At 46.9% G+C, this 68,282-nt stretch overlaps 1 protein-coding gene, 1 long non-coding RNA gene and 1 pseudogene across 2 annotated transcripts; all 3 read left to right on the top strand.

Moving 5' to 3' along the window:
- The first annotated feature begins 14,331 nt into the window (after nt 1–14,331).
- Nucleotides 14,332–15,999, top strand: LOC120910627 (gastrula zinc finger protein XlCGF71.1-like). Its single transcript, XM_040322381.1, has 2 exons — nt 14,332–14,356; nt 15,202–15,999. Exons 1-2 carry the CDS (start codon nt 14,332–14,334, stop codon nt 15,906–15,908), a joined length of 732 nt encoding a protein of 243 aa, XP_040178315.1. The 3' UTR covers nt 15,909–15,999.
- A 5,312-nt stretch (nt 16,000–21,311) lies between these two features.
- On the top strand, nt 21,312–67,028 carry LOC120910626 (annotated as a pseudogene).
- On the top strand, nt 44,156–44,463 carry LOC120909669. Its single transcript, XR_005741329.1, has 2 exons — nt 44,156–44,197; nt 44,360–44,463. It is a non-coding gene; the product is annotated as an uncharacterized LOC120909669 (long non-coding RNA).
- Nucleotides 67,029–68,282: the final 1,254 nt, after the last annotated feature.

Here is a 68,282-nt window from a genome sequence, read left to right as displayed (position 1 = left end):
GTCATTCGACGCATGCGAGGGATGGCGGGCGGCCGGACATGTACGGTAGGTCTGTACAGACGACCTGTCCGATCCGCCCGAAAATGGTCCGCTCGTGCCTACACACGGCCAAACATGTCTGCTGAAACTGGTCCGCGAACCAGTTTCAGCAGACATGTTTGGTCGTGAGTACGGGGCCTAAGGCTTGTGTCCTAAATTGGGCTGTAATAAAAATCCCCCAAAAATATACAAAACAACATTTTTTTCCTCAGTTTAGGCCGATACGTATTTTTCTACCTATTTTTGGTAAACAAAAATCGCAATAAGCGTTTATCGATTTTAATCCGAGAGTTCGTTGTTAATTCTAAGCTTAGCACTAGGATTGCCATAGAGCATTTTTATCCAAACAGTGAAAGAGAGACAAAATCCAAATTTTCCCCAGAACCCTCCAGATGTATCCCCACTCTAAGCTGTCACATCCAGTAACAACACGGTTCTTGATCCCTCGTTCTCCATCGGGGTCTGTAGGTTTAGGAATGTCTTTCTAATGTTCATACTGGTGGATCTATTAGTTATAAATCCCGTCTAATCCGCATGGATCAGTTTTGGGATAATTCTATTCAACCTAGCTACCAGAACCTTAGCTAGTATTTTGTAGACATATGCACAACAAAATTTTTTGTATTTTTTTGTTCCGTTTCGTCTCGTTCGTAATTTCGTAAGACTCAAGTTTTCCTATTGGGACCTGTTCGTATTTCGTAAGACGCAAGTTTTCCTATTTGGACCCGTTCGTATTTCGTAAGACGCAAGTTTTCCTATTCAGACCCGTTCGTATTTCGTAAGACGCAAGTTTTCCTATTCGGACCCGTTCGTATTTCGTAAGACGCAAATTTTTCCTATTCGGACCCGTTCGTATTTCGTAAGACGCAAGTTTTCCTATTCGGACCCGTTCGTATTTCGGAAGACGCAAGTTTTCCTATTTGGACCCGTTCGTATTTCGTAAGACGCAAGTTTTCCTATTCGGACCGTTTGTATTTCGTAAGACGCAAGTTTTCCTATTCGGACCTGTTCGTATTTCGTAAGACGCAAGTTTTTAATTCGGACCCGTTCGTATTTTCGTAACAGTTTTATTTTGGTTTATACTGAATGATTCATAATTCTGTCTAATTTATTTTCGTTTTGATTCGAAATTCGTAATTTTGTTAGATAATAATTTTCGTTTAATGGATTCGTAATTTTGTACTTTCGTAAATACATAGCAACACGCGGCTAATCCGTATTAAAGTGGAGGTTCACCCAAAAAACTTTTTTTTTTTAACATTAGATTGAGGCTCATTTTGTCAAGGGGAATCGAGTGTTTTTTTTACAATCGAAGCAGTACTTACCGTTTCAGAGATGCATCTTCTCCGCCGCTTCCGGGTATGGGCTGCGGGACTGGGCGTTCCTACTTGATTGACAGGCTTCCGACGGTCGCATACATCGCGTCATGATTTTCCGAAAGTAGCCGAACGTCGGTGCGCAGGCGCCGTACAGAGCTGCACCGACGTTCGGCTTCTTTCGGCTACTCGTGACGCGATGTATGCGACCGTTGGAAGCCTGTCGGAAGCCTGTCAATCAAATAGGAACGCCCAGTCACGAAGACCATACCCGGAAGCGGCAGAGAAGATCACTCTCTAAAACGGTAAGTACTGCTTCGATTTAAAAAAAACTACCCGTTTCCTCTTGACAAAATGAGCATCAATCTAATGTTAAAAACATTTTTTCGGGTGAACTCCCGCTTTAAGATAGACTTTCTCTTAAGCCCCGTACACACGGTCATACTTTTTGCCAACAAACGTCAAAATGAGCGTTTTCCAAAAAATCCGACCGTGTGTACGCTCCATCGGACAAACTTTTTCAGTTTCAAAAGTCCGGCCAACTCCCTTCAGACAAAAATCCACGGAAAAGTTTGTTTGAAGTCGGATCGTGTGTACGAGGCTTTATACTGTACAATGTGACTCGGCACAAAAGAGATAAGCTGATTGGCTAAGATATTAAGTAATCACTCACTAACTACACTGCCCAGTGCCCATTCGAAAGAACGATACGAGTACACAAATTTACGAACAGACAAAGAAACGGATTTACAAAACACACAAATGAAAATACGAACATACGAATGAAAATACGAACAGACAAAGGATTTAAAATACGGAATGCAAATCGTTCGTTATAGATGTCATTTTCGTTCTTTTGCTTTTTCGGTGTTTCGTATTTTAGTAAGATTGTCCAATCATACGTTCGTATTTTCGCTTGTTCGTTATTTTGCTTATTCGTAATTCGTAATATTTTGGTTCTTTCAGCTTTTTGGATGTTCGAATTGATACGAATGTACGAAAACTAACAAATTCGTACGAAAATCCATTCGTTACGAACGGGAACGCACATGTCTAGTATTTTGGCATCCGAGCATAAAAGAGAGATTGGTCTATATGCGGCTGTGTCTAGAGGGTCCTTCTCTTCTTTTTGTATAACTATGATGGTTGTGTCCAACTTTGAGGCGGGCAGTCTTCCCTCCGTGGCCACTCCCCTCAGTGTTTTTTTTAGGAGCTCCGGGAGTAATATTTCTCCATAATATTTATACGACTCCGTCGGCAGCCCATCTGGACCAGGGGACTTTTGGTTTACCATACCAGATACTGCCTGTTGGAGTTCTGCAAGGGTTATTGGAGTTTCCAATTCGTCTCTTTCCTCTTGCGTAATGGTCGGTATCTCCAATTTCCCCAAGAAGTCTTCCATTACTCCCTCAACCCCCACCATTTGTGCTGTATAGAGTTATTTTTTAATGAGCCCTAAATATCTGCACTATCTCTGAGGTATTAGATGTAATCTCTCCTCCTGTTGCTTTAATAGCAAGGATGGCAGGGGGGGGTTAGACTTCACTAGTGGCGCCAGCATCCTTCCTACGCTTTCGCCCTCTGCAAAGGAGGACTGCTGCAGGAGGAGTCGTCTAGTCTCTGCTTTTCGTGTAATTGCCATCTTATAATCTTGTTGTTTATCTAACCAGGTTTTTTTCTCCCCACTGTTGGATCTATTACGTAATTATTTTCGGCCTCTAGCGCCTCTCTTTGGATGTTTTCCTCCCATACCCTGGCTGGCTTCTTTATTGAATTTGGCAACCTGCTGAATCAGGATGCCTCCGAGATATGTCTTCAGTCCAGGGCTTGACAAATTTGCTTGGAATCTAGAAGCCAGCTAAAAGAGTTAGGAGCCAGGAACGCGCCCCGTCCCGCCGAGCTCGCGTGCAGAAGCGAACGCATATGTGAGTAGCGCCCGCATATGAAAGCGGCGTTCAAACCACACATGTGAGGTATCGCCGCGATCGTTAGAGCTAGAGCAATAATTCTAGCCCTAGACATTGGCCCAGATCCACAAAGATCTGAGTATCTTTAGGCAGGCGTAGCGTATCTCAGATACACTACGCCACCGTAACTTACAGCGTACTTTCCGTATCCAGAAAGAATTTGCACCGTAAGTTACGGCGGCGTAGTGTAAATGTGTCGGCGTAAGGGCGCGCAATTCAAATGACTAACATGTGGGCGTGTTTTATGTTAATTCAACTTGATCCCACGTAAATTACGTTTTTTTTTTTAACAGCGCATGCACCGTCCATGGGGGTATCCCAGTGCCCATGGCTAGGCCTAAAGAGTGAAGGGGTCCTTAAGTGGTTAATTAAACTGTATCTGTGTACGCGGCCTCAGAGTGTTTCCGAGGCTCTCTGGCGCCCCCCACATCTGGCCACATGCGGTATTGCATGCCATTGAAGTCAATGCGTAACAAATTATTTTTGTTTCTATTGACTTCTACGGAGAAACTAGCTTTGATATGCGAGTGCTCTGGATTACGAGAATTCTCCTGGAACGGATTATGCTTCCCATGTGTTTTTGCAAGCCCTTCGATTCCCCCATTTATCCAAAAAAGACTCAGACAGCGGTGGAATGGGTGACATGGGTCACCCCCTCACTGTCCTCGTCGTATGTACCCAGCAGAAAACAGTCCTCCTTTACTGCAGCAGAGCAGCCAGGTAGATCAGAATGGGGGGCCCCATACCCCAGCACCTCTGCCACATGGATGCAAATATTCTCAGCAGAGGGAAAAGGGTGGAAATGGTTCCTGATCCCCAGTATGGGATGGACGGAAGATTAGCCTTGTAAAAGCCAGAGGATACACCATAGGAACCCAGCATGGTAGCCTGGGGTATTCAGGGCCGTTTGAAGGAATTTGGGGGCCCCAAGCAACCCCCCCCCCGCATGCAAGGTCTACATTAACGCTACACTCATTTTTTTTCTATTCTTACCTCCCGTTCTTCCCTGTAGGCTGCCGCTGTAGCGTGGCCGAGCTCCTCTTCCCCCTGCCTCTTCCCCAGTCCCCTATCAGATAGTGCCGGGTACCGCGCGTGGTACAGGAGATTCAGTTTCCTGTCTTCCCGGCCGGACTGAAAGGACTTGAGCACTCAGTGTGCACTTCCTGTCAGTTCGGCCGGGAACAGGAAACTGAATCTCCTGTACCACGCGCGGTACCTGGTCAGACTGACAGGACTCCAGGTGGAAGGAAGAGGAGCTTGGCCACGCTACAGCCTGGGAAGGGGAAGTTGGGGGCCCCAGGCCAGCTCGGGGCCCCAAGCAATTGTTTGTTTTGCCTGTCCTGTAGCGACGGGTCTGGGGGTATTCAGGGCCCAAGGTACAGGGCAAATATGGGTAGGTGGAATTTTAAAGATATTCTAAAAGCCCTATTATGGCAGTAGGAATTACAGCTGTGATCACCAGTGACCCACATTGACCGGACAATTTGTTCTGGGAACAGCGAGGATGGGGAAAAATATCTAGAGTGCCTCAGCATCTAATTTGATAGAGCTTCAGTCGTGAAGTAGCACCAAAGATGCAGGACCACCAAAAGCCTCAATAAAGCGACCAATCTATAAAAACAGGCAGCATCATTCTTTAAACAGGAAGCATGTACCTAGTTATGGGAGGTCTCACTCATGTCCACCAAAGCAGCCAGTTCCATGCACCTCCACCGTGAGGACCTTTTTCTTCAGCCAGAGGATGCATCAGTGGCATTCTTCAACCTCTGCCTGTAGAAGACACATAGAGGGAAGAGGCGGGTCTTTAAACACTTCCCGAACGCGTTATAGCCAGTTACTATGGAGGAAGAGGACGGACATGACGGGGTTGCTGGGTGTAAATAGAATATAGGATCTTATTACCTCCTCTGCTGCCAATTCCAGCAATGTCTCCTCCCGACTCACCTCTCACCTGGATTTTCTTATTTATACCTGACATCACTTCCTGTCTTCCATAGAGACTTCCTATCTGGGTAGAAGTGAGATCACCACCTCGTGAAGATCAGAGGAACTGCAGCCCCCGAGAACCGTCTCGTAATGTGAACACGGCCTTGTGCTGTGTGTGTGTATGTACTGTATATCCTTATAGATGGGGTCACCTCCACTCCCACCAAGGGGGAGAGAAATATATTATACAAATGTAGCATTACCCCCCAAGGAGCTGCTGGTTTAGATTTGGGCCTGCACTCTGCCTGTCAACCCCTAGAATTTGGCTCGATCCCCCCTTGGCACAAATGGACAATAATATGACTGTGGACCCCAAATGGCTATAGGGGGCCACAATGATACCACACAGCTAATAATGTAGTTAAATATTGTTACCTTGGTGTTGTTCACCTGCCACACAGCTGCAATAGACAAAGTCCCACACAAGATGTAGCTTAACCAGTAGTAGGATGTTTACTTGGCAAAAGAATAGAACAATAAATACACTGGGGCAGATCCACAAAGAAATTATGCCGGTGTATCTATTGATACGCCGGCGTAATTTCAAAATTCCTGCGTTGTAGCTTTGTTTTGAATCCTCAAAACAAGATACGACGGCATCTCGGCTAGATCCGACAGGCGTACGTCTTCGTACGCCGTCGGATCTAAGCTCCAATTTTTCGGCGGACGCTAGGTGGCGTTCCCGTCGAAATCCACGTCGAGTATGCAAATTAGCTATTTACGGCGATCCACAAAAGTACGTTGGCCCAGCGCATTTTTTTCCGTTGTTTGCGTTCGGCTTTTTCCGGCGTATAGTTAAAGCTGCTATACTGAGGCGTACTCAATGTTAAGTATGGCCGTCCTTCCCGCGTACAATTTAGAATTTTTTACGTTGTTTGCGTAAGTCGGTCGCGAATAGGAATTTGTGTAGAATGACGTCACCGTCGTAAGCATTGACGGGTTCCGGTTTAATTTCGAGCATGCGCACTGGGATACCCCAGGGACTCCAATTTTGTTATGGAGCCACGTCGCACGACCGCGCAATTGTCAGTTAAAGCGACGCAGTGCCGAATCGCAAAACCTGGCCTGGTCCTTTAGCTGCCTAAAGGTCCGGGTCTTAAGTGGTTAAAAGAACCAAATCTGTTTACGGCTTCTACCTTTCAGCCTCTTTCACCCAAGCAATGGTTTACGTAGGCCTCTGTGCTCCATCTCTGCATTCTCATTCTCTGACCAATTCCTTGAATTGTCTTCCAGTGTACAGGCATACCCCACTTTTAAGTACACAATGGGACCAGAGCATGTATGTAAAACGAAAATGTACTTAAAGTGAAACAATACCCTTTTTCACTTCTAGGGCGTAGTGGGGGGTCAGGGACTGTAGTGGGGGTGTCAAGAGCTGTAGTTGAGGTGTCAGGGGCACACTGGAACAGGGTGGAGTATGCTCTTGGAGCTTCAGCTCCTTCTACTGCAGCTGCAAAATGTCTGTACAGTACTTGTAAGGCACTTTACATACACTCGCAGGTATGTCCTTACTCGCGAGTGTATGTAAAGTGAGTGTACTTAAAGCGGGGTATGCCTGTATTGAGCCCAGATTTCCACTCCTCGTTAACTTGTCTGCTGACTGTCCTGACTCATGTGAGGTGCGGTGTCCTGACCAGGAGGCACATATTCACGTCCAACGTAAACTACGTAATATACGCCGGCTTGTGTTCCCTGGTGCAGCCCTTTGCATGGATGCTGCTGAGTTACACCTCCTTTATGGGGCATAACTTTACGCCGGACGCATGACTTTACGCGCACTGCGGTGGACGGACGTACGTTCGTGAATCGGCGTATCTCCCTCATTTGCATATGTGAAAAGAAAATCAATGGGAGCGCCAAATACGTCCAGCGTAAATATGCGCCCACTCTACGCCAGCGTAGGCAAGTTACGTCGGTCGGATGAAGCCTATTTTCAAGCGTATCTTAGTTTCTGAGTCCGGCGCATAGATACGACGGCGCATATGTGCACTTACGCGGCGTATCTCGAGATACGACGGCGCAAGTGCTTTGTGAATCTGGGCCATAGTGTCCTCCAGCGGCCCGTGATCGCCTAATACAGAGGCAGAATGGGGATCTGCCCTTGTATACAGTATATCTGCTGCCACCCACCCGAGTTTCCATTTTTCAAACGGACAAAATGTGGCATTTTTTATTCTTTCCGTAATTCGTCAGTTGTCAGGCATCTTGACTGATATGGATCTGCGTTGCTGGATGACGTGATTGATGATGATGATCACTTCTCAACTCACCCTCTCGATCTCCTCACGGATCTCAAACTTATTGAATGACATATCAGTATGGACGTCACACCACTTCTTTCTAAAACTGAGCTTGTTATGTTTCCTCCTTCACGGCCCCCCCCCCCCCCATGTGACTTTACCATTAAGATCAACAACACAACCATTGGTCCCTCCACACGGTGGAGCACATACCATGGTGCTGGGTGTAAACCTTGACTCTGACCTCGCCATTAGCCCCCACATCCAATCACTGGCTGAATCCTGCCGCCTTAACCTCCGCAACATCTCCAGAATTTGACCCTTCCTGACTAATGACACCACAAAACAACTTATTCACTCCTTAATTATTTCCCGCCTTGACTACTGCAACTCTCTCCTTAATGGCCTATGGCGCGGGTGCCAAGGGGGCGGGGCTGAGACATACATTCGGCGGCTATGGATGTCAAATGAATGACTCGGGAGCGCGTCTGCAAGGTAACCCCCCTGGTTAGCGTTTCTCCTAGGGGGGTTATCTGATGTGGAGAGGAGCCCGTGAGAGCCGCCGAGGGACCCCAGAAGTCGGTGTTTGGGGCCACTCTGTGCAAAACGAGCAGAACAGTGGAGGTAAGTAGGACATGTTTGTTATTTAAAAAAACAAAACGAACCTTTACAAACACTTTGGGCCAGATTCACAAAGAGATACGACGGTGTATCTACAGATACACCATCGTATCTCTGACTTACACTGGTCCTATCTATGCGCCTGGTTCATAGAATCATATACGCATAGATAGGGCTAAGATCTGACAGTGTTACACTGTGTTACACTGTCGGATCTTTTTTTCAATTTAAAAATGGCGCCGGGGGCGTTCCCGCTGATTTACGATAAATAATATGTAAATCAGCGAGATACGCAAATTCACGAACGTACGCGGACCCGTCGCAGTGTTCTTACGTCATTTCCGTATCGGTTTTCCGTCGTATACTTACCCCTTCTTTTATCGGGCGCAGCCAATGTTAAGTATAGCCGGCGTTCCCGCGTCGAATTTGAATTTTCCTACATCGTTTGCGTACGCCGATTCACGATCACACGCGCGTTGCAAGTCCCGCTCACGTCGCAACCACTGACGTCCTAGTGACGTCAGTGGGAGCAATTCACGCCGGGAAATTCCCCGGACGGCGCCTGCGCATTTAAATCGGCGCGGGAACGTGCCTTATTTAAATAGTACACACCCCTAGCCGCGGAATTTTAATTCCGCCGGGGGATTTAGGATCCGCCGTCGCAAGTTTGGAGGTAAGTTGTTTGTGAATTAGCCACTTGCCTCCTAAACTTGCGGGAGCGGATCTTAATTCACGTAGAACGAGCGGATCTATAGATCCGCTGCGCTACGTGAATCTGGCCCTTTAAGTCTTACTCTCAGTGCCCCGACTACTACTGGGTGGGGAGCCGAGGAAGATCACGCCACCAGGCAAGGAGATAAGCAGGCAGGTGGCTGGCCGGGACTTGAGCCAAGGCAGAACAACAAGCGAGAGGAGCTGAATGGGCATACACCTGAAACTGAAGAAATATTCCCTCCGCTCCGACCAGCACATGATCATCAGGAAGGGGCACAGATAATAGAAAAAATACACCCCCTAAGCTAGTGGGAGCGGCAGAGCAGGGGTGTGTAATTCAGATTTTTTTTTTTTATTCTGCACTGACTGTCTTTGAAATTGCCCCAGCCTCTGTTCAAATCCAATCCGGGGACAAAACCGGGGACAGACTTGGTCCGGGACTGTCCCCAGAATCCGGAGATGTCTGGTCACCCTACTTCACTGGCTTCCCCTACCCCACCTCGTAAAAATCAAAATGCTAACCACAATATACAAGGCCATTTACAACATCGCCCCCATCTCCATCGCCAACCTCATCTGCAGATATCGCCCATATCTTCCCCTCCGCTCCTCCCAGGACCTCCTGCTCTCTAGCTCCCTTGTTACCTCCTCCCATGCTCACCTTCAGGACTTCTCCAGAGCTTCTCCCATCCTCTGGAACTCCCTGCCCCTGTATGTCCGAACAGCCCCTACCCTGTCCACCTTTAGGAGATCCCAGAAAACTCTTTTATTCAGGGAAGCCTATCCCACACCCACCTAACAACTGTCCCGAGCCCCCCACCCCATCAAATCATTCTTTGCAGCTGTTACCCTTTGTACCACCACCCCTCCCTTTAGAATGAGCTGGACCCCCTGGTACCTTTTGTATTGATCTGTACTGTAATTGTGCTGTGCCCTCTCTACATTGTAAAGCGCTGTGTAAACTGTTGGCGCTATATAAATTGTGTATAATAATAATAACAATGGCCCAGATTCAAGAAGCAATTGCGTCTGCGTAACCATAGTTACACAGCGCAATTGCTTACTTGCGCCGGCGTAACGACTTCTCCTGATTCAGAGAGGTCGTTATGCTCTTAGGGCTCTTATGCCCTCATATCTTAGGCTGCATTCTTACGCAGGCCGCTAGGTGGCGTTCCCGTTGTGGTCAGCGTATAGTATGCAAATTGCATACTAACGCCGATTCACAACCCTACGCGAGCCCTGCGTACGCAGTTTACGTCGTTTGCGTACGTCGGGTTTCGCGTAAGGCTGCACATGCTAAAAGCAGGGGCAGCCAATGCTAAGGATACCCGTCGTTCCCGCGTCTCGAGGTTTAAATTTTACGTTGTTTGCGTAAGTGAATCGTGAATGGCGCTGGACGCCATTCACGTTCACTTTGAAGCAAATGACGTCCTTACAACTTCATTTACCGCAATGCACGTCAGGAAAGTTTCCCGACGGAGCATGCGCTCTACGCTCGGCGCGGGAACGCGCCTAATTTAAATGATTCCCGCCCCCTACGGGATCATTTACATTAGGCGCCCTTACGCAGGGCATTTTTGAGGAGCGCCCACGCAAATTACGTGGCTGCTGCTTCATGAATGAAGAGTAGCGCAAATAATTTGCGTAGGCGCAGGGTAAAAAGGGTACACTGCGCCTCCGTAAGGAGCGCGCAGCTGTTCCTGAATCTACCCCAATGATGGATAAACAAAGGACTTTTTGGGGCTTTTTATTTTTTTAATAAGGGATTTGACCAATGTTTTGGGGTCTTTATTTCTAGGTTACAACTTTTTATTGTGAATGAGTGCGGGTACTATTTACCCCATACTCACGCACATGGGGGAGGGGCAGTATCTTGTTGCCCCTTTTTTGTTAAAGGGGGTTTCCAGATTCCGATAAGCCTCCTGCCCACAGATCCCCATAACCACCGAGCAAGGGTTTGGGGGAAAGAGGCTCTTATTTCTATCAACATAAGGACAAGGTGCTTGTCCCCAGATGTAAATCCAACATCAATTTAATTGTCTAGCAATGAATCTTCAAAGTCAATCACAACGAACACTTGCTGACTGGGGGCTGTAGTTCCTCTGAGCTCCACAAGGTGAGGATCTCACGTCTACCTAGACAGGAAGTCTCTATGGAAGACAGGAAGTGATGTCAGGTATAAATAGGAAGTTCCGGGTGAGAGGTGAGTCGAGAAGAAGTAGAGAGGAGACATTGCTAGAAGTTGCATTAGAGGAGGTAATAAGATCAGGGCTTTTTTTCAGCGGGAACGCAGTGACGGCACCTCTAGCACTGAATGTATGTGATGTCAAGGGGTGCTGGGTTGTGCTACAGTGTCTATTGCTGCTGGGGGATTTAGTGTTGCTGGAAGAGATCTATTTTTGCAGGGGGAGGGTCTATTGTTGCTGCGGAGGTATATGTTTGCTGATGGGGCATCTATTGTTGCTGGGGTGGGTCTTATGTTGCTGGGAGATTCAGTTGTTGCCTGTAGGGATCTACTGTTGAGGGAGAATTCTATTGTAGCTGGATGGTCTACCGATACTATCTGCGGGGAGATCTTTTGTTGTTGCTAGGGGGGTTTTTTTTGTTGAGGGTGGTCTATTGTTGCCAGGGGATCTATTGTTGCTGGGAGGTCTATTGTTGTTGGCTGCAGGGGATCTATTTTACTGCTTTTCTTGTTATCATTAACAAATTAAAGGGGCAGTACTGAGAGGTGGGTAGGGGGGTGGGACCAAGGTGCGCAGAGGTAGGTAGTGGTGAAGACAGGGTAACTCCAAAAGGGAGAGTTCCTGCACCTATTCTATGAGGGAAAAAAAGCCCTGAATAAGATCGTATTTTCTATTTACACCCAGTAACCCCGTCATGTCCGTCCTCTTCCTCCATAGTCACTGTGACGTCTTTTATCTCCAGCAGATGATAATACACACATATATAGTGTGGAAACCTAGATTAACCTCTTCAGGATCAGAACATTCCTCCACTTATGGGGCCGGAACATTTCCTTCATTTTGGAAATATGTCATTTTTTTCTCCGTAGCAGATAATTCCCCACTATCCGTCTACAGAGAAACCCACAAAGATCCCCTGACCGCATTAATGAGGATGGAGGAGGACCGGAGTCACACGACTGAGAAGATACTAAACTTCACCCTGGAGATCATCTATCTGCTGACCGGAGAGGTGAGGAGGATTCTGGGAGGTCACATGATATCACTCTTATCTCTATTAATAAAACACAGACCTGACTGGAGAGGTGAGGAGGATTCTGGGAGGTCACATGACATCACTCTTATCTCTATTAATAAAACACAGACCTGACCGGAGAGGTGAGGAGGATTCTGGGAGGTCACATGACATCACTCTTATCTCTATTAATAAAACACAGACCTGACCGGAGAGGTGAGGGGGATTCTGGGAGGTCACATGACATCACTCTTATCTCTATTAATAAAACACAGACCTGACCAGAGAGGTGAGGAGGATTCTGGGAGGTCACATGACATCACTCTTATCTCTATTAATAAAACACAGACCTGACCAGAGAGGTGAGGAGGATTCTGGGAGGTCACATGACATCACTCTTATCTCTATTAATAATACACAGACCTGACCGGAGAGGTGAGGAGGATTCTGGGAGTCTAACATGATATTCCTATTGGTTCTCCAATACAGAGATTTCCTCTTGTGAAGTCAGGTGATCATATGACCATCACAGTGCCTCCATGTGACTCCCTAAAACCTGAGAGACACAACATGGAGAAGATTCTAGAAGTCACCAAGAAGATGATGGAGCTGCTGACAGGAGAGGTGAGGAGGATTCTGGGACATTATCCAGTAACAGACAAGGGGTGTGTCTGGATGGTGACTGTATCATTGTGTGTGTCAGGTTCCTATAAGGTGTCAGGATGTCACTGTCTATTTCTCCATGGAGGAGTGGGAGTATTTAGAAGGACACAAGGATCTCTACAAGGACGTCATGATGGACAATCAGCCGCCCCTCACATCACCGGGTAAGAGGAGACTTTATTGTAAAGGAGAGAGCAGTACGGAGGCTCCACCTAGATCCCCCATCATCTGATAAACACATAGAAACAATGTATTCAGTCAGTGTGTGTGTTTCCTACAGATGGATCCAGTAATGGGAACCCACCAGAGAAATGTCCCCGTCCTCTGTATTCCCGGGATTCCACACAGGAAGGTCACACCATCCCCCACCATTATCAGGTAGATGAGGAACAATCACTGATAGTATCATTAGGATCTGTACATTATCTGCATTGTTACCATTGATGTCATTTTTATTCTATATTCAGAGTGGAAACCTGAGAGATCCTAAAGTTGAGGTTAAAGAAGAGATAAAAGAGGAGGATGATGAGGATGGGGTGATGGAGGAACAACACAAAGATCTGTACCAGGACACCATGGTGGAGTCATCCAGCTACAGAAACCCACCAGAGAGATGTCCCCGTCCTCTGTATTCCCGGGATTTCACACAGGAAGGTCACACCATCCCCCACCATCATCAGGTAGATGAGGAACAATTATTGGTAGTTCTGATTTATACACCTGCATGTTTATTAAAATGATGCTTTATTATTTATCCAGAACGAAACCTTCGGGGACTATAATATTATCGTTAAAGAAGAGTATAAAGAGGAGGATGAGGAGTATGGAGTGATGGAGGAGTTTTCAGAAGGACACAAGGATATGATGGAGCCACCTAATACCAGGAACCCACCAGAGAGGTGTCCCCGTCCTCTGTATTCCCGGGATTCCACACAGGAAGGTCACACCATCCCCCACTGTTACAAGGTCGGTGGGGCGGAGCATCTAGAACATGGACTGGTGGAGATGATGTGTGGATTTTGTATGTAAGTTCATATCTTACAGATGATATTCTCTCTCATGTTCTTGGTTTAGAGTGGAGATCCAATCGATATAGAATTTGAGGTGAAATCAGAAGAAGAAGAGATGTATGTGAGGGATGATCAGCAGTCTATGGAGGAGGATGGAATAACAGGGACATTTATAGAGGAGGACACTCCTACAGAGATCAGCACAGGTGGGTCATTAACACTAAATCCATTCCTCCACCCATACTGCTCACTGATTGGTCCAGAGTAGGGCGGGGACTGGGTGATATCAGCCTGTAATCCCCTGGTCACTTTCCTGAGCTGTGTTCCCCATCCTGTATTCCTGTATTTCTCTCGGATAATCTTCCTTCTCTGTGCTGCAGACACAATTTATGTCTTTAGACTGGATTTATGGAGATTCTGGGGATCAGCTGGCAGCAAAATGTCAATTTTCACCATAGGGTTTGCTCAGGCTAGACACCTGGGGTATGTACCTTGTGTCTTCTGCCCCATGCCCGGGTCTAGTGAGATCTCTGACAGAACAATTCTCCCGGGTTACTTGCTTTGTTATTGTTATATGTGCACATTTTTTTTGGCACCAGGTGAAGTTTTTTGAGTGTGTTTCACACGCCATGGGCTTTCGAAAAAAGAAAAAAAAAAAACTTGCTCTGTTATTTGCTGGCTGTGCGGGGTGGAGGGATATGTCTGTATAGTCTCAGACCCAAGTCACTGAGTGCAGTCTCAGGAGATGGGAGGCAGCGGTGTGGGATCTCTGGAACTTGTCTCCAGTAATCATTTCATTCGCCACTGATTACTGAACACCAATATTATGAGTCCTAAACCTTACACTATATACACCTGACCCTCGTCCTATAATCCCCTCATCACTGTCACTCCTATAAAAGACAGTTCTCGTTGTTTCCTCACTCTCTGACTAAGGTCCATGAATAAAGAAATGATCTGGTAGGAGATCAGAGGAGCCATTTACTAGTTACCTTGAGGGGGGAATTGTAAGATCCTCAGAGACAAAGCTGCCTGATGTGGGCGGAGTCCTGGGTTAGGGGAACCAATCAGCTCATGTCTAGTAATAATCTTTGTATTTCTATTTTAGTAGATGGACGGGAGATGAGGAAAACCTCAGAGGATTGTCTCACTTTGTCTCCAGACTGTAAAGTAGAAGATGAGGACATCACACAGTATAGTCCAGGAGAAAACCCGACTACCTCAAATGTCCATCCGGCACCACACAGTGTAGATGGACCATCGTATTCCTCTTATCCTGAGGAACCTCAGACTGTGCGGGACGGTGCCGGACCATCGTATTCCTCTTATCCTGAGGAACCTCAGACTGTGCGGGACGGTGCCGGACCATCGTATTCCTCTTATCCTGAGGAACCTCAGACTGTGCGGGATGGTGCTGGACCATCGTATTCCTCTTATCCTGGGGAATCTCAGACTGTGAGGGACGGCGCCGAAAAGAAGTTTCCCTGTACTGAGTGCGGGAAGTGTTTCCGTTTAAAATACCAGCTTAAAGAGCATAACAGATCTCACACAGGTGAGAAGCCGTATTCCTGTTCTGAGTGCGGGAAATGTTTTTCACAGCAGTCCAGTCTTTACACACATCAGAGATCACACACGGGGGAGAAGCCTTTTTACTGTTCTGAGTGCGGGAAATGTTTTTCAAGTAAACCCCAGCTTTCCGCACATAAGAGATCGCACACGGGGGAGAAGCCTTTTTTGTGTCCTGAGTGCGGGAAATGTTTTTCAGGGAGGTCCAGTCTTTACACACATCAGAGATCACACACGGGGGAGAAGCCTTTTTCCTGTTCTGAGTGCGGGAAATGTTTTTCAGAGAAATCCAAGCTTTCCGCACATCGGAGATCGCACACGGGGGAGAAGCCTTTTTTCTGTCCTGAGTGCGAGAAATGTTTTTCAGAGAAGTCCAGTTTATATAAACATCAGAGATTGCACACGGGGGAGAAGCCGTATTCCTGTCCTGAGTGCGGAAAATGTTTTTCAGATAAGTCCAGTTTAAATAAACATCAGAGATCTCACACGGGGGATAAGCCGTATTCCTGTCTAGAGTGTGGGAAATGTTTTTCAGATCGGTCCAATTTTTACAAACATCAGAGATTGCACACAGCAAAGAAGTGACTTTCCTGTCCTGATTGCGGGAAATGTTTTTCAGAGAGGTCCACTATTTACAAACATCAGAGATCTCACACGGGAGAGAAGCCGTATTCCTGTCCTGAGTGAGGGAAATGTTCCTCACTGAAGTCCTGTCTTCCTGTACATCAGGGGTCCCACACAACCCTTGAGGTGTATTAGTGAGTGCGGGAAATGTCTTGTATATGAATGTTGCTGGACATGTGGGGAAGAAGCACACCCTGATATACACCTCAGATATACTCCATGGCTGATCTTCATCATGTAAGAAACACTTCATAAGGAGATCAGAGATCACCAAAGACATGGATGAAGTGTTGTGCTGTGTTGGCCATTGATAGCCGGAGAAAAAAAAATGGAGTCATTCCCTCTCATTGGCTGAGTACATTTTGTGGTGGAAACTCTTGCAAGAGGTCTGTTTTCTCAAGTCGTTTTCCAGGACGAAACGCGTTAACCTCCACCACTTAGAAGGCGGTCCTCTAGGCATTTTAAAATAAAAATGGAGTCATTCCCTCTCATTACATTTTGTGGTGGAAGATTTCACAGACATTTAGGGATCTATTTTAAAACAAATTGTAGAATGAATGTGACACGCGTTCCTCTGGTCATGCCAAATATTGGCTCATGGGCTCCATCTAGTGGCAAAAATCTGCCCCTGTGTTTGTTTTTTATTTTTTTTACAATAACATTTTTTATTGGTCATATCAATCAGCAAATTAACATAGACCGAATGCAGCGGTGCACAGAAATCGCTAGAGCAACAATCTAGCCAGTGCTTACATTGTATGAATACACAACCCTGGAAGTGTTAAATAATCAAAACTGACAAACTGCATAAAATAGCAATTGTTAATAGAGCTTTCTTTTGGTGGCATTTGATCAGCTCTGGGATTTTTATTTTCTGCAAATTTTTTTAAAAATGACTGAAAATTTTGAAAAAAAACCCTGTTTTTTTTTTGTTTCTGTTATAAAACATTGTAAATAAGAACGTTTTCTCCTCACTGATGGTACTGCACTGACGGGCACTGATGGGCACCGATGAGGTGGCATTGATGGGCACTGATGATGGACACTAATATGCAGCACAAATGGGCACTGATAGGCGGCATGGATGGGCACTGATAGGCGGCATGGATGGGCACGGATAGGCAGCATGGATGGGCACTGATAGGTGGCACGGATGGGCACTGATAGGTGGCATTAACGTATGTGTTGTACTAATGGATGCCAAACAATGCCTGCCAATCAGTGATGCCCATTGTGGGCACTGATTGGCATCCATTATTTCTGTTATTGTCATTCCTGGTGGTCTAGGGTGGCATACCTGTGTTTTGCATCCCTGGTGGTCTAGTGGCATTCCTGGTGGTCCAGTGTGGGCATCCTCGGGGGGGCTGTGCTGATAATCGATCGGCACAAACCCCCCTCCCGTCAGAGGAGCAGCCGATCGGCTCTCCTCTACTCGCGTCTGACAGACGCGAGTGAGGAAAAGCCAATTACCGGCTTTTCCTGTTTACATCGTGATCAGCCGTGATTGGACACGGCTGATCACGTGGTAAAGAGTCTCCGTGGGAGACACTTTACCTAGATCAGTGTTGTGGGGAGTCAGACTGACACCCTGCAACAACGATCGCCACGTCATATGACGTCCACTCAGGATATTGAAACCACTTTGCCGACGTCTTTTTGCTTAAGGCGGGTGGCAAGTGGTTAAGCAACTGCCACAGGCCTCTACAAGGCCAGAAAAAGACAGATAAAAGAGCAGGATAGAAAAGTGAGTAGGTGAAAAAGAAAGAAAGACTAGGAGGGGGCAAGGGTAGGAGCTTGTCCATCGGCTCATGGCGGATTCTCCCGGCGGTGCCGCTCCTCCCAGACCTTATCGTGCATTTCCAGCCTATCCTGTAGCCTGGCTGTAATTTTTTCCATAAGTTCCACATCTTTTATGCTAGTGTACAGGTCTTCCTGGGAGGGTGGGGAGCGCCGTTTCCAGTGTAGGGCAAACAAGAAGGGGGAGATTGCTGCTCCAGATCAGCGCATAGCGCAATCAATGTCCTCTCAGAAACAGATGGGTGCTGGCAATGCACAAAGCAAAAACTTGAAAAGAAGGTATGGACAGCCGCACACCAATAAGCCTAAAAAGGTGGCCTTTATTGATGAAAAGGAAAAGGCACAACAAAAACAGTAGACAGTGGGGTAATAACTGACGCGTTTCACATTGGAGTTCAATGCTTAGTCATCGGGCAGCTGTAAAGCCAATTCCAGGGCACAAATTAAATTCTGCCGCTGAGCCAAATTCATGTGGATGAGAGAGCATGCATGCGAAAAAGATCACACTGACCAGTACAAGTTCCTTCTCAACTCCAACAGGCCTTTATTTCCGGGTCCCAGCCCCTTATATAAACAACGTGACGTAAGCAAACGTCATCACATATGTGTGTATATTATTGGCTCATCCATATATGGCCCTTTTCCTGTGACATCTGTTTTTGCCACGAGGAATTCAGCTATTTTCTTTGCACGGTGGGAGGGGCAGAAAGGAGGGGGTCAAGGGAGTGGGGAAGACATCTGTTTCTCATTTTGAATACCTCTGTCATAATTTTCAGTCAAGGAAAATACTACTGTTTCTCACGTGATCACCAAAACACACACATATATCTCGCAACATGAAAGGAAGAAAAGAAAAGAGAATCATGCCTCGTACACACGACCGAGAATCTCGTCGTAAAAGAAACGTAGTTTTCCTCGACGAGTTCCTTGTCAGGCTTGTCGAGAATCTTGTCAAGCTTTCTTTGCATACACACTGTCAAGACAAAATCCCGTCGTTCTCAAACGCGGTGACGTGCAACACGTACAATGGCACTATAAAGGGGAAGTTCCATTCCACTGGCGCCACCCTTGGGGCTGCTTTTGCTAATCTCATGTTACCGCGTTTTAAAGTGGAGGTTCACCCGGAAATGTTAATTTTTAACATTAGATTGAGGCTCATTTTGTGAAGGGGAATCGGCTAGTTTTTTTAAAAACGAAGCAGTACTTACCGTTTTAGAGAGCGTTCTTCTCCGCCGCTTCCGGGTATGGGCTGTGGGACTGGGCGTTCCTATTTGATTGGCAGTCTTTCGACAGGCTTCCAATGGTCTCATCTTTCTTGTCACGATTTTCCGAAAGTAGCCGAACGTCGGTGCGCAGGCGCCGTATAGAGCCGCACCGAAGTTCGGCTTCTTTCGGCTACTCATGACGCGATAGATGCGACGGTCGGAAGCCTTTCGGAAGACTGTCAATCAAATAGGAACGCCCAGTCCCGAAGACCATACCCGGAAGCGGCGGAGAAGATCGCTCTCTAAAACGGTAAGTACTGCTTCGTTTTTAAAAAACTAGCCGATTCCCCTAGACAAAATGAGCATGAATCTAATGTTAAAGCGGGAGTTCACCCGAATTTTTTTTTTTAAGTAAAACTTTGGTAAGAGACGATTCGCGCTTTTCAGTCTGTTACAGCGTGATGAATGTGCTATCTCCATTACGAACGCTACTTTTACCGAAGGTGCGCTCCCGTCTCATACTTTATTCTCTGCATGCGTGGGTTTCTAAGCATACACACGAACGTGTTTTTCTCGTCGTAAACCGGCCCGACCAGAAACACGACGAGGAAATTAAGACTCCCGGCGAGAAAAAAGAGAACATGTTCTCGTTATTTTTCGTCGAGATCCACGACAGTTTTCTCGACGAAAAACATACCCACGACCGTTTTTCTTGGCAAAAATGCTCTGCCAGCATTATTCTTGATGGATTTTGCCGAGGAAAACGGTCGTGTGTACGAGGCCTAATGCCGCGTACACACGACTGTTTTTCATGACGAGAAAAATGCCATTTTTTAAATTTGTCATTAAAAACGACCGTGTGTGGGCTCCAGAGCATTTTTCTCGTCGTGAATAATGGGCATTAAAAATTTAGAACATGCTCTAGTTTTTCACGTCGTCGTTTTTCACGTCGTGTGTAGGCTTTAACGACGGGGAAAAAATGTGCATGCTCAAAAGGAAGTTATGAGACGGGAGCGCTCGTTCTGGTAAAACTAGCGTTTGTGCTTTTCAGTCCGTTACAGCGTGACGAATGTGCTGTTTCCATTACAAAGACTGAAAAGCGCGAATCGTCTCTCACCAAACTTTTACTAACACAAAATCAGCAAAAGCAGCCCAAAGGGTGGCGCCATCCGAATGGAACTTCCCCTATATAGTGCCGTCGTACATGTTTTTTCACGATCGTGTGTATGCAAGGCAGGCTTGACTTGAATGATGTCGAGAAAAACATTGTTTTTCCCATAACATGAAAAATGGTCGTGTGTATGCGGCTTAACAATATTTGAGTGTTGACATAAAATAATCATTTTATCAACTCCATCACAGTGTGTCTAAGCAATTTTTTGGATGTTTTGGAAATCTGTAGGGGTGATACACCCAGTAAAAATAGTTTTGGAGTCAAGGGACCTGCACCCTCAAAAGGCGGGATAGCAGGAGTTGTGTCTTCGTCCAATAGGGTACAGTCTTGGGGCAGCTCCAGTAAATATGGTAGAGGGAGCCCTTGTCACCCAGGGGAGACCGTCCACACCCGAGGATTTATGAGTGGGCAAGGATTTAATGGTGGAGGTGAGTTCCTCATCTGAGATGGTGCATTAAGGGAAAGGAGATCTGAGGCCTGGAGCCGGGGGATTCCACGTTCCAGGTATTGGGTCAGTCGGTCAATCGGTTCAGGAGAGGGAGGATCGTGGAATTCCGCAAAGGTTTGGGCAATGTCATGGGGATGGGAAAGCAGACAGCCCTCTCCATTTTTGATTTGATGGGGTGTAGTCGTGACCGAATGTTCAGCCAGCTTGCGGGCCAAGAGGGAGTGGGCCTTGTTACCTTTATCATAGTAGAGCTGTTTCAGTCTTCGCAGTGCTTTTTCAACTTGGCCAATTGCGGAGACATACAATTTGTTTAAGTAGTGGTAGGGACGGAGAGACCTGCAGGCAAAGTTCCAAGGCCTTAAGCTCCCCTTGAGCCCGCAGCTTGGCTTCCATTGCGTCTTTCTTCATAGCCGAGGCAAGCGCTATGCACCTGCCCCGAAAAAAACGCCTTATGGGCTTTCCATAGGATGGAGGGGGATACCGTAATTACTCGAGTATAAGCCGAGACGGTGATAATTTTTTTCCCCCTGCCATCAGAGTTGATGAGCGAGGGGGGGGTGCTACTGCGGGACAATCGGCCGACAATACCGTTTACAAGGGGAGCTACAGCCAACCGCCTGACATTAGAGGATAAGCGGGAGCAGGGGGGGGGGGTCTGCGTGATATCTTCCTACCTCCTTCGCTTATCTTTGTTTGCGGGAACTTTTCTCCTATCGCCGGACTGTGGGAAAATAGTGTCTATGTGGGAAAGTCCCACAGAATCCGTGAGTATTGTGAGGTATGTGTTTCTATCCCCCTTGGTGGGAGTGGAGATGACCCCATCTATAAGGATATACAGTACATACACACACAGCACAAGGCCGTGTTCACATTACAAGATATTTTTTGGGACTGCAGTTCCTCTGAGCTCCTCAAGGTGGTGATCTCACTTCTACCATAGAGAAAGGAAGTCTCCATGGAAGACAGGAAGTGATGTCAGCTACAGACAGGAAGTGATGTCGGGTATGAATAGGAAGTTCCGGGTGAGAGGTGAGTCAAGATAACGAATAAGGAAGACATCACTGGAAGAGGCAGCAGAGGAGGTAATAAGATCTTATTTTCTATTTACACCCAGTAACCCCGTCATGTCCGTCCTCTTCCTCCATAGTCACTGTGACGTCTTTTATCTCCAGCAGATGATAATACACACATATATAGTGTGGAGACCTAGATTAACCCCTTCAGGGGCAGAACATCCCCCAACATCATTATGGTGATGTGTCACATTTCCCACCAATCAACTTCTCGCCTCATCAGTCTATACTAACGGATTATACCACTTTTATTGGGGACGGGGTTCTATAGACAAAGGGTTAGAGGCGCCCGGACGCTAAAACCATTACATATGCTAAAAGGAATGTTCCTTTAAGTGTAATCCCACTGGGGGGGGGGGGGTGCTGTTCTTACATTATAGAAACCCTCATACACCCCCATCCTAATATTGTACAACCAGTACAGTCCTCATCATTCTGAGTGAGTAAGTGAGAGACTTGTAAAGCGCAACACATGCAAACTGAATCGCCTCTGGGCGCTGTATCCATTTCATGGGTAAGGAACCCCTTGACCTCAGAAGAGATGGGTTTTAATCTTTCTCCTGAAGGCCAAGTGGTCCGACTCCAGTCGGATGGTGGTTGGTAGTGCATTCCACAGGCGAGGTCCCTGGACTGCAAATCTTCGATCTCCTTTGGACTTGGATCTGGCTTTGGGTATCTGGAGGAGGTTTTGATTGGTGGATCGCAGAATGCGATTGGGGTTATGGGCTTTTATTTTTTCGCATTGCTATTGGGGGGCGTTTCCTTGAATACACTTATGTATTAGACAGAGTGCCTTGAAAGTGATTCTGTCTTTTACTGGCAACCAATGAAGGGATCTCAGTGAAGGTGAGATTGATTCACATGTTTTTTTCCAGTCACTAGTCGAGCGGCCGTATTTTGAACGACTTGCAGACGAGTGATTTGGTATTTGGGGAGTCCTAGGTAGAGGGCATTTGCGTAGTCGAGTCTGGAATTGATGATTGTTCCCACCACGACTGCAATGTCCTCTTTCGGGATAAAGGGCGTGAGTCTGCGTAGTAGGCGCAGCAGATGGTGGGATCAGCTGACTACTGACCCTATTTGTGCATCCATTGTCATGTAGGTATCGAAAATGACTCTGAGACTTTTGACTTTGGTGCTAGGGGTGATAGTTTTACCCAGAATGGGCGGGGGAGTCCATGTTGACGCGGGGTGATTTTTCCGGTTAGCGTGAAACAGGAGAAGTTCTGTTTTCGAACCATTGAGTTTGAGATAACTGTTTGTCATCCAGTTATCTATTAGAGTGAGGCATTTCGAGTCTAGTCCAAGAGAATGATCCTTTTTGTTGCAGATGCGGAAATACAGTTGTGTGTCGTCTGCATAGGAGTGGTAAAGTAATTTCTGGTTACTGATGATTTCAAAGAGGGGGCGAAGATAGATATTAAACAATACGGGCGATAAGGGAGATCCCTGAGGGACTCCGCATGACACCGTACGTTTTTCAGAAGTGAAAGACCCCAGTTTCACTATTTGTGATCGGTTTTCCAAGAAGGAGGAGAACCAGGGTAAAACACCTTCAACGACTCCGGCTACCTCAGCTAGCCTAGCCAGTAGTAGTCCGTGGTCTACAGTGTCAAAAGCCGCGCTTAGGTCCAGCAGTATCAAGAGAGAAAATTCTCCTTCGTCTGCGGCCTCTAGAGCGTCATCCCATATTTTGAGCAGCGCCGTTTCTGTTCCGTGACCCGGACGGAAGTCTGATTGAAACGGGTCGAGTAATTTATGGGTGTCTGAATGCAGTTGCAGCTGTTGTACAACTACTTTCTCCATTACCTTGGAGAAGACATTTGGAGCTGTTATGGGCCTCCGGTTGTTTGGGTCTTTGGGGTCGAGGGTAGGTTTTTTTAGAATTGGTTTTATTGTACCTTGTTTCAGCAAGGTGGGCACCATGCCCTCCTTGAATGATTGGTTTATGAGCTGCGTGATAGCTGGTGCCAGTATATTGGCACTTTCTTTCAGCAGTTTAGTGGGGATGATATTGGGTGCTGTGCTATATATCATTAATTCTTGGTCTACAGGTAACCTGTATAGATCACATGACCAATGGGGATGGAGGAGGACCGGAGTCACATGACTGAGAGGATACTAAACCTCACCCTGGAGATCATCTACCTGCTGACCGGAGAGGTGAGGAGGATTCTGGGAGGTCACATGACATCACTCTTATCTCTATTAATAAAACATAGACCTGACCGGAGGGGTGAGGAGGATTCTGGGAGGTGACATGACATCACTCTTATCTCTATTAATAAAACACAGACCTGACCGGAGGGGTGAGGAGGATTCTGGGAGATCCCATGACATCACTCTTATCTCTATTAATAAAACACAGACCTGACCGGAGAGGTGAGGAGGATTCTGGGATTCTAACATGATATTCCTATTGGTTCCTCAATACAGAGATTTCCTCTTGTGAAGCCAGGTGATTATATGACCATCACAGTGCCTCCATGTGACTCCCTAAAACCCGAGAGACACAACATGGAGAAGATTCTAGAAGTCACCAAGAAGATGATGGAGCTGCTGACAGGAGAGGTGAGGAGGATTCTGGGACATTATCCAGTAACAGACAAGGGGTGTGTCTGGATGGTGACTGTATCATTGTGTGTGTCAGGTTCCTATAAGGTGTCAGGATGTCACTGTCTATTTCTCCATGGAGGAGTGGGAGTATTTAGAAGGACACAAGGATCTCTACAAGGACGTCATGATGGACAATCAGCCGCCCCTCACATCACCGGGTAAGAGGAGACTTTATTGTAAAGGAGAGAGCAGTACGGAGGCTCCACCTAGATCCCCCATCATCTGATAAACACATAGAAACAATGTATTCAGTCAGTGTGTGTGTTTCCTACAGATGGATCCAGTAATGGGAACCCACCAGAGAGATGTCCCCGTCCTCTGTATTCCCGGGATTCCACACAGGAAGGTCACACCATCCCCCACTATCATCAGGTAGATGAGAAACAATCACTGATAGTATCATTAGGATCTGTATATTATCTGCATTGTTACCATTGATGTCATTTTTATTCTATATTCAGAGTGGAAACCTGAGAGATCCTAAAGTTGAGGTGAAAGAAGAGATAAAAGAGGAGGATGATGAGGATGGGCTGATGAAGGAAGAACACAAAGATCTGTACCAGGACAGCATGGTGGAGTCATCCAGCTACAGAAACCCACCAGAGAGATGTCCCCGTCCTCTGTATTCCCGGGATTCCACACAGGAAGGTCACACCATCCCCCACTGTTACAAGGTCGGTGGGACGGAGCATCTAGAACATGGACTGGTGGAGATGATGTGTGGATTTTGTATGTAAGTTTATATCTTACAGATGATTTTCTCTCTCATTCTCTTGGTTTAGAGTGGAGATCCAATCGATATAGAATTTGAGGTGAAATCAGAAGAAGAGACGTATGTGAGGGATGATCAGCAGTCTATGGAGGAGGATGGAATAACAGGGACATTTATAGAGGAGGACACTCCTACAGAGATCAGCACAGGTGGGTCATTAACACTAAATCCATTCCTCCACCCATACTGCTCACTGATTGGTCCAGAGTAGGGCGGGGACTGGGTGATATCAGCCTGTAATCCCCTGGTCGCTTTCCTGAGCTGTGTTCCCTGTCCTGTATTCCTGTATTTCTCTCGGATAATCTTCCTTCTCTGTGCTGCAGACACAATTTATGTCTCTAGACTGGATTTATGGAGATTCTGGGGTTCAGCTCAAAGCAAAATGTTGATTTTCACCATAGGCGTTGCTCAGCTTAGACACCTGGGGTATGTACCTTGGGTCTTCTGCCCCTTACCCGGGTCTAGTGAGATCTCTGACAGAAGAATTCTCCTGGGTTACTTGCTTTGTTATTGTTATATGGCCTTCAGGAGAAAAATCAAGACCCATCTCTTCTGAAGGCCCAGAGAATGGATACCAAGCGCCCAGAGGCGATTCAGTTCGCATGTGTTGCGCTATATACGTTTCTCACTCACTCTCTCATATGTGCAATTTTTTTTGGCACTGGGTGAAGTTTTTTGAGTGTGTTTCACACGCCATGGGCTTTCGAAATAAAAAAAAACTTGCTCTGTTATTTGCTGGCTGTGCCGGGTGGAGGGATATGTCTGTATAGTCTCAGACCCAAGTCACTGAGTGCAGTCTCAGGAGATGGGAGGCAGCGGTGTGGGATCTCTGCAACTTGTCTCCAGTAATCATTTCATCCGCCACTGATTACTGAACACCAATATTATGAGTCCTAAACCTTACACTATATACACCTGACCCTCGTCCTATAATCCCCTCATCACTGTCACTCCTATAAAAGACAGTTGTCGTTGTTTCCTCACTCTCTGACTAAGGTCCATGAATAAAGAAGTGATCTGGTAGGAGATCAGAGGACCCATTTACTAGTTACCTTGAGGGGGGGAGTTGTAAGATCCTCAGAGACAAAGCTGTCTGATGTGGGGAGGTGAAAGGGTTAAGGGGAGCAGATATAAGGCAGTGGGGTGCTGGGTACAGGATTCAGGGCAAGAGCATGATCAGTAGAAGGAAAAATGGCAAGCAGCATCTTACTAGCAAAGCAAAATAGTGATGTAAAATGTAATAGCAGAGAAGGGACTAAATCCCCTCCCAGCAGCCGGCATCAGGTGGAGACAGATTGATAGAAAGTGCTGGCTGCTAGGAGACACCTGCTGGTGGACTCTGGAGCTACAACCCCTCGCCCAGGGTACCAAAATGTAACCAGCAGATGATTCAGGTCCTGACAGGTAGTATAGGTATATGCATCACTCTAGCCAAATTGATATATAAGCTATAAACTGACATTTTACTGATGTTATGTCACAGCAACTTTATCATATCATGCGATTTTTATATCTGAGAATTATGAATCAATTAATTTATATCTCGTCAACCACGATCATGTTAATCACGTGCTTCGATAATTAGGTCTACATATCCTCTATTTCAGGGCTCAAAATTTCAAGTCCTGAGCTACTAGCCAGGCCTCAAGGTGTACTCACCACCAGTTGCCCCGTCCAACTCCTACCATGTCCCACCCCTAATCCCGCCCCTAGACACGCCCTTATAAATCTCGTGAAATGGCACTTAAATGTTTTATGCAGAATGAAGTTAAAAAAATAAAATATTAACAACAATTTTATCCGTGCCCAAAAATGCAGCCTGCCCATGTCTACCAATTCAGCATGTGTCCCCAGTGCAGCAAAATGTCCCCACAATTGCAGCCAGGAGTTCCCCCTTCATTGCAGCCAGGAGTCCCCCCCACATTACAGCCAGGAGTCCCCCCCACATTACAGCCAGGAGTCCCCCCACATTACAGCCAGGAGTTCCCCCCACAATTGCAGCCAGGAGTTCCCCCCACAATTGCAGCCAGGAGTTCCCCCCACAATTGCAGCCAGGAGTCCCCCCCACATTACAGCCAGGAGTCCCCCCCACATTACAGCCAGGAGTCCCCCCCCCCCACATTGCAGCCAGGAGTCCCCCCCATTTGCAGCCAGGAGACCCCCCACAATTGCAGCCAGGAGTCACCCCACATTACAGCCTACCTGTGCTGAGTAGGGTAGGAGAGGAGCCGGAGCCGCCGCCGCGTTGTTCAAACCACGGGGAACATTACAGCTTTCAAATCAATAGCTGCCGCGAGCATCATATACAACCCCTCCCCCTTGTCCGGGAAACTTTGATAGACAGATCACCCATCCAATCCTGGGATGGGTGATCTGTCTATGAAAAAAGTGCCCGGATAAGGGGGAGGCGCTGACACGTGCGGCGGGGAACACAGCTATTGAATTGAAACCTGTAATGTTCCCTGCGCTATTAACAAACAGGCGGCGGCGACAGCAGCGGCGACGCGACTCTCCTCTCCTCGCTCGCCCCCCCCTGCTCCCAGGCAGCCCACACTCACCAGCCCTCAAAATTTACTCGCAAAATGCGAGCAGGCGAGTGAAATTTTGAGGGCTGCTCTATTTTATAGCTTATATATCAATTTGGATAGAGTGATGCGTACTATGTTACACCATAGGTATTATTATGTTATATCATGCCGATCATTATCTGTATATTATCTACTGTGATGTATGTTCACTGCTTGGTATGCTCTATTGTATCCAATAAATGTAATGTTACCCTATTAATTAATTCATTATATTCCGGTGGTGTGTTTCATGTCAAAGTCCCATAATTCCTATTCCTTTTCTTTCCCCCCTCCCCCCTCTTTCCCCAATATACGCTCTCTCTTTCTACAAGCATTAGGGATAGAGACCATGGTATATACTACTAGCCGTGGTCTCACTTACAGTCCCAATGTTATGCTGTTTTTTACGCTGATGCATATTCTACCCTTTTTCCCTCCCCCTCCCATTTTTATACAACTACTAGGGATGGAGACAGTGGTCTAATTTTAGCCACTGCCTCATTGAAAGTCCCAACACATTTTGTCTAGTACTAATCTTTGTGTTTCTATTTTAGTAGATGGACGGGAGATGAGGAAACCCTCAGAGGATTGTCTCACTTTGTCTCCAGACTGTAAAGTAGAAGATGAGGACATCACACAGTATAGTCCAGGAGAAAACCCGACTACCTCAAATGTCCATCCGACACCACACAGTGTAGATGGACCATCGTATTCCTCTTATCCTGAGGAACCTCAGACTGTGCGGGACAGTGCCGGACCATCGTATTCCTCTTATCCTGAGGAACCTCAGACTGTGCGGGACGGTGCCAGACCATCGTACTCCTCTTATTCTGAGGAACCTCAGACTGTGCGGGACGGTGCCGGACCATCGTATTCCTCTTATCCTGAGGAACCTCAGACTGTGCGGGACGGTGCCGGACCATCATATTCCTTTTATCCTGAGGAACCTCCGACTGTGCGGGACGGTGCCGGACCATCGTATTCCTTTTATCCTGAGGAACCTCAGACTGTGTGGGACGGTGCCGGACCATCGTATTCCTCTTATCCTGAGGAACCTCAGACTGTGCGGGACGGTGCCGGACCATCATATTCCTTTTATCCTGAGGAACCTCAGACTGTGCGGGACGGTGCCGAAAAGAAGTTTCCCTGTACTGAGTGCGGGAAGTGTTTCCGTTTAATATACCAGCTTAAACAGCATAAAAGAACTCACACAGGTGAGAAGCCGTATTCCTGTTCTGAGTGCGGGAAATGTTTTTCAAGGAAATCCCATCTTTCCGCACATCGAAGAACTCACACGGGGGAGAAACCTTTTTCCTGTTCTGAGTGCGGGAAATGTTTTGCACAGAAATCAATTCTTATCAGACATTGGATATCTCATAAGCGAAATAATCCAGGAGAAACCCTGTCTACCGCAAATGTCCATCCGGCACCACACAGTGTAGCTGGACCATCGTATTCCTCTTATCCTGAGAAACCTCAGACTGTGCAGGACGGTGCCGAAAAGAAGTTTCCCTGTACTGAGTGCGGGAAGTGTTTCCGTTTAAAATACCAGCTTAAAGAGCATAACAGATCTCACACAGGTGAGAAGCCGTATTACTGTTCTGAGTGCGGGAAATGTTTTTCACAGCAGTCCAGTCTTTCCACACATCAGAGATCGCACACGGGGGAGAAGCCTTTTTCCTGTTCTGAGTGCGGGAAATGTTTCCGTTTAAAATACCAGCTTAAAGACCATAACATATCTCACACAGGTGAGAAGCCGTATTCCTGTTCTGACTGCGGGAAATGTTTTTCACATAAGTCCAGTCTTTCCACACATCAGAAATCGCACACGGGGGAGAAGCCTTTTTTCTGTCCTGAGTGCGAGAAATGTTTTTCGGAGAGGTCCAAGCTTTCTGCACATCAGAGATCACACACGGGGGAGAAGCCTTTTTCCTGTCCTGAGTGCGGGAAATGTTTTTCAGAGAAGTCCAGTTTATATAACCATCAGAGATCTCACACAGGGGAAAAGCCGTATTCCTGTCTAGAGTGTGGGAAATGTTTTTCACATAAGTCCAGTCTTTCCACACATCAGAGATCTCACACGGGGGAGAAGCCTTTTTCCTGTTCTGAGTGCGGGAAATGTTTTTCAGAGAAATCCAAGCTTTCCGTACATCGGAGATCGCACACGGGGGAGAAGCCTTTTTTCTGTCCTGAGTGCGAGAAATGTTTTTCAGAGAAGTCCAGTTTATATAAACATCAGAGATTGCACACGGGGGAGAAGCCGTATTCCTGTCCTGAGTGCGGAAAATGTTTTTCAGATAAGTCCAGTTTAAATAACCATCAGAGATCTCACACAGGGGATAAGCCGTATTCCTGTCTAGAGTGTGGGAAATGTTTTTCAGATCGGTCCAATTTTTACAAACATCAGAGATCTCACACTGGAGAGAAGCCGTATTCCTGTCCTGAGTGAGGGAAATGTTCCTCACTGAAGTCCTGTCTTCCTGTACATCAGGGGTCCCACACAACCCTCGAGGTGTATTAGTGAGTGCGGGAAATGTCTTGTATATGAATGTTGCTGGACATGTGGGGAAGAAGCACACCCTGATATACACCTCAGATATACTCCATGGCTGATCTTCATCATGTAAGAAACACTTCATAAGGAGATCAGAGATCACCAAAGACATGGATGAAGTGTTGTACCGTGTTGGCCATTAATAGCAGGAGAAAAATAAAATTGGAGTCATCACCTCTCATTGGCTGAGTACATTTTGTGGTGGAAACTCTTGCAAGAGGTCTGTTTTCTCAAGTTGTTTTCCAGGACTAAACGCGTTAACCCCACCACATAAAAGGCGGTCCTCTAGGCTTTTTAAAATAAAAATGGAGTCATTACCTCTCATTGGCTGAGTACATTTTGTGGTATGGAGACTTAGAGGTCTATTATTTTCTTGCAAGAGGTCTGTTTTCTCAAGTCATCTTCCAGGACGAAACGCGTTAACTCCACCACTTAGAAGGCAGTCCTCTAAGCATTTTAAATAAAAATGGAGTCATTCCCTCTCATTACATTTTGTGGTGGAAGATTTCACAGACATTTAGGGATCTATTATAAAACAAATTGTAGAATGAATGTGACACGCGTTCCTCCGGTCATGTCAAATATTGGCTCATCGGCTCCATCTAGTGGCAAAAATCTGCCCCTGTGTTTTTTTTTTTTTTCCAATAACATTTTTTATTGGTCATATCAATCAGCAAATTAACATAGACCGAATGCAGCGGTGCACAGAAATCGCTAGAGCAACAATCTAGCCAGTGCTTACATTGTATGAATACACAACCCTGAACTAAGCCAAAAGGCCATGTCCACCCACTCCCAAGACTTTCAGAGCAGGCCCGAGGACCGGCACCCTACTCGCCACACATAAAGTGCAGTGCACCAAACAAAAAAAGACAAACAGGGGTAAAATAAAAAAGAAAGTGGGGGAGAAGGAAGGTGGGAGAGTGAGTGGAAAGTGGCCACCGTGCAATACAATGGCCGGCCCTCCGGCCAGGAACAAAAATTCCCCTGGTCCTAGCCAAAAGGCTCGGCCCTAGAGGCAGGTGTCAAAAAAGGAAGGTAGGAGAAGAGGTCAGGGAGAGCCCACCTAAGCAGGCTACTACCCACAACCCCCATCCCTCCCACCTAATCACATTCGGGAAATACTACCCACTCCTCCAGGCCAAAAGAGGAGCAAGGGTTCTCTCCCGAACAACTGACTGGGGCAGGCACCACCAAATCCAGGCCAGGGGCCCAGCCCTCCAGCTTCGACCTCATGCCTCTCTGTCCAAATCAGAAGGTTTTCACCTCCACGCCAGCAGGCTTAGCGTCCGCCGACTGCCATCCCTTTCCCCCTTGCCTGGTACTGGGGACAGTCAGCATAGCACCACCTACTGGCAACTGATACGAACAGATACTACACTTGATCTTAGCCAAAAGGCTTTCTAGTTTCTATGCAACCCCCCCGGACAGAAAAAGACAAATAAAAGAGCAGGATAGAAAAGTGAGTAGGTGAAAAAGAAAGAAGGGTAGGAACTTGTCCATCGGCTCATGGCGGATTCTCCCGGCGGTGCCGCTCCTCCCAGACCTTATCGTGCATTTCCAGCCTATCCTGTAGCCTGGCTGTCATTTTTTCCATAAGTTCCACATCTTTTATTCTAGTGTACAGGTCTTCCTGGGAGGGTGGGGAGCGCCGTTTCCAGTGGAGGGCATCGGGCAGCTGTGAGTATGTTGTAATAGACTTTTTCCTTGGTCCAATTCCTTGGACACATGTTAAATTCTGCCGCTGAGCCAAATTCATGTGGATGAGAGAGAGCATGCATGCGAAAGGGATCACACTGACCAGTACAAGAACCTTCTCAACTCCAACAGGCCTTTATTTCCAGGTACCAGCCCCTTATATAAACAACATGACGTAAGCAAACGTCATCACATATGTGTGTATCTTATTGGCTCATCCATATATGGCCCTTTTCCTGTGACATCTGTTTTTGCCACGAGGAAATCAGCCATTTTCTTTGCACGGTGGGAGGGGCAGAAAGGAGGGGGTCAAGGGAGTGAGGAGTGGGGAAGACATCTGTTTCTCATTTTAAATACCTTTGTCATAATTTTTAGTCAAGGAAAATACTACTGTTTCTCACGTGATCACCAAAACACACACATATATCTCGCAACATGAAAGGAAAAAAAGAATAAAAAAAGAAAAGAGAATCATGCCTCGTACACACGACCGAGAATCTCATCGTAAAAGAAACGTAGTTTTCCTCGACGAGTTTCTTGTCAGGCTTGTCGAGAATCTTGTCAAGCTTTCTTTGCATACACACTGTCAAGACAAAATCTTGTCGTTCTCAAACACGGTGATGTACAACACATACGACAGCACTATAAAGGGGAAGTTCGATTCCACTGGCACAACCCTTGGGGCTGCTTTTGCTAATCTCATGTTACCGTGTGTTAAGTAAAAGTTTGGTAAGAGACGATTCGTGCTTTTGAGTCTGTTACAGCGTGACGAATGTGCTATCTCCATTACGAACGCTACTTTTACCGAAGGTGCGCTCCCGTCTCATACTTTATTCTGAGCATGCGCAGGTTTCTAAGCATACACACGAACGTGTTTTTCTCGTCGTAAACCAGCCCGACCAGAAACATGACGAAGAAATGTAGACTCCCGATGAGAAAAAAGAGAACATGTTCTCTTTTTTTTTTCGTCGAGATCCACGAAGAGTTTTCTCGACGAAAAACAAACACACGACCGTTTTTCTTGTCAAAAATGCTCTGCCAGCATTATTCTTGATGGATTTTGCCGAGGAAAACGGTCGTGTGTACGAGGCCTAATGCCGCGTACCCACGACTGTTTTTCATGACGAGAAAAGTGCCATTTTTTAAATTGGTCATTAAAAACGACCATGTGTGGGCTCCAGAGCATTTTTCTCGTCGTGAATAATGGGCATTAAAAATTTAGAACATGCTCTAGTTTTTCACGTCGTTGTTTTTCACGTCGTGTGTAGGCTTTAACGACGGGGGGAAAACACGCATGCTCAGAAGCAAGTTATGAGACGGGAGAGCGCTCGTTCTGGTAAAACTAGCGTTCGTAATGGAGATAGCACATTCGTCACGCTGTAACGGACTGAAAAGCACAAAGGCTAAAAAGTGCGAATCGTCTCTCACCAAACTTTTACTAACCCAAAAGCAGCCCAAAGGGTGGCGCCATCCGAATGGAACTTCCCCTATATAGTGCCGTTGTATGTCACCGCGCTTTGCTCGAGCATTTTTTTTTCACGATCATGTGTATGCAAGGCAGGCTCTGACTTGAATGACGTCGAGGAAAAACGTTGTTACTCCCATGACATGAAAAATTGTCGTGTGTACGCGGCTTAATAATATTTGAGTGTTTAAAAGAGAGAGATTACATAGACATAAAATAATCATTTTATCAACTCCATCACGGTGTGTCTAAGGAATTTTTTGGATGTTTTGGAAATCTATAGGGGTGATACACCCAGTAAAAATAGTTTTGGAGTCAAGGGGACCTGCACCCTCAAAAGGCGGGATAGCAGGAGTTGTGTCTCCGTCCAATAGGGTACAATCTTGGGGCAGCTTCAGTAAATATGGTAGAGGGAGCCCGAGGATTTATGAGTGGGCAAGGATTTAATGGTGGAGGTGAGCCCCTCATCTGAGATGGGTGCATTAAGGGAAAGGAGATCTGAGGCCTGGAGTGATTTGATGGGGTGTAGTCATGACCAAATGTTCAGCCAGCTTACGGGCCAAGAGGGAGTGGGCCTTGTTACCTTTATCGTAATAGAGCTGTTTCAGTCTTCGCAGTGCTTTTTCAACTTGGCCAATTGCGAGGTCTCCAAGTGTTGTGCGGAGACATACAATTTTTTTAAGTAGTGGTAGGGACGGAGAGACCTGCAGGCAAAGTTCCAAGGCCTTGAGCTCCCCTTGAGCCCGCAGGTTGGCTGCCATTGCGTCTTTCTTCATAGCCGAGGCAAACGCTATGCACCTGCCCCGAAAAACCGCCTTATGGGCTTTCCATAGGATGGAGGGGGATACCGTAATTACTCGAGTATAAGCTGAGACGGTGATAATTTTTTCCCCCTGCCATCAGAGTTGATAAGCGAGGGGGAGGTGCTTCTGCGGGACGATCGACTGACAATACAGTTTACAAGGGGAGCTACAGCCAACCACCTGACATTGGAGGATAAGCGGGAGCAGGGGGGGGGGTCAGGGTGATATCTTCCTACCTCCTTCGCTCATCTTCGTTTGCGGGAACATTTCTCCTATCGCGGGACTGTGGGAAAATAGTGTCTATGTTAGGGTGACCAGACATCCCCAGTTTCAGGGGACAGTCCCCTGATTGAGGACACTGTCCCCGGACCAAGTCTGTCCCTGGTTTTGTCCCCAGATTGGATTTAATAGGGGGCAGGGGCAATTTCGAAGACAATCAGTGCAGAATTAAAATAAAAAAAATAGAATTACACACCCCCGCTCCGCCGTGCCTACTAGCATAGGGCGGTTGTATTTTTACCATTATCTGTGCTCCTTTATGATGATCATGTGCTGGTCGGAGCGGAGGGAATATTTCTTCAGTTTCGGGCACATGCCCATTTAGCTTCGCTCTCATGTTCTTCTGCCTTGGCTCAAATCCTGGCCAGCCACCTGCCTATCTCCTTGCCTTCCCTGGCAGAGTGATCTTCCTCCGCTCCTTATCCATCAGTAGCCGGGGCCCGAAGAGTAAGACTTGAGAGGCTGTGAGGCGGGCGGCGACGGGCAGAGAGTCGCTGATTGTTGCCATTACTAGTAAAGAAAAAATATGTCCCCGGATTTCATTTGAAAAATCTGGTCACCTTAGTCTATGTGGGAAAGTCCCACAGAATCCGTGAGTATTGTGAGGTATGTGTTTCTACCCCCCTTGGTGGGAGTGGAGATGACCACATCTATAAGGATATACAGTACATACACACACAGCACAAGGCCGTGTTCACACTACAAGACGTTTTTTGGGACTGCAGTTCCTCTGAGCTCCTCAAGGTGGTGATCTCACTTCTACCATAGAGAAAGGAAGTCTCCATGGAAGACAGGAAGTGATGTCAGCTACAGACAGGAAGTGATGTCGGGTATGAATAGGAAGTTCCGGGTGAGAGGTGAGTCAAGATAACGAATAGGGAAGACATCACTGGAAGAGGCAGCACATGAGGTAATAAGATCTTATTTTCTCTTCCTCCATAGTCACTGTGACGTCTTTTATCTCCAGCAGATGATGATACACACATATATAGTGTGGAAACTTAGATTAACCCCTTCAGGGGCAGAACATCCCCCAACATCATTATGGTGATTTGTCACATTTCCCACCAATCACCTTCTTGCCTCATTAGTCTATATTAACGGATTATACCAAAAAAGAAAATCAGTAAAAAACACCTGGCCGAAGTCAGGCAATAAATACTGACCCAGCGCACTAATGGATAATGACTTATGCGATTTTGGGTATGCACCAGGAATCGCCAGTCATTATAAAGGAAAAAAAAGAAGCAGTGCAGCAGCTATTATAATTACCAAAGTTATCAAATTCAAGTATGCCTATAAAATCAATGGTCTAATGCACCAATTAAAATAAACATTAACAGCGCTAGTTGTAAGCCCTTCGTGCTTAAACCAATAATGTGTTACCACATCCTGCTAAAAAATATTTGGAGTCTCTGATGCCAAATATCAATAAGAATTGCCACATAAATGAACTAAGTGGAACTTCAAAACAATGACAGAGTCCTCAATGCAAAGGTTCTGCTCTAAATAAAACAGTCCTGAATGCAAATAAAGTCTGCTCTGGAATCAATAGACAATGATGGATGTCTCAGATGTTAGCATGCACAAAACCGCAGGGTTCTTTCACCAGTCCTACAAAATACAATGTTGCGTAACACTTCTGCAATGATTGTGCTGTTATATAAATTTGACTCGTAGGGATCCCCTAAGGCAGTGGTTCTCAACCTGGGGGTCGGGACCCCCTCGGGGGTCAAATGATAATTTGCCAGGGGTCACAGAATCCTGGGCTATTCCTGAAGCCCGCACCACTCTTCCAGCCTTTTTGCAGCCGCCCAGCTGGGCTGTCCCTGGAGCCTGTGGCTGCCCAGCTGGGTTGTTCCTGGAGCCCACGGCTGCCCACTCAGCCTCTTCGCAGGTGCCCATTCAGTTCACAGCATGGCTGGGGCAGAGACTTGAGGTCAGCTGACTGGTGAGGAATGTGAAGTGGGATGGGCTAGAGGAGACCCCATCTCCTGATTTCGGCATAGGTGTCACTGCTGCGAGAAACCACAAAGTCAGAGACACAGTGAAGCCGGAGACACAGTGAGTGTGATTAAAGTTGCCATTAAAAGGACTCAGGGAGCGCTAAATGTCTGTGGTTTAGGCGAAAATTACTTGTCATGGCTTGGGTGCTGACAACCCACGCTACAAAAATAATCTACTGTTCGGGGTCCCCACAACTTGGGAAATTTTATCAAGGGGTCATAGTATTAGACGGTTGAGAACCACTGCCCTAAGGGACCTCACTCACCAGATAGATGGTATCAATAGGCACGGATCGCTGGCTGTCTTTCAGCAGAGTATTCAGATACAGCTGGATCTCTCCTCCGTCCTTCTCCTGTCACCTGATAGTCTCTGGAGGTGCTCAAATTCATGTGACCACGTGATCTAATCGTCCAATCAGGTGCGCGGGATCCCGGGTCTCTCTCTTATCCTTACATGATTACATGAATTTGAGCACCTTCAGAGACTATCAGGTGACAGGAGAAGGACGGAGGAGAGATCCAGCTGTATCTGAATACTCTGCTGAAAGACAGCCAGCGATCCGTGCCTATTGATACCATCTATCTGGTGAGTGAGGTCCCTTAGGGGATCCCTACGAGTCAAATTTATATAACAGCACAATCATTGCAGAAGTGTTACGCAACATTGTATTTTGTAGGACTGGTGAAAGAACCCTGCGGTTTTGTGCATGCTAACATCTGAGACATCCATCATTGTCTATTGATTCCAGAGCAGACTTTATTTGCATTCAGGACTGTTTTATTTAGAGCAGAACCTTTGCATTGAGGACTCTGTCATTGTTTTGAAGTTCCACTTAGTTCATTTATGTGGCAATTCTTATTGATATTTGGCATCAGAGACTCCAGATATTTTTTAGCAGGATGTGGTAACACATTATTGGTTTAAGCACGAAGGGCTTACAACTAGCGCTGTTAATGTTTATTTTAATTGGTGCATTAGACCATTGATTTTATAGGCATACTTGAATTTGATAACGGATTATACCACTTTTATTGGGGACGGGGGGTTCTATAGACAAAGGGTAAGAGGCGCCCGGACGCTAAAACCATTACATATGCTAAAAGGAATGTTCCTTTAAGTGTAATCCTACTGGGGGTACTGTTCTTACATGATAGAAACCCTCATATTATCCCTCATACACCCCCATCCTAATATTGTACAACCAGTACAGTCCAGATAATTCTCTCATTAATTCTTGGTCTACAGGTAACCTGTATAGATCACATGACCAATGGGGATGGAGGAGGACCGGAGTCACATGACTGAGAGGATACTAAACCTTACCCTGGAGATCATCTACCTGCTGACCGGAGAGGTGAGGAGGATTCTGGGAGGTCACATGACATCACTCTTATCTCTATTAATAAAACAGACCTGACCGGAGAGGTGAGGAGGATTCTGGGAGGTCACATGACATCACTCTTATCTCTATTAATAAAACACAGACCTGACCGGAGGGGTGAGGAGGATTCTGGGAGGTCTCATGACATCACTCTTATCTCTATTAATAATACACAGACCTGACCGGAGAGGTGAGGAGGATTCTGGGAGGTCACATGACATCACTCTTATCTCTATTAATAAAACACAGACCTGACCGGAGAGGTGAGGAGGATTCTGGGAGGTCACATGACATCACTCTTATCTCTATTAATAAAACACAGACCTGACCGGAGGGGTGAGGAGGATTCTGGGAGGTCACATGACATCACTCTTATCTCTATTAATAAAACACAGACCTAACCGGAGAGGTGAGGAGGATTCTGGGAGATCACATGACATCACTCTTATCTCTATTAATAAAACACAGACCTGACCGGAGAGGTGAGGAGGATTCTGGGATTCTAACATGATATTCCTATTGGTTCCCCAATACAGAGATTTCCTCTTGTGAAGTCAGGTGATTATATGACCATCACAGTGCCTCCATGTGACTCCCTAAAACCTGAGAGACACAACATGGAAAAGATTCTAGAAGTCACCAAGAAGATGATGGAGCTGCTGACAGGAGAGGTGAGCGGTGCTGAGGATTCTGGGACATTATCCAGTAACAGACAAGGGGTGTGTCTGGATGGTGACTGTATCATTGTGTGTGTCAGGTTCCTATAAGGTGTCAGGATGTCACTGTCTATTTCCCTATGTAGGAGTATTTAGAAGGACACAAGGATCTCTACAAGGACGTCATGATGGAGAATCAGCCGCCCCTCACATCACCGGGTAAGAGGAGACTTTATTGTAAAGGAGAGAGCAGTACGGAGGCTCCACCTAGATCCCCCATCATCTGATAAACACATAGAAACAATGTATTCAGTCAGTGTGTGTGTTTCCTACAGATGGATCCAGTAATGGGAACCCACCAGAGAGATGTCCCCGTCCTCTGTATTCCCGGGATTCCACACAGGAAGGTCACACCATCCCCCACCATCATCAGGTAGATGAGGAACAATCACTGATAGTATCATTAGGATCTGTACATTATCTGCATTGTTACCATTGATGTAATTTTTATTCTATATTCAGAGTGGAAACCTGAGAGATTTTAAACTTGTTATTAAAGAAGAGATAAAAGAGGAGGATGATGGGGTACTGGAGGAGTTTCCAGAAGGACACAAAGATCTGTACCAGGACACCATGGTGGAGTCATCCAGCTACAGAAACCCCCCAGAGAGATCTCCCCGTCCTCTGTATTCCCGGGATTCCACACAAGAAGGCCACACCATCCCTCACTGTTACAAGGTTGGTGGGGCGGAGCATCTAGAACATGGACTGGTGGAGATGATGTGTGGATTTTGTATGTAAGTTTATATCTTACAGATGATATTCTCTCTCATTCTCTTGGTTTAGAGTGGAGATCCAATCGATATAGAATTTGAGGTGAAATCAGAAGAAGAAGAGACGTATGTGAGGGATGATCAGCAGTCTATGGAGGAGGATGGAATAACGGGGACATTTATAGAGGAGGACACTCCTACAGAGATCAGCACAGGTGGGTCATTAACACTAAATCCATTCCTCCACCCATACTGCTCACTGATTGGTCCAGAGTAGGGCGGGGACTGGGTGATATCAGCCTGTAATCCCCTGGTCACTTTCCTGAGCTGTGTTCCCCGTCCTGTATTTCTCTCGGATAATCTTCCTTCTCTGTGCTGCAGACACAATTTATGTCTCTAGACTGGATTTATGGAGATTCTGGGGTTCAGCTCAAAGCAAAATGTTGATTTTCACCATAGGCGTTGCTTGACCTAGACACTTGGGGTATGTACCTTGGGTCTTCTGCCCCATGCCCGGGTATAGTGAGATCTCTAACAGAACTATTCTCCCGGGTTACTTGCTCTGTTATTTGCTGGCTGTGCCGGGTGGAGGGATATGTCTGTATAGTCTCACACCCAAGTCACTGAGTGCAGTCTCAGGAGATGGGAGGCAGCGGGGTGGGATCTCTGCAACTTGCCTCCGGTAAACATTTCACCCACCACTGATTACTGAATACCAATATTATGAGTCCTAAACCTTACACTATATACACCTGACCCTCGTCCTATAATCCCCTCATCACTGTCACTCCTATAAATAACAGTTCTCGTTGTTTCCTCACTCTCTGACTAAGGCCCATGAATAAAGAAATGATCTGGTAGGAGATCAGAGGAGCCATTTACTAGTTACCTTGAGGGGAGAGTTGTAAGATCCTCAGAGACAAAGCTGCCTGATGTGGGGTGGTGAAACGGTTAAGGGGAGCAGATATAAGGCAGTGGGGTGCTGGGTACAGGATTCAGGGCAAGAGCATGATCAGTAGAAGGAAAATGGCAAGCAGCATCTTACTAGCAAAGCAAAATAGTGATGTAAAATGTAATAGCAGAGAAGGGACTAAATACCCTCCCAGCAGCCAGCATCAGGTGGAGACAGATTGATAGAAAGTGCTGGCTGCTAGGAGACACCTGCTGGTGGACTCTGGAGCTACAACCCCTCGCCCAGGGTACCAAAATGCAACCAGCAGATGATTCAGGTCCTGACAGGTAGTATAGGTATATGCATCACTCTATCCAAATGTATATATAAGCGAGAGAGAGAGAGAGACTTGTAAAGCGCAACACATGCAAACTGAATCGCCTCTGGGCGCTGTATCCATTTCATGGGTAAGGAACCCCTTGACCTCAGAAGAGATGGGTTTTAATCTTTCTCCTGAAGGCCAAGTGGTTCCCCTCCAGTCGGATGGTGGTTGGTAGTGCGTTCCACAGGCAAGGTCCCTGGACTGCAAATCTTCGATCGCCTTTGGACTTGTATCTGGCTTTGGGTATCTGGAGTAGGTTTTGATTGGTGGATCGCAGAATGCGATTGGGGTTATGGGCTTTTATTTTTTCGCATAGATATTGGGGGGCGTTGCCTTGAATACACTTATGTATTAGACAGAGTGCCTTGAAAGTGATTCTGTCTTTTACTGGCAACCAATGAAGGGATCTCAGTGAAGGTGAGATTGATTCCCATGGTTTTTTCCCAGTCACTAGTCGAGCGGCCGTATTTTGAACGACTTGCAGACGAGTGATTTGGTATTTGGGGAGTCCTGGATAGAGGGCATTTGCGTAGTCGAGTCTGGAATTGATGATTGTTCCCACCACGACTGCTATGTCCTCTTTCGGGATAAAGGGCGTGAGTCTGCGTAGTAGGCGCAGCAGATGGTGGGATCCGCTGACTACTGACCCTATTTGTGCATCCATTGTCATGTTGGTGTCGAAGATGACTCCGAGACTTTTGACTTTGGTGCTAGGGGTGATAGTTTTACCCAGAATGGGCGGGGGAGTCCATGTTGACGCGGGGTGATTTTTCCGGTTAGCGTGAAACAGGAGAAGTTCTGTTTTCGAACCATTGAGTTTAAGATAACTGTTTGTCATCCAGTTATCTATTAGAGTGAGGCATTTCTCTAGTCCAAGAGAATGATCCTTTTTGTTGCAGATGCGGAAATACAGTTGTGTGTCGTCTGCATAGGAGTGGTAAAGTAACTTCTGGTTACTGATGATTTCAAAGAGAGGGCGAAGATAGATATTAAACAATACGGGCGATAAGGGAGATCCCTGAGGGACTCCGCATGACACCGTACGTTTTTCAGAAGTGAAAGACCCCAGTTTCACTATTTGTGATCGGTTTTCCAAGAAGGAGGAGAACCAGGGTAAAACACCTTCAGCGACTCCGGCTACTTCAGCTAGCCTAGCCAGTAGTAGTCCGTGGTCTACAGTGTCAAAAGCCGCGCTTAGGTCCAGCAGTATCAGGAGACAAGATTCTCCTTTGTCTGTCTGCGGCCTCTAGAGCGTCATCCCATATTTTAAGCAGCGCCGTTTCTGTTCCGTGACCCGGACGGAAGCCTGATTGAAACGGATCGAGTAATTTATGGGTGTCTGAATGCAGTTGCAGCTGTTGTACAACTACTTTCTCCATTACCTTGGAGAAGACATTTAGAGCTGTTATGAGCCTCCGGTTGTTTGGGTCTTTGGGGTCAAGGGCAGTTTTTTTTAGAATTGGTTTTATTGTACCTTGTTTTAGCAAGGTGGGCACCATGCCCTCCTTGAATGATTGGTTAATGAGCTGCGTGATAACTGGTGCCAGAATATCGGCACTTTCTTTCAGCAGTTTAGTGGGGATGATATCATTGGGTGCTGTGCTGTTACGCAGAGTCCCGATGATGTTTTTAGTGGCATTCATGGAAATGGGTTTTAGAGTGAACTTTGGTGGTTGCGACGGATTTATGTGGGTATTAGGTTTGTGATTTGGGGGGGAGTTGGTGACGGTTCCATTTTGCTGAATACTTTCACGGATTTTTTCAATTTTATTAATGAAATAATCCGATATAAACTGACATTTTACTGATGTTATGTCACAGCAACTTTATCATATCATGCGATTTTTATCTCTGAGAATTATGAATCAATTAATTTTATATCTCGTCAACCACCATCATGTTAATCATGTGCTTCGATAATTAGGTCTACATATCCTCTATTTTATAGCTTATATATCAATTTGGATAGAGTGATGCGTACTATGTTACACCATAGGTATTATTATGTTATATCATGCCGATCATTATCTGTATATTATCTACTGTGATGTATGTTCACTGCTTGGTAAGCTCTATTGTATCCAATAAATGTAATTATACCCTAATAATTGATTCATTATATTCCGGTGGTGTGTTTCATGTCAAAGTCCCATAATTCCTATTCCTTTTCATCCCCCCCCCCTCTTTCCCCAATATACGCTCTCTCTTTCTACAAGCATTAGGGATAGAGACCATGGTATATACTACTAGCCGTGGTCTCACTTACAGTCCCAATGTTATGCTGTTTTTTACGCTGATGCATGGCCTACCCTTTTTCCCTCCCCCTCCCATTTTTATACAACTACTAGGGATGGAGACAGTGGTCTAATTTTAGCCACTGCCTCATTGAAAGTCCCAACACATTTTGTCTAGTAATAATCTTTGTATTTCTATTTTAGTAGATGGACGGGAGATGAGGAAAACCTCAGAGGATTGTCTCACTTTGTCTCCAGACTGTAAAGTAGAAGATGAGGACATCACGCAGTATAGTCCAGGAGAAAACCCGACTACCTCAAATGTCCATCTGGAACCACACAGTGTAGATGGACCATCGTATTCCTCTTATCCTGAGGAACCTCAGACTGTGCGGGACGGTGCCGGACCATCGTATTCCTCTCATCCTGAGGAACCTCAGACTGTGCGGGACGGTGCCGCACCATCGTATTCCTCTTATCCTGAGGAACCTCAGACTGTGCGGGACGGTGCCGGACCATCGTATTCCTCTCATCCTGAGGAACCTCAGACTGTGCGGGACGGTGCCGGACCATCGTATTCCTCTTATCCTGAGGAACCTCAGACTGTGCGGGATGGTGCCGGACCATCGTATTCCTCTTACCCTGAGGAACCTCAGACTGTGCGGGACGGTGCCGTCCTTCCAACAGATATGAGTTTTTCCTGTACTGAGTGTGGGAGTTGTTTCCGTTCTAAATCCAGTCTTAATATGCATAAAAGATCTCACAAGGGGAAGAAGCCGAAACCCTGTCCTGAGTGCGGGAAATGTTTTTCAAAGGAGTCCTATCTTTCCACACATCAGAGATCTCACACGGGGGAGAAGCCGTATTCCTGTCCTGAGTGCGGGAAATGTTTTTCATATAAGTCTGATTTTTCCAGACATCAGCGATCTCACACGGGGGAGACGCCGTATTGCTGTTCTGAGTGTGGGAAATGTTTTTCAGATAAGTCTCATCTTTCCACACATCAGCGATCCCACACGGGGGAGAAGCCATATTCCTGTTTTGAGTGTGGGAAAGGTTTTTCACAGAAGTCCAGTCTTCACAGACATCAGAGATTGCACACATGAAGTAGCCACGTTCCTGTCCTGAGTGAGGGAAACGTTCCTCGTTGAAGTCCTGTCTTCCTGTACATCAGGGGTCCCACACAACCCTCAAGTTGTATTAGTGCCTTGAGTGTGGGAAATGTCTTGTATATGAATGTTGCTAGACATCACAGGTCTCATGTGGGGAAGAAGCACACCCTGATGTACACCTCAGATATACTCCATGGCTGATCTTCATCATGTAAGAAACACTTCATAAGGAGATCAGAGATCACCAAAGACATGGATGAAGTGTTGTACCGTGTTCGCCATTGATAGCAGGAGAAAAATAAAAATGGAGTCATTACCTCTCATTGGCTGAGTACATTTTGTGGTGGAAACTCTTGCAAGAGGTCTGTTTTCTCAAGTCGTCTTCCAGGACGAAACACGTTAACCCCACCACTTAAAAGGTGGTCCTCTAGGCATTTTAAAATAAAAATCGAGTCATTACCTCTCATTGGCTGAGTGCATTTTGTGGTATGGAGACTTAGATGTCTATTATTGTCTTGCTAGAGGTCTGTTTTCTCAAGTCGTCTTCCAGGACGAAACGCGTTAACACCACCACTTAAAAGGCGGTCCTCTAGGCATTTTAAAATAAAAATGGAGTCATTCCCTCTCATTACATTTTGTGGTGGAAGATTTCACAGACATTTAGGGATCTGTTTTAAAACAAATTGTAGAATGAATGTGACACGCGTTCCTCCGGTCATGTCAAATATTGGCTCATCGGCTTCATCTAGTGGCAAAAATCTGCCCCTGTGTTTTTTTTTTTTCAATAACATTTTTTATTGGTCATATCAATCAGCAAATTAACATAGACCGAATGCAGCGGTGCACAGAAATCGCTAGAGCAACAATCTAGCCAGTGCTTAAATTTAAGTAGATTCAGTAAGAGTTAGGCCGACTTATCAGTAGATAAGCCGGCCTAACTCAGAATCTACGCCAACGTATGTTTAAGTGTATGCTCAAACAGAGATACGCTTAAACATATCTAAGATACGACGGCTTGCGCCGTCCTATCTTAGATTGCAATTTTTCGGGTGGCCGCTAGGTGGCGCTTCCATTGCGGTCGGCGTAGATTATGTAAATGAGTTTGTACGCCGATTCACGAACGTACGCCCGGCCGCCGCAGTCGATTTACGCCGTTTCCGTAAGGCCTTAGGAGGCCTAAAGTTATTCCACCTATTAGGTGGAATAACAATGTTAAAGTATGGCCGCCGTTTCCGCCGCGAGATTCGAAATTTTAACATCGTTTGCGTAAGTCGTCCACGAATCGGGATTTACGTCGTTTATGTCCACGTCGAAATCAATAGGCCCGTGCGGCGTACGTAACCGCAATGCACACTGGGAAATGTAGTCGCCCGGCGCATGCGCAGTGACAAAAAAACGTGAGGTCAAGCCTCATTACCATTAAACACGCCCCCCAACCCATTTGAATTAGGCGCCCTTACGCCCGCCGCATTTACACTACGCCGCCCTAAGTAAGGAGGCAAGTACTTTGTGAATCATGTATTTGCCTCTCATACTTAAGGCGGCGTAGTGTAAACACGCTAGGCTACGCTGACCTAGATTTGCGCGCCCCTACCTGAATCTACCCAATTGTATGAATACACAACCCTGGAAGTGTTAAATAATCAAAACTGACAAACTGCATAAAATAGAAATTATTAAGCAACTGCCACAGGCCTCTACAAGGCCAGAATTTTTTTTTATCTTGTTTTCTATTGAAAAGCCTGTGGCGTGCATAACACAACCCAAAAACTTCACCCGGTGCAGGAAAAATGTGCACACACATAAAGAGTGACACAAAAAACTGTGACGGGTGCATCGTCAATTGGCCCTCCGAAAAGGGCCCAACTCTGATCCCCCGGGGCGTTAGGCTCCTGGCAGGGAAAAGAGTAATCTGTGGTCCATGCAGCCGAAGCCACATGGACCCAACATCCTTGGAGGGACTGCCGAAACAGAACCCTCCTCGCTGAGGCTCCCCCGAAGGGAGACCCCATAAGAGCGGGTGAACTAAGCCAAAAGGCCATGTCCACCCACTCCCAAGACTTTCAGAGGCAGGCCCGAGGACCGGCACCCTACTCGCCACACATAAAGTGCAGTGCACCAAACAAAAAAAGACAAACGGGGGTAAAATAAAAAAGAAAGTGGGGGAAAAGGAAGGTGGGAGAGTGAGTGGAAAGTGGCCACCGTGCAATACGATGTCTGGCCAGGAACAAAAATTCCCCTGGTCCTAGCCAAAAGGCTCGGCCCTAGAGGCAGGTGTCAAAAAGGTGTATGTGGAGATCAGTGACTTAAGGTGCCACACGATGAGTGGCCCTCAACACTCGTGCAATATATGGCACCCCTGTACTGCCACTCCACGGGCACTATCTCCACAGGCTTTTCAACGGTCCCTGACCCCCGGTCCGGACCAGCAGCACCCTTTCCAGCGAGGAAGGTAGGAGAAGAGGTCAGGGAGAGCCCACCTAAGCAGGCTACTACCCACAACCCCGATCCCTCCCACCTAATCACATTCGGGAAATACTAACCACTCCTCCCGGCGAAAAGAGGAGAAAGGGTTCTCTCCCGAACAACTGACTGGGGCAGGCACTACCAAATCCAGGTCATGTTCTCTTTTTTTTTCGTCGAGATCCACGACAGTTTTCTCTATGAAAAACATACACGCGGCCGTTTTTTTTTCCGCAAAAATGCTCTGCCAGCATTATTCTTGATGGATTTTGCAGAGGAAAATGGTCGTGTATACGAGGCCTAATGCCGCGTACACACGACTGTTTTTCATGACGAGAAAAATGCAATTTTTTAAATTGGACATTAAAAACGACCGCGTGTAGGCTCCAGAGCATTTTTCTCGTCGTGAATAATGGCCATTAAAAATTTAGAACATGCTCTAGTTTTTCACGTCGTCGTTTTTCACGTCGTAAAAAACGGTCGTGTGTAGGCTTTAACGACGGGGAAAAAATGTGCATGCTCAGAAGCAAGTTATGAGACGGGAGCGCTCGTTCTGGTAAAACTAGTGTTTGTGCTTTTCAGTCCGTTACAGCGTGACGAATGTGCTATCTCCATTACAAAGACTGAAAAGCGCGAATCGTCTCTCACCAAACTTTTACTAACACAAAAGCAGCCCAAAGGGTGGCGCCATCCGAATGGAACTTCCCTTATATAGTGCCGTCGTACGTGTTTTATCACAATCGTGTGTATGCAAGGCAGGCTTGACTTGAATAACGTTGAGAAAAACATTGTTTTTCCCATGACATGAAAAATAGTCGTGTGTACGCGGCTTAACAATATTTGAGTGTTTAAAAGAGAGAGATTACATAGACATAAAATAATCATTTGATCAACTCCATCACAGTGTGTCTAAGGAATTTTTTGGATGTTTTGGAAATCTGTAGGGGTGATACACCCAGTAAAAATAGTTTTGGAGTCAAGGGGACCTGCACCCTCAAAAGGCGGGATAGCAGGAGTTGTGTCCATCCAAAAGGGTACAATCTTGGGGCAGCTCCAGTAAATATGGTAGAGGGAGCCCTCGTTAGGCATGTGCAATTTTTTAAGTTACGAATACGTTTTCCGTCAATTTTCGTTATTTTAGTTGATTCGTTAACATACGAATGAACGAATGTTTTAGCGCAATTAATAACGAATAACGATATTTTCAAAATAACGAATATGAAAAACAACAAAGATAAGAAAAATGAAAGAAACGAAAACATAGAAACAACGAAAATACCGAACCCAAAAAAATAATAATTACGAAAAAAAAATGAACGAAAATGCAAACTTACTAATATTCGAAAACCGAAAAGAAAACAACCGAAATGCCGAACAAAGACTAAAAAACGAAAATCAAAACTAACGAAAAATAAATTACGAATCTTCGGAAAACGGAAATGAAAACAACGAAAATACGAAATAATGTAAATTAGCTTTCGTTAGTACTGAAATATTTCTGGACATTGACCAATAGCCACTGAGCGCTGTCCCTTTCCTCTGAAGAGGTTTGTTCCTTCCCCCAATGAGCTTCTTTCTCATTACCTCCTGGCTCCTTGTGTCTTTTTCTGTGTTAGACTGCAGTGCATCTAATTTCTAGATTTGTATTTGTAATATCTGACATATTTTAGTTTTCTTCTACGTCAAACTTCATTCTAGACAGGGTGTGTGTGCTAACTAAGACAGTCAAGTCAATCACAGTAAAGTCCGAATTACAAAATTACGACGAGTAGTGTGTGGAATAAACGTAAAATGTATTCTAACAGAATTACGAATGCAATAAAATCTACAAAAGTAAGTTTTTACAATCAAAGGAAATTAGACACGAAAATACGAATGATCATAAAGCAACGAAAATATATTTCTTACGAAAATACGAATGCGGCATGATGGAAAATATAATGTAAATACGAATAGCAAAACAACGAAAATTAAACCAACGTAAAAACGAAGGAACGAATAAAATCATTTTAAAAATACGAACGCGGCAGAATACAAAATATAACGAAAATACGAATCTCGATTCAACGAAAAATAAACTAACAGAAAAAAACGGAAACGGAAAAAAGAGTGTTACGAAAATACTAAAGAGTACGAATACGATAACTAACGTCTTACGAAATTACGACTCGTTACGAATCACGATAAACGAACAGAAACGAAACAGAAATAAACGAAAATTTTTGCTGTGCACATGTCTAGCCCTTGTCACCCAGGGGAGACCGTCCAGACCCGAGGATTTATGAGTGGGCAAGGATTTAATGGTGGAGGTGAGTTCCTCATCTGAGATGTGTGCATTAAGGGAAAGGAGATCTGAGGCCTGGAGCCGGGGGATTCCACGTTCCAGGTATTGGGTCAGTCGGTCAATCAGTTCAGGAGAGGGAGGATCGTGGGGAATCTCAGGGTTATTGTATAGCGTTGTATAGAATTCCGCAAAGGTTTGGGCAATGTCATGGGGATGGGAAAGCAGACAGCCCTCTCCATTTTTGATTTGATGGGGTGTAGTCGTTAACCGAATGTTCAGCCAGCTTGCGGACCAAGAGGGAGTGGGCCTTGTTACCTTTATCGTAATAGAGCTGTTTCAGTCTTCAAAGTGCTTTTTCAACTTGGCCAATTGCGAGGTCTCTAAGTATCGTGTGGAGACATACCATTTTTTAAGTAGTGGTAGGAACAGAGAGACCTGCAGGCGAAGTTCCAAGACCTTAAGCTCCCCTTGAGCCCGCAGCTTGGCTGCCACTCTGTCTTTCTTCATAGCCGAGGCAAGCGCTATGCACCTGCCCCGAAAAACCGCCTTATGGGCTTTCCATAGGATGGAGGGGGATACCGTATATACTAGAGTATAAGCCGAGACGTTGATACATTTTTTTCCCTGCCATCAGAGATGGTGAGGGGGGAGGTGCTACCGCGGGACGATCGGCCAACAATACAGTTTAGGGGAGCTACAACCGACCGCCGACGTTAGAGGATAAGCGGGAGCAGGGGGGGCATGGAGATATCTTCTCCTTCGCTTGCGGGAACATTTCTCCTATCGCGGGAAAATAGTGTCTATGCGGGAAAGTCCCACACAGGGGCGTCGTTAGGGCGGGGCTTGGTGGGCTGGAGCCCCGAATGGTACCCCGAAAAGCCCCGAGTCTCGGCCGTTTATTTTAACATTATTAGCCCCGAATCAGCGGGTCCCATTAAAAACTGTCAAGTGCAGTCAAGCTCACTGTCCTGTGCGGTGCGAGTGCGACGCATCCATCGACATCACGGTCCCGCCCGGCGCCCGCGATCCCAGGATTGGCCAATGAGATGTCCATCATAGGCGCGCTGTGCTGTTATGATGGACATCACAGTGGACAAATCCGCAGCCGGGACGTGATGACGCGTCACGTCACGCATGGCTGGGGGAGACAAAGCGCGCTAAGCTTGACTTCCCTGACGGCACAGCTAACAGTCTGTGTGACCGAGGAGAAGGTGTGGAGAACGGCTAAGCCAGTCGACGGCTAAATCAGCCAGCCAGCGTGAGTGACTCCAGGGGAGAGCCGGCCCGGGAGGACACCCCACCCGCCCCGGACAACTTAGGAGTCGGACCACGTCTCGGCCATGCGCCGCAGGGCGGTCAGTCATTTTCAGCTGCTAGTCCAACTCCAAGTAAGCCCTAATTACCATCTCTGCGACGAATAGATGTATTTAATGTTCTTAATATGTTTTTTTTTTTATGGTTGTCAGTTATACTCCCCAAACAGAATTTAATTTCTAAATCCCAGGTTAAAGCGGGGGTTCACCCAAAAATCCACACGTCGGCTTTTTCCGGATGGCGTGACACGCTATCCAAGCCCATCAATCAACTGCGCTTGATTTAGGAACGCCTACTCCCCGCAGGATTCCCCGCTCAGAGCCGGAGAAGAAAGACCGCTAAAACGATATGTACAAAAAAAAAAAAATCCAGCATACTGCAGATGTCAGCAGTATGCTGGATCTAGTGACAGAAAGTTGATTTTTGGGTGAACCTCCGCTTTAAATCTTGAAGGAATTATGCTGAAGTGTGAGACAAGGGCAGGCCTTGAGGCAGTCAAGTGGAGGTTTGATTTTGGCTCTTGGCCCCCCTCCCCTGGTGGGGTGGAATTAACCCTTTGGCTTGAGGTTACTGTGGGCCCGGGGACAGGACAGGTCAGTGTATGTGGGACAGGTCAGTGTATGTGGGTCAGGACAGGTCAGTGTATGTGGGTCAGGACAGGTCAGTGTATGTTGGTCAGGACAGGTCAGTGTATGTGGGTCAGGACAGGTCAGTGTATGTTGGTCAGGACAGGTCAGTGTATGTTGGTCAGGACAGGTCAGTGTATGTGGGTCAGGACAGGTCAGTGTATGTGGGTCAGGACAGGTCAGTGTATGTGGGTCAGGTCAGTGTTAGTGTTGGTCAGGACAGGTCAGTGTATGTGGGACAGGACAGGTCAGTGTATGTGGGTCAGGTCAGTGTTAGTGTTGGTCAGGACAGGTCAGTGTATGTGGGACAGGACAGGTCAGTGTATGTGGGACAGGACAGGTCAGTGTATGTGGGACAGGACAGGTCAGTGTTAGTGTTGGACAGGACAGGTCAGTGTATGTAGGACAGGTCAGTGTATGTGGGACAGGACAGGTCAGTGTATGTGGGTCAGGACAGGTCAGTGTATGTGGGACAGGACAGGTCAGTGTATGTTGGTCAGGACAGGTCAGTGTATGTGGGACAGGACAGGTCAGTGTATGTGGGACAGGACAGGTCAGTGTATGTGGGTCAGGACAGGTCAGTGTATGTGGGACAGGACAGGTCAGTGTATGTGGGACAGGACAGGTCAGTGTATGTGGGACAGGTCAGTGTATGTAGGACAGGACAGGTCAGTATATGTTGGTCAGGACAGGTCAGTGTATGTGGGTCAGGACAGGTCAGTGTATGTGGGACAGGACAGGTCAGTGTATGTGGGACAGGTCAGGTCAGTGTATGTGGGACAGGTCAGTGTATGTAGGACAGGACAGGTCAGTATATGTTGGTCAGGACAGGTCAGTGTATGTGGGTCAGGACAGGTCAGTGTATGTGGGTCAGGTCAGTGTATGTTGGTCAGGACAGGTCAGTGTATGTGGGACAGGACAGGTCAGTGTATGTGGGACAGGACAGGTTAGTGTATGTGGGACAGGACAGGTCAGTGTATGTGGGTCAGGACAGGTCAGTGTATGTGGGTCAGGTCAGTGTTAGTGTATGTGGGACAGGACAGGTCAGTGTATGTGGGTCAGGACAGGACAGGTCAGTGTATGTGGGACAGGTCAGTGTTAGTGTATGTGGGTCAGGACAGGTCAGTGTATGTTGGTCAGGACAGGTCAGTGTATGTGGGACAGGACAGGTCAGTGTATGTGGGACAGGACAGGACAGGTCAGTGTATGTGGGTCAGGACAGGACAGGTCAGTGTATGTGGGTCAGGACAGGTCAGTGTATGTTGGTCAGGACAGGTCAGTGTATGTGGGACAGGACAGGTCAGTGTATGTGGGACAGGACAGGACAGGTCAGTGTATGTGGGTCAGGACAGGACAGGTCAGTGTATGTGGGACAGGACAGGTCAGTGTATGTGGGACAGGACAGGACAGGTCAGTGTATGTGGGTCAGGACAGGACAGGTCAGTGTATGTGGGTCAGGACAGGACAGGTCAGTGTATGTGGGTCAGGACAGGACAGGTCAGTGTATGTGGGACAGGACAGGTCAGTGTTAGTGTTGGACAGGACAGGTCAGTGTATGTGGGACAGGACAGGTCAGTGTATGTGGGACAGGACAGGTCAGTGTATGTGGGACAGGACAGGTCAGTGTATGTGGGACAGGACAGGTCAGTGTATGTGGGACAGGACAGGTCAGTGTATGTGGGACAGGACAGGTCAGTGTATGTGGGACAGGACAGGTCAGTGTATGTGGGTCAGGACAGGTCAGTGTATGTGGGACAGGACAGGTCAGTGTATGTGGGACAGGACAGGTCAGTGTATGTGGGTCAGGACAGTGGTGTATGTAGGTCAGGACAGGTCAGTGTATGTGGGACAGGACAGGTCAGTGTATGTGGGTCAGGACAGGTCAGTGTATGTGGGTCAGGTCAGTGTTAGTGTATGTGGGACAGGACAGGTCAGTGTATGTGGGACAGGTCAGTGTTAGTGTTGGTCAGGACAGGTCAGTGTATGTGGGACAGGTCAGTGTATGTGGGACAGGACAGGTCAGTGTATGTGGGACAGGTCAGTGTTAGTGTTGGTCAGGACAGGTCAGTGTATGTGGGACAGGTCAGTGTATGTTGGTCAGGACAGGTCAGTGTATGTGGGTCAGGACAGGTCAGTGTATGTTGGTCAGGACAGGTCAGTGTATGTGGGACAGGACAGGTCAGTGTATGTGGGACGGGACAGTGGTGTATGTGGGACAGGACAGGTCAGTGTATGTGGGACAGGACAGTGGTGTATGTGGGACAGGACAGGTCAGTGTATGTGGGTCAGGACAGGACAGGTCAGTGTATGTGGGTCAGGACAGGACAGGTCAGTGTATGTGGGTCAGGACAGGACAGGTCAGTGTATGTGGGTCAGGACAGGACAGGTCAGTGTATGTGGGTCAGGACAGGACAGGTCAGTGTATGTGGGACAGGACAGGTCAGTGTTAGTGTTGGACAGGACAGGTCAGTGTATGTGGGACAGGACAGGTCAGTGTATGTGGGACAGGACAGGTCAGTGTATGTGGGACAGGACAGGTCAGTGTATGTGGGTCAGGACAGGTCAGTGTATGTGGGACAGGACAGGTCAGTGTATGTGGGACAGGACAGGTCAGTGTATGTGGGACAGGACAGGTCAGTGTATGTGGGACAGGACAGGTCAGTGTATGTGGGACAGGACAGGTCAGTGTATGTGGGACAGGACAGGTCAGTGTATGTTGGTCAGGACAGGTCAGTGTATGTTGGACAGGACAGGTCAGTGTATGTGGGACAGGACAGGTCAGTGTATGTGGGTCAGGACAGGTCAGTGTATGTGGGACAGGACAGGTCAGTGTATGTGGGACAGGACAGGTCAGTGTATGTGGGACAGGACAGGTCAGTGTATGTGGGACAGGACAGGTCAGTGTATGTGGGACAGGACAGGTCAGTGTATGTGGGACAGGACAGGTCAGTGTATGTTGGTCAGGACAGGTCAGTGTATGTGGGACAGGACAGGTCAGTGTATGTGGGACAGGACAGGTCAGTGTATGTGGGACAGGACAGGTCAGTGTATGTGGGACAGGACAGGTCAGTGTATGTGGGTCAGGACAGGTCAGTGTATGTTGGTCAGGACAGGTCAGTGTATGTGGGACAGGACAGGTCAGTGTATGTGGGTCAGGTCAGTGTTAGTGTTGGTCAGGACAGGTCAGTGTATGTGGGACAGGACAGGTCAGTGTATGTGGGACAGGACAGGTCAGTGTATGTGGGTCAGGACAGGTCAGTGTATGTGGGACAGGACAGGTCAGTGTATGTGGGTCAGGACAGTGGTGTATGTAGGTCATGTGTCAGAACTAGGGTTGCCACCTCATCCCTTTAAAACAGAACACATATGAATTACACAGGTTCTGAGGCTAATTTAATTTAGATAAGGCTCCACTTGAGTTCAATTACCACCTTAATCAGCCACAGAACCTGTGTAATTCATATGTGTTCTGTTTTAAAGGGATGAGGTGGCAACCCTAGTCAGAACCAACCCTGAAAGACATGCTAGTGTGCCTTAGAGCTTCCGTACATGCTGATCTCATGGAGTGTGTAACTGACATACATACACACGTCAGTGTGTGTACTGACACACACGCGCGCGTAGGTCAGGTGAGTCGCACCACCCCCCCCCCCGGGTTCCAGCTTCGGGCTGAAGCCCCTGGTCTTTTTGCTACCTAGCAACGCCCCTGGTCCCACAGAATCCGTGAGTATTGTGAGGTATGTGTTTCTACCTCCCTTGCTGGGAGTGCAGATGACTCCATCTATAAGGATATACAGTACATACACACACAGCACAAGGCCGTGTTCACACTACGAGACGTTTCTCTGCAGTTCCTCTGAGCTCCACAAGGTGGTGATCTCACTTCTACCATAGAGAAAGGAAGTCTCCATGGAAGACAGGAAGTGATGTCAGCTACAGACAGGAAGTGATGTCGGGTATAAATAGGAAGTTCCGGGTGAGCGGTGAGTCAGGAGGAAGTAGAGAGGAGACGTTGCTGAAGTCGCTGCAGAGGAGGTAATAAGATATTATTTACACCCAGTAACCCCCCCTCATGTCCGTCCTCTTCCTCCATAGTCACTGTGACGTCTTTTATCTCCAGCAGATGATAATACACACATATATAGTGTGGAAACCTAGATTAACTCCTTCAGGGGCAGAACATCCCCCAACATCATTATGGTGATGTGCCACATTTCCCACCAATCACCTTCTCGCCTCATCAGTCTATACTAACGGATCATACCACTTTTATTGGGGATGGGGGGGTTCTATAGACAAAGGGTAAGAGGCGCCCGGATGCTACAGCCATTACATATGCTAAAAGGAATGTTCCTTTAGGTGTAATCCCACTGGGGGTGTTTTTACATGATAGAAACCCTCATATTATCCCTCATACACCCCCATCCTAATATTGTACAACCAGTACAGTCCAGATAATTCTCTCATTAATTTTTGGTCTACAGGTAACCTGTATAAATCACATGACCAATGGGGATGGAGGAGGACCGGAGTCACATGACTGAGAGGATACTAAACCTCACCCTGGAGATCATCTACCTGCTGACCGGAGAGGTGAGGAGGATTCTGGGAGGTCACATGACATCACTCTTATCTCTATTAATAAAACACAGACCTGACCGGAGAGGTGAGGAGGATTCTGGGAGGTCACATGACATCACTCTTATCTCTATTAATAAAACACAGACCTGACCGGAGGGGTGAGGAGGATTCTGGGAGGTCACATGGCATCACTTCTTATCTCTATTAATAAAACACAGACCTGACCAGAGAGGTGAGGAGGATTCTGGGAGTCTAACATGATATTCCTATTGGTTCTCCAATACAGAGATTTCCTCTTGTGAAGTCAGGTGATCATATGACCATCACAGTGCCTCCATGTGACTCCCTAAAACCCGAGAGACACAACATGGAGAAGATTCTAGAAGTCACCAAGAAGATGATGGAGCTGCTGACAGGAGAGGTGAGGAGGATTCTGGGACATTATCCAGTAACAGACAAGGGGTGTGTCTGGATGGTGACTGTATCATTGTGTGTGTCAGGTTCCTATAAGGTGTCAGGATGTCACTGTCTATTTCTCCATGGAGGAGTGGGAGTATTTAGAAGGACACAAGGATCTCTACAAGGACGTCATGATGGACAATCAGCCGCCCCTCACATCACCGGGTAAGAGGAGACTTTATTGTAAAGGAGAGAGCAGTACGGAGGCTCCACCTAGATCCCCCATCATCTGATAAACACATAGAAACAATGTATTCAGTCAGTGTGTGTGTTTCCTACAGATGGATCCAGTAATGGGAACCCCCCAGAGAGATGTCCCCGTCCTCTGTATTCCCGGGATTCCACACAGGAAGGTCACACCATCCCCCACCATCATCAGGTAGATGAGGAACAATCACTGATAGTATCATTAGGATCTGTACATTATCTGCATTGTCACCATTGATGTCATTTTTATTCTATATTCAGAGTGGAAACCTGAGTGATTTTAAACTTGTTATTAAAGAAGAGATAAAAGAGGAGGATGATGAGGATGGGGTGATGGAGGAAGAACACAAAGATCTGTACCAGGACACCATGATGGAGTCATCCAGCTACAGGAACCCACCAGAGAGATGTCCCCGTCCTCTGTATTCCCGGGATTCCACACAGGAAGGTCACACCATCCCCCACTGTTACAAGGTCGGTGGGGCGGAGCATCTAGAACATGGACTGGTGGAGATGATGTGTGGATTTTGTATGTAAGTTTATATCTTACAGATGATTTTCTCTCTCATTCTCTTGGTTTAGAGTGGAGATCCAATCGATATAGAATTTGAGGTGAAATCAGAAGAAGAAGAGACGTATGTGAGGGATGATCAGCAGTCTATGGAGGAGGATGGAATAACGGGGATATTTATAGAGGAGGACACTCCTACAGAGATCAGCACAGGTGGGTCATTAACACTAAATCCATTCCTCCACCCATACTGCTCACTGATTGGTCCAGAGTAGGGCGGGGACTGGGTGATATCAGCCTGTAATCCCCTGGTCACTTTCCTGAGCTGTGTTCCCCATCCTGTATTCCTGTATTTCTCTCGGATAATCTTCCTTCTCTGTGCTGCAGACACAATTTATGTCTCTAGACTGGATTTATGGAGATTCTGGGGTTCAGCTGGCAGCAAAATGTTGATTTTCACCATAGGGTTTGCTCAGGCTAGACACCTGGGGTATGTACCTTGTGTCTTCTGCCCCATGCCCGGGTCTAGTGAGATCTCTGACAGAACAATTCTCCTGGGTTACTTGCTTTGTTATTGTTATATGTGCACATTTTTTTTGGCACCGGGTGAAGTTTTTTGAGTGTGTTTCACACGCCATGGGCTATCGGAAAAAAACAAAACCTTGCTCTGATATTTGCTGGCTGTGCCGGGTGGAGGGATATGTCTGTATAGTCTCAGACCCAAGTCACTGAGTGCAGTCTCAGGAGATGGGAGGCAGCGGTGTGGGATCTCTGCAACTTGTCTCCAGTAAACATTTAATCCACCACTGATTACTGAACCCCAATATTATGAGTCCTAAACCTTACACTATATACACCTGACCCTCGTCCTATAATCCCCTCATCACTGTCACTCCTATAAAAGACAGTTCTCGTTGTTTCCTCACTCTCTGACTAAGGTCCATGAATAAAGAAATGATCTGGTAGGAGATCAGAGGACCCATTTACTAGTTACCTTGAGGGGAGAGTTGTAAGATTCTCAGAGACAAAGCTGCCTGATGTGGGGAGGTGGAAGGGTTAAGGGGAGCAGATATAAGGCAGTGGGGTGCTGGGTACAGGATTCAGGGCGAGAGCATGATCAGTAGAAGGAAAAATGGCAAGCAGCATCTTACTAGCAAAGCAAAATAGTGATGTAAAATGTAATAGCAGAGAAGGGACTAAATACCCTCCCAGCAGCCGGCATCAGGTGGAGACAGATTGATAGAAAGTGCTGGCTGCTAGGAGACACCTGCTGGTGGACTCTGGAGCTACAACCCCTCGCCCAGGGTTCCAAAATGCAACCAGCAGATGATTCAGGTCCTGACAGGTGGGGGACACTCATCCTATAATCCCCTAATCCAGTGGCGGCTGGTGCTCCAAATTTTTTTTTTGGGGGGGGGGGGGGGCAAACAAACTGAAAAAAAAAAACACATCATTTGCAGCCACTGTGCCCAAACACAGCTACTTTGACCATCAATTGCCTCCACTGTGCCCATCAAAAGCAGCCACTGTGCCCATCAAAAGCAGCCACTGTGCTCATCAAATGATGCCAGTCTGCCCATGTCAGGGACTCTGTACTGTGACATGCTGTGTATACAGTGAGGGAGGGGTCTCTTAGCATGCAGTCAGCGTTCTTCTCGCATGTCTCAGTGTAGCACACACACAGGCAGACATGTACAACCCCTGTCACTCCTATAAAAGACAGTTCTCGTTGTTTCCTCACTCTCTGACTAAGGTCCATGAATAAAGAAATGATCTGGTAGGAGATCAGAGGACCCATTTACTAGTTACCTTGAGGGGGGAATTGTAAGATCCTCAGAGACAAAGCTGCCTGATGTGGGCGGAGTCCTGGTTTAGGGGAACCAATCAGCTCATGTCTAGTAATAATCTTTGTATTTCTATTTTAGTAGATGGACGGGAGATGAGGAAAACCTCAGAGGATTGTCTCACTTTGTCTCCAGACTGTAAAGTAGAAGATGAGGACATCACACAGTATAGTCCAGGAGAAAACCCGACTACCTCAAATGTCCATCCGGCACCACATAGTGTAGATGGACCATCGTATTCCTCTTATCCTGAGGAACCTCAGACTGTGCGGGACGGTGCCGGACCATCGTATTCCTCTTATCCTGAGGAACCTCAGACTGTGCGGGACGGTGCCGGACCATCGTATTCCTCTTATCCCGAGGAACTTCAGACTGTGCGGGACGGTGCCGGACCATCGTATTCCTCTTATCCTGAGGAACCTCGGACTGTGTGGGACGGTGCCAGACCATCGTATTCCTCTTATCCTGAGGAACCTCAGACTGTGCGGGACGGTGCCGGACCATCGTATTCCTCTTATCCTGAGGAACCTCAGACTGTGCGGGACGGTGCCGGACCATCGTATTCCTCTTATCCTGAGGAACCTCCGACTGTGCGGGACGGTGCCGGACCATCGTATTCCTCTTATCCTGGGGAACCTCAGACTGTGCGGGACGGTGCCGATCCATTGTATTCCTCTTATTCTGAGGAACCTCAGACTGTGCGGGACTGTGCCGGACCATCGTATTCCTTTTATTTTGAGGAACCTCCGACTGTGCGGGACGGTGCCGGACCATCGTATTCCTCTTATCCTGGGGAACCTCAGACTGTGCGGGACGGCGCCGAAAAGAAGTTTCCCTGTACTGAGTGCGGGAAGTGTTTCCGTTTAATATACCAGCTTAAAGAGCATAAAAGATCTCACACAGGTGAGAAGCCGTATTCCTGTTCTGAGTGTGGGAAATGTTTTTCACAGAAGTCCAGTCTTTCCACACATCAGAGATTGCACACGGGGGAGAAGCCTTTTTCCTGTTCTGAATGCGGGAAATGTTTTTCAAGGAAATTCCAGCTTTCCACACATCAGAGAACTCACACGGGGGAGAAACCTTTTTCCTGTTCTGAGTGCGGGAAATGTTTTTCAGAGAGGTCCCATCTTTCCATACATCAGAGAACTCACACAGGGGAGAAGCCTTTTTCCTGTTCTGAGTGCGGGAAATGTTTTGCACAGAAATCAATTCTTATCAGACATTGGATATCTCATAAGCGGAATAGTCCAGGAGAAACCCTGTCTACCGCAAATGTCCATCTTGCACCACACAGTGTAGATGGACCATCGTATTCCTCTCATCCTGAGGAACCTCAGACTGTGCGGGACGGTGCCGGACCATCGTATTCCTCTTATCCTGAGGAACCTCAGACTGTGCGGGACGGTGCCGGACCATCGTATTCCTCTTATCCTGAGGAACCTCAGACTGTGCGGGACGGTGCCGGACCATCGTATTCCTCTTATCCTGAGGAACCTCAGACTGTGCGGGACGGTGCCGAAAAGAAGTTTCCCTGTACTGAGTGCGGGAAGTGTTTCCGTTTAAAATACCAGCTTAAAGAGCATAACAGATCTCACACAGGTGAGAAGCCGTATTCTTGTTCTGAGTGCGGGAAATGTTTTTCACAGCAGTCCAGTCTTTCCACACATCAGAGATCGCACACGGGGGAGAAGCCTTTTTCCTGTTCTGAATGCGGGAAATGTTTCAGTTTAAAATACCAGCTTAAAGACCATAACATATCTCACACAGGTGAGAAGCCGTATTCCTGTTCTGAGTGCGGGAAATGTTTTTCACATAAGTCCAGTCTTTCCACACATCAAAGATCGCACACGGGGGAGAAGCCTTTTTCCTGTCCTGAGTGCTGGAAATGTTTTTCAGAGAGGTCCAAGCTTTCCGCACATCAGAGATCACACACGGGGGAGAAGCCTTTTTCCTGTTCTGAGTGCGGGAAATGTTTTTCAGAGAAGTCCAGTTTATATAACCATCAGAGATCTCACACAGGTGAGAAGCCGTATTCCTGTCTAGAGTGCGGGAAATGTTTTTCACATAAGTCCAGTCTTTCCACACATCAGAGATCGCACACGGGGGAGAAGCCTTTTTCCTGTTCTGAGTGCGGGAAATGTTTTTTCGAGAAATCCAAGCTTTCCGCACATCAGAGATCACACACGGGGGAGAAGCCTTTTTCCTGTTCTGAGTGCGGGAAATGTTTTTTCGAGAAATCCAAGCTTTCCGCACATCAGAGATCACACACGGGGGAGAAGCCTTTTTCCTGTTCTGAGTGCGGGAAATGTTTTTCACAGAAATCCAAGCTTTCCAGACATCAGAGATCGCACACGGGGGAGAAGCCTTTTTTCTGTCCTGAGTGCGGGAAATGTTTTTCACATAAGCCCAGTCTTTTCACACATCAGAGATTGCACACAGGGGAGAAGCCTTTTTCCTGTCCTGAGTGCGGGAAATGTTTCCGTTTTAAATACCAGCTTATAGACCATAACAGATCTCACACAGGTGAGAATCCATATTCCTGTTCTGAGTGCGGGAAATGTTTTTCAGAGAAATCCAAGCTTTTCGCACATCAGAGATCACACAAAGTCCAGTTTATATAAACATCAGAGATCTCACACGGGGGAAAAGTCATATTTCTGTCTAGAGTGCGGGAAATGTTTGTCAGATCAGTCCAATTTTTACAAACATCAGAGATCTCACACAGCAAAGAAGTGACTTTCCTGTCCTGAGTGCGGGAAATGTTTTTCAGAGAGGTCCACTATTTACAAACATCAGAGATCTCACACGGGGGAGAAGCCGTATTCCTGTCCTGAGTGAGGGAAATGTTCCTCACTGAAGTCCTGTCTTCCTGTACATCAGGGGTCCCACACAACCCTCGAGGTGTATTAGTGAGTGCGGGAAATGTCTTGTATATAAATGTTGCTGGACATGTGGGGAAGAAGCACACCCTGATATACACCTCAGATATACTCCATGGCTGATCTTCATCATGTAAGAAACACTTCATAAGGAGATCAGAGATCACCAAAGACATGGATGAAGTGTTGTACCGTGTTGGCCATTGATAGCAGGAGAAAAATAAAAATGGAGTCATTACCTCTCATTGGCTGAGTACATTTTGTGGTGGAAACTCTTGCAAGAGGTCTGTTTTCTCAAGTCGTCTTCCAGGACGAAACGTGTTAAGCCCACCACATAAAAGGCGGTCTTCTAGGCTTTTTAAAATAAAAATGGAGTCATTACCTCTCATTGGCTGAGTGCATTTTGTAGTATGGAGACTTAGAGGTCTATTATTGTCTTGCAAGAGGTCTGTTTTCTCAAGTCGTCTTCCAGGACGAAACGCATTAACACCACCACTTAAAAGGCAGTCCTCTAGGCATTTTAAAATAAAAATGGAGTCATTCCCTCTCATTACATTTTGTGGTGGAAGATTTCACAGACATTTAGGGATCTGTTTTAAAACAAATTGTAGAATGAATGTGACACGCGTTCCTCCGGTCATGTCAAATATTGGCTCATCGGCTCCATCTAGTGGCAAAAATCTGCCCCTGTGTTTTTTTTTTTTTTCCAATAACATTTTTTTTTGGTAATATCAATCAGCAAATTAACATAGACCGAATGCAGCGGTGCACAGAAATCGTTAGAGCAACAATCTAGCCAGTGCTTACATTGTATGAATACACAACCCTGGAAGTGTTAAATAATCAAAACTGACAAACTGCATAAAATAGCAATTGTTAAGCAACTGCCACAGGCCTCTACAAGGCCAGAATTTTTTTTTATTTTGTTTTCTATTGAAAAGCCTGTGGCGTGCATAACACAACCCACAAACTTTACCCGGTGCAGGAAAAATGTGCACACACATAAAGAGTGACACAAAAAACTGTGACGGGTGCATCGTCAATTGGCCCTCCGAAAAGGGCCCAGCTTTGATCCCCCAGGGCGTTAGGCTCCTGGCAGGGAAAAGAGTAATCTGTGGTCCATGCAGCCAAAGCCACATGGACCCAACATCCTTGGAGGGTCTGCCGAAACAGAACCCTCCTCGGTGAGGCTCCCCCGCGGGTTTCTAAGCATACACACAAACGTGTTTTTCTCGTCGTAAACCGGCCCGACCAGAAACACGATGAAGAAATTTAGACTCCCGACAAGAAAAAAGAGAACATTTTTTTTAGTCGAGATCCACAACAGTTTTCTTGACTGATTTTGCAGAGGAAAATGGTCGTGTGTACGAGGTCTAATGCCACGTACACACGACTGTTTTTCATGACGAGAAAAATGCAATTTTTTTAATTGGTCATTAAAAATGACCGTGTGTAGGCTACAGAGCATTTTTCTAGTCGTGAATAATGGGCATTAAAAATTTATAACATGCTCTAGTTTTTCACGTCGTCGTTTTTCACGTCGTGAGAACTGGTCGTGTGTAGGCTTTAACAACGGGGAAAAAACGTGCATGCTCAGAAGCAAGTTATGAGACGGGAGAGCGCTCGTTCTGGTAAAACTAGCGTTCGTAATGGAGATAGCACATTCGTCACGCTGTAACAGACTGAAAAGCACAAAGACTGAAAAGCGCGAATCGTCTCTCACCAAACTTTTACTAACACGAAATCAGCAAAAGCAGCCCAAAGGGTGGCGCCATCCGAATGGATCTTCCCCTATATAGTGCCGTTGTGCGTGTTTTTTCACGATCGTGTGTATGCAAGGCAGGCTTGACTTGAATGACGTCGAGAAAAACATTGTTTTTCCCATGACATAAAAATAGGTCGTGTTTAAAAGAGAGAGATTACATAGACATAAATTAATCATTTTATCAACTCCATTACAGTGTGTCTAAGCTATTTTTTGGATGTTTTGGAAATCTGTAGGGGTGATACACCCAGTAAAAATAGTTTTGGAGTCAAGGGGACCTGCACCCTCAAAAGGCGGGATAGCAGGAGTTGTGTCCGTCCAAAAGGGTACAATCTTGGGGCAGCTCCAGTAAATATGGTAGAGGGAACCCTTGTCACCCAGGGGAGACCATCCGGACCAGGGATTTATGAGTGGGTAAGGATTTAATGGTGGAGGTGAGTTCCTCATCTGAGATGGGTGTGTAGCGCCCCCTTACTTTCAGTAAAGGCACTACGCTAAAGTTAGTGGGGAATGATAGAGATAATTTGCTCTCATTCCGAATTATGTTAAATTTGGCTATCGCCAAATCTGAATTGTTCTGTGGGTCAGACTGCGTTCTAGGGATGAGGTACTATCCCCGGGCGGCAGGTGGCACCGGAGAGGTCCAGGCGGAGCCGCTTTTTCCTAGCAGCCAATTAGAGGAGCTTTCCCTCGCGGGGCATGCTGGGGAGGAGTATTTTTGTGGCGGAAGCCATTGTTCTTGGTTCTTCGTGGGTTCCAGGTGCGGCACCCACCTTTAGAGTGTGCGCACACTGCGGGCCCCACCACTATGGCCTACCTGGCTTGTGGTCGTACGCAACGTGGAGTTCCTTACTCTGGGCCCTCTTGGCCTGGAGTGACTGCTGTTACCAAAGGGGCTCCAGTGACTGACTGGGTCCCCCTCTACTGAAGAGATCCCAGTCTGTGTGCTGTTCAGTGGGGGATCGGCTTGAGGAGAACCCGGAGGCAGGTGATCCAAAAGGGCTTGAACGAACCACCAGGGATCTGGGTGACCGAACACTGACAGATAAGCTTAGCACTGTCAGTCGGTGACCCCAAAGAGAAAGACTGGGAGGATTTGCTCTGCTGTTCACCATTGTCAGCATTGAGCCTGTGGCAGAGGCCTCATCTGGCATCTTATTTAAAAATCAGAGCCAAGTCAGTGGCAGTGACTTGTTCTTCTCAGCAACCTTAAAGTGACACTTTGGCTGCCAGGCTCGTGACAGGAGTCTGTCCCGGGGCACTTCACCCACTCTGGCTGGGGTGGCGACGAACTGTACTATTGCTGAAAGCAGGATTGCTTTCCTTCTATCCAGGCCTGATACCGCAAAGTTCTCTTGCTTCATCAACCTTTCCTATCTACCTCAAGTTGGTGTTGGGCCGAGAAATAAAGCATTCAGAAAACCTTATTTGCTGATTGGACATTCGTTTACTGCTCTACTCACTACTATCACCCCTAGACAATGATTAGAGGTAACTTAATACGCCGATCCCAAAACAACCAGCGGCTCCTGAGGGGGTAACGCTACAGGTGCATTAAGGGAAAGGAGATCTGAGGCCTGGAGCCGGGGGATTCCACGGTCCAGGTATTGGGTCAATCTGTTCAGGAGAGGGAGGATCGTGGGGGATCTCAGGGTTGTTGTATAGAATTCCGCAAAGGTTTGGGCAATGTCATGGGGATGGGAAAGCAGACAGCCCTCTCCATTTTTGATTTGATGGGGTGTAGTCGTGACCGAATGTTCAGCCAGCTTGTGGGCCAAGAGGGAGTGGGCCTTGTTACCTTTTACGTAATAGAGCTGTTTCAGTCTTCGCAGTGCTTTTTCAACTTGGCCAATTGCGAGGTGTCGTGCGGAGACATACAATTTTTTTAAGTAGTGGTAGGGACGGAGAGACCTGCAGGCGAAGTTCCAAGGCCTTAAGCTCCCCTTGAGCCCGCAGCTTGGCTGCCATTGCATCTTTCTTCATAGCCGAGGCAAGCGCTATGCACCTGCCCCGGAAAACCGCCTTATGGGCTTTCCATAGGATGGAGGGGGATACCGTATATACTCGAGTATAAGCCGAGACGGTGATACATTTTTTTCCCTGCCATCAGAGATGGTGAGGGGGGGGGGGGGGGTTGCTACCGCGGGACGATCGGCCGACAATACAGTTTAGGGGAGCTACAGCCGACCGCCCGACATTAGAGGATAAGCGGTCAGGGTTATTATCTTTGTTTGCGGGAACATTTCTCCTATCACCGGACTGCGGGAAAATAGTGTCTTTGTGGGAAAGTCCCACAGAATCTGTGAGTATTGTGAGGTATGTGTTTCTACCTCCCTTGGTGGGAGTGGAGATGACCCCATCTATAAGGATATACAGTACATACACACACACACAGCACAAGGCCGTGTTCACACTACGAGATGTTTTTTTGGACTGCAGTTCCTCTGAGCTCCACAAGGTGGTGATCTCACTTTTACCATAGAGAAAGGAAGTCTCTATGGAAGACAGGAAGTGATGTCAGCTACAGACAGGAAGTGATGTCGGGTATAAATAGGAAGTTCCGGGTGAGAGGTGAGTCAAGATAACGAATAGGGAAGACCTTGCTGGAAGTGGCAGCAGAGAAGGTAATAAGATCTTATTTTCTATTTCCATCCAGCAACCCCCCCCCCCCCCCCCGTCATGTCCGTCCTCTTCCTCCATAGTCACTGTGACGTCTTTTATCTCCAGCAGATGATAATACACACATATATAGTGTGGAAACCTAGATTAACTCCTTCAGGGGCAGAACATCCCCCACATCATTATGGTGATGTGTCATGTTTCCCACCAATCACCTTCTCGCCTTATCAGTCTATACTAACGGATTATACCACTTTTATTGGGGACGGGGGGTTCTATAGACAAAGGGTAGAGGCGCCCGGACGCTAAAACCATTACATATGCTAAAAGGAATGTTCCTTTAAGTGTAATCCCACTGGGGGGGGGGAGGGGGGTGCTGTTCTTACATGATAGAAACCCTCATATTTTCCCTCATACACCCCCATCCTAATATTGTACAACCAGTTCTTTTTCTATTGAAAAGCCTGTGGCGTGCATAACTCAACCCAAAAACTTCACCCGGTGCAGGAAAAATGTGCACACACAAAAAACTGTGACGGGTGCATCGTCAATTGGTCCTTTTCGAAAAGGACCCAACTCTGATCCGAGGCGTTAGGCTCCTGGCAGGGACTCGAGTAATCTGTGGTCCGTGCAGCCAAAGCCGACACGGACCCAACATCCTTGGAGGGTCTGCCGAAACGGAACCCTCCTCAGTGAGGCTCCCCCGAAGGGAGACACCATGAGAGCAGGCAAACTAAGCCAGAAGGCCATGCCCGCCCACTCCCAAGACTTTCAGAGCCGGCCCGAGGACCAGCACTCTACTCATTACACACAAAGGTGTACAAAAGTGCACCAACAGAAAAATAGATAAAAGTGACAAACAGGGGTAAAATAAAAAAAGAAAGTGGGGGAAAAGGAAGGTGGGAAAGGTGAGTAGAAAGTGGCCACCGTGCAATACGATGGCCAGCCCTCCGGCCAGGAACAAAAATTCCCCTGGTCCTAGCCAAAAGGCTTGGCCCTAGAGGCAGATGTCAAAAAGGTGTGTGTGGAAATCGTGACCAAAGTGCCATACGGTAAGTGCCCCTTTCAAACACTTGTGCAATGTATGGCACCCCTGGACTGCCACTCCAGGAGCACTATCTCCACAGGCTTTTCAATGGACCCTGACCCCCGGCCCGGACCAGCAGCACCCTTCCCAGCCAGGAAGGTAGGAGGAGAGATTGGGGGGAGGCCACCTCAGCAGGATTTTCCCACAACCCCCATCCCTCCCACCCAATCACGTTCGGGAAATACTAACCGCTCCTCCCGACGAAAAGAGGTGCTAGGGTTCTCTCCCTAACAACTGACTGGGGCAGGCACCAGCAAATCTAGGCCAGAGGCCAGGGGCTCGGCCCTCCAGCTTCGACCATATGCCTTTCTGTCCAAATCAGAAGGTTTCCACCTCAACGCCAGCAGGCTTAGCGTCTTCCAACCGTCATCCCTTTCCCCCTCACCGAGTACTAAGGACGGTTAGCATAGCACCACCTACTGGCAACTGATAAGAAAAGATACTACACTTGATATTAGGCAAAAGGCCGAAAAGCGATCACACCCCCATCATAATATTGTACAACCAATATAGTCTTCATCATTCTCTCTTATCAATTATTGGTCTACAGGTAACCTGTATAGATCACATGACCAATGAGGATGGAGGAGGACCGGAGTCACATGACTGAGAGGATACTAAACCTCACCCTGGAGATCATCTACCTGCTGACCGGAGAGGTGAGGAGGATTCTGAGAGGTCACATGACATCACTCTTATCTTTATTAATAAAACACAGACCTGACCAGAGAGGGGAGGAGGATTCTGGGAGGTCACATGACATCACTCTTATCTCTATTAATAAAACACAGACCTGACTGGAGAGGTGAGGAGGATTCTGGGAGGTCACATGACATCACTCTTATCTCTATTTATAAAACACAGACCTGACCGGAGAGGTGAGGAGGATTCTGGGAGATCACATGACATCACTCTTATCTCTATAAATAAAACACAGACCTGACCGGAGAGGTGAGGAGGATTCTGGGAGTCTAACATGATATTCCTATTGGTTCTCCAATACAGAGATTTCCTCTTATGAAGTCAGGTGATCATATGACCATCACAGTGCCTCCATGTGACTCCCTAAAACCTGAGAGACACAACATGGAGAAGATTCTAGAAGTCACCAAGAAGATGATGGAGCTGCTGACAGGAGAGGTGAGGAGGATTCTGGGAATTCTGGGACATTATCCAGTAACAGACAAAGGATGTGTCTGGATGGTGACTGTATCATTGTGTGTGTCAGGTTCCTATAAGGCAGGGATATGCAATTAGCGGACCTCCAGCTGTTGCAGAACTACAAATCCCATGAGGCATAGCAAGACACTGACAGCCACAAGCATGACACCTAGAGGCAGAGGCAAGATGAGACTTGTAGTTTTTCAACAGCTGGAGGTCCGCTAATTGCTTATCCCTGCTGTAAGGTGTCAGGATGTCACTGTCTATTCCCGGGATTCCACACAGGAAGGACACACCATCCCCCACCATCATCAAGTAGATGAGGAACAATCACTGATAGTATCATTAGGATCTGTACATTATCTGCATTGTTACCATTGATGTCATTTTTATTCTATATTCAGAGTGGAAGCCTGAGAGATTCTAAAGTTAAGGTTAAAGAAGAGATAAAAGAGGAGGATGAGGAGTATGGAGTGATGGAGGAGTTTTTAGGACGACACAAGGATATGATGGAGCCACCTAATACCAGGAACCCACCAGAGAGATGTTCCTGTCCTCTGTATTCCCGGGATTCCACACAGGAAGGTCACACCATCCCCCACCATCATCAGGTAGGTGGAGTTGAGGGTCGGGAACATAAAGTGATT

This window comes from Rana temporaria, chromosome 8 (assembly GCF_905171775.1).
Source record: "Rana temporaria chromosome 8, aRanTem1.1, whole genome shotgun sequence".
NCBI classification, from domain to species: Eukaryota; Metazoa; Chordata; class Amphibia; order Anura; family Ranidae; genus Rana; species Rana temporaria.
Note: the sequence above shows the minus strand (reverse complement) of the source record. Positions and strands in the feature narration are given on the sequence as shown.

Coding starts and splice junctions, on each gene's coding strand:
- LOC120910627 (XM_040322381.1), top strand. CDS start 14,332: ATGTGCACATTTTTTTTGGCACCAG. Junction 14,357..15,201: donor CACATTTTTTTTGGCACCAG/GTGAAGTTTTTT, acceptor CTTATCCTGGGG/AATCTCAGACTGTGAGGGAC.